At 37.0% G+C, this 72,089-nt stretch overlaps 1 protein-coding gene across 6 annotated transcripts; it reads left to right on the top strand.

The window, feature by feature from the left end:
• The first annotated feature begins 16,855 nt into the window (after positions 1-16,855).
• On the top strand, positions 16,856-68,359 carry TSC22D2 (TSC22 domain family member 2). Of its 6 annotated transcripts, XR_006056963.2 has the most exons (5): positions 16,856-19,893; positions 30,939-31,010; positions 43,037-43,195; positions 53,234-53,378; positions 59,955-59,987. XR_006056963.2 is itself a non-coding variant. In XM_004003260.6 (4 exons), the coding sequence occupies exons 1-4, from the start codon at positions 17,942-17,944 to the stop codon at positions 61,214-61,216; spliced, it is 2,337 nt and encodes a 778-aa protein (XP_004003309.4). In that variant the 5' UTR covers positions 16,856-17,941; the 3' UTR covers positions 61,217-68,359. The 6 variants fall into 6 exon arrangements, 3 of the variants coding, with proteins under 3 accessions (XP_004003309.4, XP_027815148.2, XP_060250847.1); XR_006056962.2 differs by lacking the exon at positions 53,234-53,378 and having other exon boundaries at positions 59,955-60,007; XM_004003260.6 differs by lacking the exons at positions 43,037-43,195; positions 53,234-53,378 and adding an exon at positions 60,956-68,359 and having other exon boundaries at positions 59,955-60,006.
• The last annotated feature ends 3,730 nt before the right edge of the window (positions 68,360-72,089 follow it).

The following is a 72,089-nucleotide window of genomic DNA, read 5'->3' as shown; positions in this document are numbered from 1 at the left end:
GAGCTTCTTCATCTTTGGCTGCAAAGAATACAATCAATCTGATTTTGGTGTTGACCATCTGGTGATGTCCATGTGTAGAGTCTTCTCTTGTGTTGTTGGAAGAGGATGTTTGCTATGACCAGTGCATTTTCTTGGCAAAACTCTATTAGTCTTTGCCCTGCTTCATTCCATATTCCAAGGCCAAATTTGCCTGTTACTCCAGGTGTTCAAGACAGGAATCAAGACGATCCCCATGGAAAAGAAATGCAAAAAAGCAAAATGGCTGTCTGAGAAAGCCTTACAAATAGCTGTGAAAAGAAGTGAAAAGCAAAGGAGAAAAGGAAAGATATAAGCATCTGAATGCAGAGTTCCAAAGAACAGCAAGAAGAGATAAGAAAGCCTTCCTAAGTGATCAATGCAAAGAAAGAGGAAAACAACAGAATGGGAAAGACTAGAGATCTCTTCAAGAAAATTAAAGATACCAAGGGAACATTTCATGCAAAGATGGGCTCGATAAAGGACAAAAGTGGTATGGACCTAACAGAAGCAGAAGATATTAAGAAGAGGAGGCAAGAATACACAGAAGAACTGTACAAAAAAGATCTTCATGACCCAGATAATCACAATGGTGTGATCACTCACCCAGAGCCAGACATCCTGGAATGTGAAGTCAAGTGGGTCTTAGAAAACATCACTATGAACAAAGCTAGTGGAGGTGGTGGAATTCCAGTGGAGCTATTTCAAACCCTGAAAGATGATGCTGTGAAAGTGCTGCACTCAATATGCCAGCAAATTTGGAAAACTCAGCAGTGGCCACAGGACTGGAAAAGGTCAGTTTTCATCCCAATCCCAAAGAAAGGCAATGCCAAAGAATGCTCAAACTACTGATTAATTGCAACCATCTCACACGCTAGTAATGTAATGCTCAAAATTCACCAGGCCAGGCTTCAGCAATACATGAACTGTGAACTTCCAGATGATCAAGCTGGTTTTAGAAAAGGCAGAGGAACCAGAGATCAAATTGCCAACATCTGCTGGATCATCGAAAAAGCAAGAGAGTTCCAGAAAAACATCTATTTCTGCTTTATTGACTATGGCAAAGCCTTTGACTGTGTGGATCACAATAAACTGTGGGAAATTCTGAAAGAGATGTGAATACCAGAGCACCTGACCTGCCTCTTGAGAAACCTATATGCATGTCAGGAAGCAGCAGTTACAACTGGACATGGAACAACAGACTGGTTTCAAACAGGAAAAGGAGTATGTCAAGGCTGTATATTGTCACCCTGCTTATTTAACTTCTATGCAGAGTACATCGTGAGAAACGCTGGGCTGGAAGAAGCACAAGCTGGAATCAAGATTGTTGGGAGAAATATCAATAACCTCAGATATGCAGATGACACCACCCTTATGGCAGAAAGTGAAGAGGAACTAAAAGCCTCTTGATGAAAGTGAAAGAGGAGAGTGAAACAGTTGGCTTAAAGCCCAACATTCAGCAAATGAAGATCATGGCATCCGGTCCCATCACTTCATGGGAAATAGATGGGGAAACACTGGAAAGTGTCAGACTTTATTTTGGGGAGCTCTAAAATCACTGTAGATGGTGACTGCAGCCATGAAATTAAGACGCTTACTCCTTGGAAGAAAAGTTATGACCAACCTAGATAGCATATTCAAAAGCAGAGACATTACTTTGCCAACAAAGGTCCGTCTAGTCAAGGCTATGGTTTTTCCTGTGGTCATGTATGGATGTGAGAGTTGGACTGTGAAGAAAGCTGAGCACCGAAGAATTGATGCTTTTGAACTGTGGTGTTGGAGAAGACTCTTGAGAGTCCCTTGGACTGCAAAGAGATCCAACCAGTCCATTCTGAAGGAGATCAGCCCTGGGATTTCTTTGGAAGGAATGATGCTAAGGCTGAAACTCCAGTACTTTGGCCACCTCATGAGAAGAGTTGATTCATTGGTAAAGACTCTGATGCTGGGAGGGATTGGGGGCAGGAGGAGAAGGGAACGACAGAGAATGAGATGGCTGGATGGCATCACTGACTTGATGCACGTGAGTGTGAGTGAACTCTGGGAGTTGGTGATGGACAGAGAGGCCTAGCATGCAGTGATTCATGGGGTTGCAAAGAGTCGGACACAACTGAGTGACTGAAATGAACTGAACTGAACTGATTATACCAAATATTAAAATATTTCAATATGCCCTGAGTTAAACACGATTAAGAATGGCTAGCGTCAAAGGAATGTGTATTCTTGATCAAAATTTCAACCTTCTGTTTTCTACAGAATAGTAAAGATGCTGTATTCTCAAGGACTTCTACATATGATCAAATATATATAGCTCGCATATCTTCTGATATTTCTGCAAAAATTAAAATCGCTTCAATAAAAATCTTTATCTAATTTAAATATTTTTTCTTTTAAAAACACATGTTACTGCTGTGAATTTCCCACTGTTCCATGATTTTAGGCATATTATTTTCATAATACTGAATGAAAATGTAGGATGTTATAAAACTGGAAAATTCATTTTTTTACACTATCTATTGAGAATTCAATATGTGCCAGACTCTACTATAGATCTTAGAACTATAAGAATGAACAAGACAGGTTAAAAAGACTTTGCCCTCTCCTTTTTTCATTTTAGTGTGGGAAGATAGACAATAAATAAAAGAAGTAAATAACATAATCTATTAAAAGGTAATAAGTACAATAGAGAAAAACAAAGCAGGAAATAGGGATGGATGTGGGAGGAGCTTATGGTTTTAATTAGTCAGGTTAGTCACACTGAAAAGGTGACATCTGAGCAAAGATTTGAAGAAGGTGAAGGAATTAGTCATGCAAATATCTCAGAGAAGGAGCACAAAGTACAGTAAGTGTAAAAGTCCTGATTCAGGAGGGTACCTTGAGGGAATTAGCTAATAACTAGCATATTCGAGTGTTCCCAAAGCTAAAGCACCCTTTCATGGATCATAGCCTTGTCTCAGCAAAATGGCTCATGGAATTCAATGAAGTTATGAGCCATGCCATGCAGGGCCACCCAGGACAGACAGGTCATAGTGAAGAGTTCTGACAAAATGTGGTCCACTGGAGGAGGGAATGGCAATCCACTCCAGTATTCTTGCCTGGAGAACACCATGAACAATATGAAGAGGCAAAACATATGACATTGGAAGATAGGTCCCCCAGGTCAGAAGGTGTCCAATATGCTACTGGGGAACAGCAGAGGGTAGTTACTGATAGCTCCAGAAAGAATGAATCAAATGGGCCAAAGTAGAAATGATGCTCGGTTGTGGATGTATCTGGTGGTAAAAAAAAAAAAAAAAAAAAAAAGCAGAGAGATAGTGGAGGACAAAGGAACTTGGTGTGCTGCAGTCAGTGGGATTGCAATGAGTCAGATACGACTTAGCAACTGAACAACACAAAAGCTAAAGCAAAAATGTTTTGTGGATCCATGTATATGTTGGCTGTTGCACACAAAACCAGGCTCCAATCTTGTTTTTTGGAAGTCTAGATTTATAAAATGTTAAAACCAAAAAGTCACCAAAACCAAAAATATTCCTCTCATTCAACTTGATTATTTTACAGATAAAGAATATGAGACCCAAAGAGGTTATGACCTGTGCAAGGACACATAGCTAGACAGAAAGATAGCTGCAGTGCATACAGTAACAAAGGTGTCCTGACACACCCATTGTATTCAGCTTTACTTCTTGTATTTTAAATATTTTTCCATTCATGTCCTTTCAATTCCTTTTTTTTATCTCGTAAGTTTGTTCTTTAAAATGTTTCCGCATTAATTTAATTCATCTGAAAAAGCACTAATCATTCCAACTATTATCTTCTGATGGCATTCAAATATATAGTGCTTATGAGGGGCAATTTGTCTTTGGACAGCAGTTATGAAGTGCCATCTAACACAAAAGTAAAATTGTAGTCTCATATCTTGTTATACCTTTATGAAGTCTCTTTTGGTTTAGGTAGTGTGTGCGAATACATTTTAAAAATACAATAGTAATACATTCAGATGAAAATTTTATGTGATCATTGTAGAAAATTTGGAAACTATTTTAAAAAACTAAACAAAAAAGCCTATAATCTCATCACCCAGAGACAGTCACCAAGTGCAGATATATTCTCCCCAAAATTTTTATCCTATGTGTACATGTAATTTTATCCCAAAGATGAGATACAATTTTGTTTAATGTTTTTTAACTTGATTATTTTACCATCATTTTTAAAATATCAAATAATGACAAATGTTCATCTTTAAACGTCCTTACGTCTCCTGCATTGGTAGTCAGGTTATTTATCACCAGCTCCAGAAAACAACAAAATTCTGTAAAGCAATTATCCATCAATTAAAAAAATAAATAAAATTTTTAAAAATGGTTTTGATTTTTGGAAATAAAAGTAAACCAAACATAAAATTCATTACTAGGGTAGGCTAAAGAGTCTGGGTGACTTTTTGCCGCTAATAACAAAGTGTTATTGTAGAGTAATTTGATCAATATGCAAGCTGGTTTTCGAAAAGGCAGAGGAACCAGAGATCAAATTGCAAACATCCACTGGATCAGTGGATCAAAGCAAAAGAGTTCCAGAAAAAACATCTATTTCTGCTTTATTGACTATGCCAAAGCCTTTGACTGTGTGGATCACAATAAACTATGGAAAATTCTGAAAGAGATGTGAATACCAGACCACCTGACCTGCCTCTTGAGAAACCTGTATGCAGGTCAGGAAGCAACAGTTAGAACTGGACATGGAACAACAGACTGGTTCCAAATAGGAAAAAGAGTACATCAAGGCTGTATATTGTCACCCTGCTCATTTAACTTATATGCAGAGTACGTCATGAGAAACACTGGGCAGGAAGAAGCACAAGCTGGAATCAAGATTGCTGGAAGAAATATCAATAACCTCAGATATGCAGATAACACCACCCTTATGGCAGAAAGTGAAGAGGAACTAAAGAGCCTTCTGACAAAAGAGAGGAGAGTGAAAAGGTTGGCTTAAAGTTCAACTTTCAGAAAACAAAGATCATGGCATCTGGTCCCATCACTTCACAGCTAATAGATGGGGAAACAGTGGAAACAGTAGCTGACTTTATTTTTCTGGGCTCCAAAATCATTGCAGATGGTGATTGCAGCCATAAAATTAAAAGACGCTTACTCCTTGGAAGGAAAGTTATGACCTTTTAATATTAAATATTAAAACTTTAAATTTTAATATGCTAGAGAGCATATTAAAAAGCAGAGACATTACTTTGTCAACAAAGGTCTGTCTAGTCAAGGCTATGGTTTTTCCAGTGGTCATGTATGGATGTGAGAGTTGGACTATAAAGAAAGCTGAGCACCAAAGAATTGATGCTTTTGAACTGTGGTGTTGGAGAAGACTCTTGAGAGTCCCTTGGACTGCAGAGAGATCCAACCAATCCATCCTAAAGCAGATCAGTCCTGGGTGTTCATTGGTAGGACTGATGTTGAAGCTGAAACTCCAATACTTTGGCCACTTGATGTGAAGAGCTGACTCGTTGGCAAAGACCCTGATGCTGGGGAAGATTGAAGGCAGGAGGAGAAGGGGACGACAGAGGATGAGATGATTGGATGGCATCACCGACTCAATGGACATGGGTTTAGGTAGACTCTGGGAGCTGGTGATGGACAGGGAGGCCTGGCTGGCATGCTGTGGTTCATGGGGTCGCAAAGAGTTGGGCAAGACTGAACGACTAACTAAACTTGATCAATATTCATAAGCTTCATAATTAAATTGTGAAAACATTTAAGAGTTTCAGAATATTTAACAAAAATGCAACACTGAAACATATGAAATCCTTTTAGAGAATTTGCATGATAACCTTGGCATACTACCCTTTTTCTCTTTTTAGTCTTGTTTTTTCTGCTCTTAAACATTTTTTTTTCAGATCTTTTTCCCTTACAGGTTATTACAAAATTTTGACTATAGTTCCCTCTTTTTAGTCTTAATTCCTTATAATCATACTTTCTAAAACACCAAATTCTATGAGAGATGATGGAGAATCACAAAACTTACTGTGGTAATCATTTCATGGTGCAAGTCAAATCATTATGATCTACATCTTAAATTCAATAAACAAAAAGTGTTAGTTGCTCAGTCGTGTCGAACCCTTTGTGACTCCATGAACTATAGCCCACCTGGCTCTTCCATCTGTGGGATTTTCCAGGCAAGAACATTGGAGTGGATTGCCATTTTTTTCTTCAATAAACAAAAAAACTGTCTTCAAATAACAAATAGTATGTTTCAAAAGTATTGGATAAGGTAAGCAAACTTTCCTTTTCCTTTTTGTTTGGAATTTATACCAGTGTGTTCACGTTTTACACAGGGGCCTATTAATGCAAAACATCAAGGTGTTTCTTCTCCCATGTTCAGTTAGGAAGACAGATGAACTTTGTGTGTTCCATAGGCCTATGCATCTATCCCTGTGGAAGCACTCTGATATGATGGCCCTGTTTTGGAGACTAAGCTGTCATCGAGATTGCCAGGAGAAACATCAATAACCTCAGATATGCAGATGACACCACCCTTATAGCAGAAAGTGAAGAACTAAAGAGCCTCTTGATGAAAGTGAAAGAGGAGAGTAAAAAAGTTGGCTTAAAGCTCAACATTCAGAAAACTAAGATCATGCCATCTGGTCCCATCACTTCATGGGAAATAGATGGGGAAACAGTGGAAATAGTGACTGACTTTATTTTTTGGGGCTCCAAAATCACAGCAGATGGTGATTGCAGCCACGAAATTAAAAGACACTTACTCCTTGGAAGGAAAGTTATGACCAGCCTAGATAGCATATTAAAAAGCAGACATTACTTTGCCAACAAAGATCCTCTAGTCAAGGCTATGGTTTTTCCAGTGGTCATGTATGGATGTGAGAGTTGGACTGTGAAGAAAGCGGAGCACCAAAGAATTGATGCTTTTGAACTGTGGTGCTAGAGAAGACTTTTGAGAGTCCCTTGGACTGCAGAGAGATCCAACCAGTCCATTCTAAAGGAGATCAGTCCTGGGTGTTCATTGGAAGGACTGATGTTAAAGCTGAAACTCCAATACTTTGGCCACCTCACGTGAACAGTTGACTCATTGGAAAAGACTCTGATGCTGGTAGGGATTGGGGGCAGGAGGAGAAGGGGACGACAGAGGATGAGATGGCTGGATGGCATCAACAACTCGATGGACATGAGTTTGAGTGAACTCTGGGAGTTGGTGATGGACAGGGAGGCCTGGTGTGCAGTGATTCATGGGGTCGCAAAGAGTCAGACACAACTGAGCGACTGAACTGAACTGATGATAAGAACTAGAGTGTCACAGGTGGCGCTAGTGGTAGAGAACCCCCCTGCCAACAACACAGGAGATATAAGAGATGGGGCTGGGGGTGGGGGTGGGGGCAGGTTGGATCCCTGGACGGGAAGATCCCCTGGAAGAGGACATGGCAAACCACTCCAGTATTCTTGCCTGGAGAATCCCATGGACAGAGAAGAGCCTGGAGGGCTACAGTTCATAGGGTCGCAAAGAGTCAAAGAAAACTGAAGCGATTTAGCACGCGTGCATGCATAGTAAGGGGCTTCCCTTTGTGGGTCAGCTGGTAAAGAATCAGCCTACGATGAGGGAGACCTGGGTTGGGAAGATCCCCTGGAGAAGGGAAAGTCTACCCACTCCAGTATTCTGGCCTGGAGAATTCCATGGACTGTATAGTCCATGAGGTCGCAAAGGGTCGACATGACTGTGTGACTTTCACATGCATGGTAAGAATTAATTTAACCTTCTTACACAAAGGACTGGAATTGGGAGAAGACAAAGGAAGAGGTGAAGAAAGTGGCCAGGCCAGTTGGGGCCACTAACACACCAGAGTGAAACTTCTTTAAAGAATGCTATCTTCGTGTTTTCTTGCTAACAAAGAAATAGCCCACGAAACCAAGTAAAACTCCCGAAAAGGAAATTAGGTAGTAATCTCTTAAAGAAAGTAAACCCAGCAATACCAAAATGTATATGGCCTTGCCTCCTACCTCTTCCAGAACGATTCCTCCTCTGTGGCTCTTTTACGACTCACTGAATGCTTCAAAGTGTCCCTAGATTTATCTATGGATATTTTTATCTCATTGGAAAAATGAGGCTCAGTTCTGAGCCTCCCTAAAATTAGCTCTACTTGTTAGAAGTTCTTCTTGTCAGGGGGTTCTGTCAGTTATCTAATGTTGCATTTAAGCAAAATGCAATTTATTTCACCATTGTTTAGGGGTTTCTTTTTCTTTATATGGGGCATTTCACATTCTTCTTGAGTAATCAAAATCACTGCAATTAAGTTAGTTAGGGTCTCATTGAGAAAAAGATTTCTTATGAGTATTAACCTTTCATTTTGATATAAAGTTATTAAATCTGTATATAAGAACTGTCACATAGATTGTTAGATATTTCTACCACTTTGGTATGATACAATATGATAGCCCTATAAACTTGTCTTTGACTATATAATGAAAAGCTAGCTTAACTTTGTCTAAACATAATACACAACATATTCTAAACTATGAGAGATTAAGAAAACAAAAAGGTTTCTTTTTAAATGTAAATCAGGTTACGTTAATCCTCTGCTTATAACCCTCCCGTGGCTTTCCATTATATTTAAAATAAAATACAAGTTTTTTTGCTTGGCCCCTGCTCCCTGCAGATGGTTCCAGCTCCCTCTCCACCACACACTGGTTTCCACCTCAGGGTCATTGTCTGCACCTGTCTCTCCTCCTTAAATGCTGGCTATTGACAATGAGCTTGCCCTTGACTCAAAAAAGTCTTTCCATAGGCCCACCTGCCACACACCTAAGGTGCCCTGGCTTCCATCTTCCATGATTGTTTTCTGTCTTCTTAAGTCTTGTAAATATTTTAAATTACAACTTTTTTTTTTTTTGCTTTTCAGTGTCTGTTTCCCTATTAAAACATAAACCTTTAGAACAAGGGACTTTTCTTTTCTAGTCTAATTCATAAGTGTTTTCCCAAGTCTAGAGAAGAGGCCAGCATATAGTGGGCTTCTAAATATTTTTTGAATGAAGAAACAAATAGATATTTAAAGCTGTTTATTCAGGGACTTCCCTGGTGGTCCAAGGGTTAAGACTTCGCCTTCCAGTGCAGGGGGTGCAAGTTTCATCCCTGCTCGGGGAACTAAGATCCTACATGCCTAACAGCCATAAAAACCAAAACATAAGACAGAAGCAATGTAACAAATTCACTGACGGCTTTAAAAATTGGTCCACGTTAAAAAAAAAAAATCTTTAAAGCTGTTTGTTCAAAATATAAGGCTAATGTTACCAGGAGATTTTTTTTCTTTCATCAAAATATAATATTTCAGATGAAATATTAAAAAACACAATTATTTAAGCATAGTAATTAAGCTGAAAGAAATTCAGTGGAGAATACTTGGATAATGCGAATGAATCATTACCACACAATTTCTCTTTCTTAGGAATATGCATTTTTGTGGAAAAGGTTGATTATCTTTTCCTTCAAGGGTAGAACCGCTGTATTGACCGAGTACCTATACAGCAAGTAAGAATGAAATTTTTATAAACAAAAAAATCTAGAATTAGATCAGTCAGTGAATGAACATATGCAATATGCAAAAAAAGAAAAATTAGTATCAAAATCCAAAAAAGACAAGGTGAAGATGGAGAAAATATCCTAAATATTTGAAGATGAAAATATATTTGTATCTGGTCAATTTAGTTTAAAAATAGGTAAGTACCACAAAGCAGATGCCACAATAATCACAATATGATTATTCATTAGGGATTTGATGGCCATAACTGGAATGATCTTTCGGTTAGCATTTCACCTTGATTTTGCACTTTTCCCCTATTTCCCTTCTTTTCCAAAGATCCTAGGCAACAGATGGAAAGAGAAGTATTAATTTGCAGAGAAGCAGCTTGTTACATGGACATTTTAAGTAACACACAAATCCTTGTACAAACATGGATCATGAGTTGAGCTTTTAATGAGAATGAATGCTGTCAAATTTGGATTTCAAGTATTCTAAAGTTAAATGCTAAAAGTGTTTTGTTCCCAGTGACTAAAGAACTAGTTAGTTTTGAATTAAAACATAACTTCAAATACAAAGTAGTCAAGATTCCAGCTGTGCCTTTCAACCTTTTGTTCCTTTAAATTAAAAGTAGTCCCATCAGCCAGGTTAGAGTGACCATCAGATTATTAGCCAACAACACTTCAGGTCAGTTCGGTCGCTCAGTCGTGTCCGACTCTGCGACCGCATGAACTGCAGCACGCCAGTCCTTCCTGTCCATCACCAACTGCCGGAGTCTACCCAAAACCATGTCCATTGAGTCGGTGATGCCATCTAACCATCTCATCCTCTGTCGTCCCCTTCTCCTCCTGCCCTCAATCTTTGCCAGCATCAGGGTCTTTTCAAGTGAGTCAGCTCTTCACATCAGGTGGCCAAAGTATTGGAGTTTCAGCTTCATCATCAGTCCTACCAAAGAACACCCAGGACTGATCTCCTTTAGGATGGACTAGTTGGATATCCTTGCAGTCCAAGGGGCTCTCAAGGGTCTTCTCCAACACCACAGTTCAAAAGCATCAATTCTTTGGAGCTCAGCTTTCTTTATAGTCCAACTCTCACATCCATACATGACTACTGGAAACACTTAGACCATCCTTTACGTCCAAATAACATGTATATAAGTCTCTATTCAAACATATTTTAAAAAAAACTTTGTAAGATGATAATATTAACATACAGAGGGAACTATAATCCAGAAGTCTAGAAACTGGCAATGTCTTTGAATGTTCTTTTGTGAGTGTTAAAGTCATAACTTAAAATTATAGGTATATCATCACTTGAAATGATACATAATCACAACTGTGCAATACCAACTTCATATACACAAGGACAGAATAGACAGTGATGATTCACATACCAAAGGATATGCTATTAAATGTTTGTAAATAAATAGCTCATCTATGACAGAATACGTCTTCTTCCTAAAATCATGTACACCTTATAACTTTGTTTTTAATTAACAAATTGTATTGAAAATATTATTACCAATAGCATCACATTCCCAAAGATGCCAAAGATACTATCTTCCCAAAGATGCCAAAACAGTGCTACATGTATTATCTTTTTCCATCCATTCTTTCTCTGGGGTTGGAAGTTTAACACCCCTTTACCACAGTGTTGCTTCTTTTTAGTAACAGAAACTGAGGGGTTAATAAAGACTTCTTAGTGATCACAAAACAAAGTGATAGCAAAATTGGAGATTACTCTTGATCTCAAGTTCTCTCCAATTAGGCAATGTAGATTAATTTTATTCCAAGTGGTAACATAATGTTTTAAAAAAAAAATGGTTGGGGGGGGGGACATAGTCATTAATAGATTTTCTTATTTAAGCTAGATTTCAAAACCACAGAATTAATGTTTTGGCTTCTAAATTAAGTTCCATAATAAAAGAAAGTAGGCTTTAATAGGATGTTATATTTATTGTTTAGTTCAAGATGCACCCTTTTTCTTTCATCAAATTGCTATATTTTGCCTGAACGTCAAAGATCTTTGGGACTCAAGGAAATCTTCAACATTAAAAAAAGACATCATTGTTTGCTAGTATATCAAACTTTAGAAGAGTATCTAATAGAACTTTCCTTAAATGTGAAAATTTTACATACTTCGTTCTCAAAGTTTGTACATCTCAATCAGATTATCAGATTATATTTTTCTCTATAAAAGTATTCATGGAATTTCACTAGCCTTAGGCCTCTTCTGTTACATTTTTTTTTCCTTTTTGGAAAATAGTATAAAATGGCTTCACTGTTAGGGGTTATTAATAAGATATTATTCCAGAAATGAGACCCAAGGTAAATCATAGTAATAAATGAAGTACTTATTATTTAGACAACCGATGTTTATTTCTAACAAATGCTCTTGGAACCTGAAAATTAGTCCTCCACTTTGCGTTTTTCTAACAATTTAGTGATTAAAACTATAGAAAATAGCGACTTCTCTGGCAGTGTAGTAGTTAAGACTCTGTGCTTCCACTGTAGGAGGTGCAGGTTTGATCCCTGGTCAGGGAACTTAGGTATCACATGCTGCATGGTGCAGTCAAGAAAAAAAAAAAACAAAAACTTTTTTAGTAGAGAAAATAAATACAAGCTATTTCTAAATTCCAGAAAAATTTCTTAGCTGGAATAAAAACCATCCAATTCCTAATTCACACAAGATAATGCTCAATAAATGTCATTGTCTGACTGGTAGTATTAACTCTAAAGAGTTACTTCTCTTTACCTAGGCAATTGCTTCATTTTTACTGAAAGTATAGCTTTCTTTTCTCTATCCCAGAGTGTTTAGATTACATACTATTACTATTTTATATATATAATATTCATTCATTGAGAAAAAAAAAGTCAAGTTTTCTTGAGTATCTCTGGTTTACATCCCAGGATCTTGTGACTACAAAATAGTTTTCCATCTGGGAATCAATGCTTTCAAACTGTAGTGCTGGAGAAGACCCTTGAGGGTCCCTTGGACTGCAAGGAGATCAAATCAGTCAATCCTAAAGGAAATCAACTCTGAATATTCATTGGAACCATTCATGCTGAAGCTGAAACTCTAATACTTTGGCCACCTGATGTGAAGAGCCAACTCATTGGAAAAGACTCTGATGCTAGGAAAGACTGAAGGCAGGAGAAGAAGGGGATGACAGAAGATGAGATGGTTGGATGGCATCACTGATTCAATGGACATGAGTTTGAGCAAACTCGGGGCAATAGTGAAGGACAGGGAAGCTTGGAATGCTGCAGTCCATGGGATCCCAAGGAGTCAGACATGACTTAGTGACTGAACAATAAATTGATAAGGGTAGATGATAACCTAGTAAAATTTGGGGGTATGATGCTCTTACATGATGAAAAGATCTTTCTGCCATAATTGCTTCGTGTTTTGTTTTTTTCCCAATCAGTGGAAATACTCCTTAGTTTCTAAGTCATTTTCCTCCCTGCATTGTTCTTCCTAAATGTGCTTCTCATACATTGCTTCAAATTAAGTCTTTGAGGGAAGAATCAAGCACAGAACAGTCAAGTTAGAAGTGCTAGAGCAGTAACCAAGGATTCCCACAGTTTCCACCTGCAGTTTCTGGGTCAGGCAAGAAACAAGGATAGTTGCCTTAATACAGCTAGCCTTGAGTTTTGGTACTCCAGGGAGCTTCCCAGTTCCAGTGAGTTATACTACCAAGTTACTTATTATGAACTTTACACACACACACACACACACACACACACACACACACATTTGTTGTTGTTTAATCACTAAGTCGTGTCTGACTCTTTTGCAACCCGATGGACTGTAGCCCACCAGGCTCCTCTGTCCATGGGATTTCCCAAGCAAGAATACCAGATTGGTTTGCCATTTTCTTCTCCAGGGGATCTTCCCAAGCCAGGGATTGAACCCATGTGTCATGCATTGGCACGAAGATTCTTTACCACTGAGCCACTCAGGAAGTGCCCCTCCCCCAGCATACACATACATACTTGCATGTATATCCTGCTTTTAGTTACATGTTGGCTTTTAATTTTTTGTGGGCCAACCAGAAATTACATAGCTTTTTGTAGTTTCATCAGAGTTATATGATTTTTTGTTCTATATAAAATTTCAAACTTATTTACATAAAGCAAAATTCTTTTCATTTCTTAATAGAAATTTTAAGCAGTGAATTCCTTACATTTTAAAATAGAAAATATATAAAAGAAGCTACGGCCTTAAAAGCTTTTGAAAACTTACTTTCAGGAGAACTATATTATTAGTTTAAACCCACAAAAATCCTTCAACAGATAAATAAAAATTTTAACTTTATAGATATTATTTTTTTGCTAAGATGCCTTTAACATCTTTAACTCTATCCTTACTAGAAATATAGCCCATTACTGATGTCTTCTAAGTTACCTTTGTCATCACTTTCATTTCATAATATATCCTTTAAGGAGAAATAGTCTTATGGATTACTTAACATCTTAAATGTTTCCTTTAAATGTAAGAGTAGCATAACAAGCAATCAAAAAATTGATGTGGGGATTCCCCTGATGTGGTTAAGAAGCCACCTTCCAATGCAGGGGACATGGGTTCAATCCCTGGTCCAGGAACTAAGAGTCTACATACCATGGGGCAATCAAGTCCAAGCACCATAACTAAGGCCTGACACAGCCAAATAAATAAATTGTGGATCACAATAAACTGTGGAAAATTCTGAGAGAGACGGGAATACCAGACCACCTGACCTGCCTCCTGAGAAATCTGTATGCAGGTCAGGAAGCAACAGTTAGAACTGGACATGGAGCAACAGACTAGGTCCAAATAGGAAAAGGAGTACGTCAAGGCTGTTAATTGTCAGCCTGCTTATTTAACTTCTATGCAGAGTACATCATGAGAAACACTGGGCTGGAGGAAGCACAAGCTGGAATCAAGATTGCCAGGAGAAATATCAATAACCTCAGATGATATGCAGATGACACCAACCTTATGGCAGAAAGTGAAGAAGAACTAAAGAGCCTCTTGATGAAAGTGAAAGAGGAGAGTTAAAAAGTTGGCTTAAAGCTCAACATTCAGAAAATGAAGATCATGGCATTCGGTCCCATCACTTCATGGCAAATAGATGGAGAAACAGTGGAAACAGTGGCACACCTTATTTCTTAGGGCTCTAAAATCACTGTAGATGGTGACTGAAGCCATGAAATTAAAAGACGCTTACTCCTTGGCAGGAAAGTTAAGACCAACCTAGATAGCATATTCAAAAGCAGAGACGTTACTTTGCCAACAAAGGTCCGTCTAGTCAAGGCTATGGTTTTCCAGTGGTCATGTATGGGTGTGAGAGTTGGACTATAAAGAAAGCTGAGCGCCGAAGAACTGATGCTTTTGAACTGTGGTGTTAGAGAAGATTCTTGCGAGTCCCTTGGACTATAAGGAGATCCAACCAGTCCATCCTAAAGGAGATCGGTTCTGAGTGTTCATTGAAAGGACTGATGTTGAAGCTGGAAATCCAATACTTTGGCCACCTGATGTGAAGAGCTGACTCACTTGAAAAAACCCTGACGCTGGGAAAGATTGAAGGCGACAGAGGATGAGATGGTGGGATGGCATCACCAACTCAATGGCCATGAGTCTGAGTAAGCTCTGGGAGTTGGTGATGGACAGGGAGGCCTGGCGTGCTGCAGTCCATGGGGTCGCAAAGGGTCGGACACAAATGAGCAACTGAACTGAAGTGATAGACATATATGTATATATGAAGTTGCTGTAATAAGATAATGTAATTGGACAAGCAGGCATACAATACTTACTTTTCCAAAAGCTGCACACATAATATCACCCATTGATCTTCACTTTTAACAATCTAGAAAATCAATCCAAAATGAAGTTTTTATAAACTCATATTTGATGTAACCAGTTGATCTAACTTATTGATGGAAAACTGTCTAACAATTACTGAAATTACAGATTTAGTAATGAAACATTCCATTAGCTATTTTTGCCACAATAGCAACATTATGTTACCCCTTGGTTCCTTTACTCTCTCCCACCCCCTTAAGAAGCAGGAATTTTATTATGTTGTCTTATTTCACATCCTGACCTCAGTCATTTGGTTTGAAATACACAATGTCTCCTAAAGTTTAATGACATAGACATATCCTTGTATATTATTTTCAACTAATGACCTAAACAGTTCTCTGAAATTTTAAATTATCAAAAGATCCTTTGGAATAAAAAATATTTCTATTATTCAAAGATTAGAGAACTGAATACAATAATTACCTTGATTTATGTCAGTCATGATATGATTGCTAAAGCTGTAATAGATATTAAACTTTGAATTCCATCAAGACACTTTAGATTTTACCTAAACAATGTGTCAAAGAGCCAGCTTCCTTTTTTTTTTTTCCAACTATTTAAAAGAATGACGTTACCATTTTCTTTTGCCAGAGAGTAACTAAATGATGGTAAATTCTCCAGTACTTGCATAGCTGCTTTCTGGACAGGAAAGAGTGCTTTCTAACTTGCTCAGATTGTTCACGGCCCAATCCAAACCATCTAACACTCTGGCTCTAACTAAGAGTTTCAGAATAAACAAAAGAAAGAACTACAACTATTTAACGCAGTAGGTTCTACATTTATGGAGCCCATAAGCTGATTTCATGCTGAAAGTAAAAACAGTCTCAAGATGTTTAAACGAACTCTTCGATGCTGGAATCACAACAAACTCAAGAAAATTAGGAATATGTTGGTAACCTCTAATCTTTTTTTAAACTGACCTCATCCTGGGCAAGTAACCATCTCCTGATGCCATTGTTGGACACTAAAATTTCTGGCTGAAAGATCCTTTTTCTGACTCAATCTGGCTTGCTATTCTTGGTTAATCCTCCCCGTTTCTCTCAACATTTCACTCTTCTGACTATAGTGGATAACATTCATTTGCAGGAAAGGCTTTTTATAAGTGATTCGGTTCCTCCAGCCGTCTCCCTCTTTATCCTAGCTAAATCCCCCAACCTCCATTCCTATCGCCTTCTTTCACTAAGATTTTGCTAAACATTAGACACAGCAAGCACATGACCTCCAGTTTCCAATGTCTCCGAATAAACCGATATAAAAACCTTCAATTGGCGCGGCTGTAAGTTTTCCTAGAGTTGGAATTTAAGAGTCTTTAGTTCTTCAACTCTTAAAGACCTACAGGGCAAATTTAAATTTAAAAAAATTTTTTAAATTAAAAAAAAAAAAAACCGCTCCCCGTTTTTAACCTTTAGCCCCGCCCACTACCCCCCAGCCTCCACGCGAAACTCTGCAGGAAACCGGAGGGGGCGGGGTGGTGACGTCACGACGCCGGTGCGTCACGGAACGGCGGCGGCTGCGGCGCTGGCGGTGGCTGCGGCAGCGGCGGCATTTTAGTCGGCAGCGGCGGCGGCAGCGGGGCTGCTGCTCCTCCCAGCATCCCTGGCGCGGCCATTTCAGCCCCATCTTGGCCGAGGGGAGGGAGCTGCAGCCGCCGCTTCAGCAGTTTGAATTTCAGTTTCTACAGGGCCTGCGAACCGGGCGCATCGAGGAAGAGTCGAAGAAGCTACCGCAGCTACCTCACACAGCCGGCGCGCCGTCGCTTGCCGGCCTGCCGGCCGCCGCCCCTCACTCTCTCAGGAGCCGCGAGGGGAAGGCCGAGACCGCCGCCACCGCCCGCTCGCGGGGGTGGCTCCCCCTGTATAGGGGAGGACCGAGCCGGCTTTCCCCTCCCCCGGAGCAGGTTTCCGCCTGAGACAGTCGACATGTCCCTGGGACTGAGCTCCGGCTAGAGCCGGGGAGGGAGGGCCGCCCGCCCGCGCCGAAGCTCCGCCACCCGCCCGCGGCTCCTGGCTGAATCAGGAATCCCTGGCTCCGGACTCGCCACTCCTACTCCTGCTTCCCTCGGCGTCCGAGAGCCCGGAGCTGACGCCGGCACTGGTTCGAAGAGCCGGAGCGGGGCAGCACCGCCCCTCACGCCGCCGCCGCCTCCCCTTCGCCCTCCCACTCCCACCCCCAGCCTAGGCCTGTTGACCGCGCGGAGCTGGATTGACCACGGCGGCCCGAAGACGCGAGGAGGAAGCAGCCGACCCGCCCCTGGGATAGTGGTCTCGCCGCCACTGGGGGGATTGAATTGAGGCGCCGCGACTGCGGGAGGCGAGAAGGAAGGAGGAGCCGCCGCACGAGTGAGACGGGGGCAGAGCGGTAGACACCGACTCGGATAAGGAAACGGGAGGAGGATGTCTCACGGAGCGACCGGCGCCCGGATCAGCCCGTGACTCTTACAGCGGCGGGCCTCAGACCCCAGCACGGACACGGACTTTGTCTTTGGGGGCCAGTGTTCTGCCCTTCCTGGTTTCCGGCAAGATCGCGGAGGAGCCGGGTGCTTCTGCCCTTCCAGCCTTCCTCACCATGTCCAAGATGCCGGCCAAGAAGAAGAGCTGCTTCCAGATCACCAGTGTCACCACGGCCCAGGTGGCTACTAGCATCACCGAGGACACCGAGAGCCTGGACGACCCGGATGAGTCACGCACGGAGGACGTTTCTTCCGAGATATTCGACGTTTCTCGGGCCACGGATTACGGCCCCGAGGAGGTCTGCGAGCGCAGCTCCTCCGAAGAGACACTCAACAATGTTGGGGATGCCGAGACTCCCGGAACCGTCTCCCCCAACCTTCTCCTGGACGGACAGCTGGCGGCCGCGACAGCCGCTCCGGCCAACGGAGGAGGAGCCGTTTCGGCCCGGAGCGTGGCCGGGGTGCTGACCAGCACCCTGTCGCCGGCCGCCCCCTCAGCCCCCTCCTCGGGGGCCCCCGGCGCCCCCCCGGTCACAGGCCCGTCCGCCACGCCGGGAACTGCCGCCTCATCACAGCCCCCCACCGCTTGTAGTTCGCGTTTTCGCGTGATCAAGCTGGACCACGGCAGCGGGGAGCCTTATAGACGCGGCCGATGGACGTGTATGGAATACTATGAGCGGGATTCCGATAGCAGCGTCCTGACCCGGTCCGGGGATTGCATTAGGCACAGCAATACTTTTGACCAGACTGCGGAGCGGGACAGCGGCCTGGGCGCCACCGGAGGGTCGGTGGTGGTGGTGGTGGCCTCCATGCCAGGCGCGCACGGGCCCGACTCGGGAACTGACAGCTCCTTGACTGCTGTGTCACAGCTACCCCAGTCGGAGAAAATGAGCCAACCCGCCCCGGCCCCGCCGCAGAGTTTTGGCGTTGGGCAGCCGCAGCCGCCGCCGCCGCCGCCTCCGCCCGTAGGTGGGGCTGTGGCTCCAAGCTCGGCTTCGTTGCCGCTGTTCCCGGGAGCCGCGGCCGCGCCGCCGCAGAGGTTGGCAGCCCCGCCGCCCAGCCAGGCCCAGGGCGCCGGGCCCCCGGGGCCCAACGGACAGGGCCTGCCACTGACGAATGTAACCCTGGCGCAGCCCGGCCTGGCCGTGGGCGCTGCCACCGCGCCCCCGCCCCAGCAGTTCGCGTATTCTCAGCCTCAGATGCCGCCGGGCCATCTGCTGCCCGTCCCGCCCGCCGGCCAGAGTGAGTACCTGCAGCCGCACGTGGCCGGCCTGCAGCCGCCCAGCCCGGCGCAGCCCTCTTCCACGGGCGCGGCAGCGGGTCTGGCCGCGGCCGCCGGTCTCCCCGCGGGCACCGGCCAGAACGCCGCCTCCACTGGCGCGCAGATGATGGGTGCGCCCTCCTTGCCCGGAGAAGCGGTGGCCCCTGGGCCGGGCCCCGCGCCCGGAGGACCGGCCGCGCAGGGTCAGCCGGCCGGAGTGCCCCCGGCTACTGTGGGAGGCACGGCGCCATCGGGCCTGGTTCCCGCCGGGGTCGGGCAGCCGCAGGCCGCGCCTCTGCCGCAGATGGGTGGCAGCGGCGCGCCGTCGGTCGTGCCCGGCGGCCCTCTTGCCGTGGTGCCCGGAGTTGCCAACGTGCCTGCAGCCGCGCCCGCTCCCAGCGTGCCTAGTGTGTCGACGACTTCTGTTACTATGCCAAATGTTCCCGCGCCCCTGGGCCAGGCGCCGCAGCTTTGCAGCCAGCCTCCGGTCAGCAGGAGCGGCAGCAGCATCCAGCACGTGGGGCTGCCCTTAGCGCCTGGCACAGCCAGTGCCCCGACGAGTCTACCGCAGTCTGACCTGAGCCAGTTTCAGACTCAGACCCAGCCTTTAGTCGGGCAAGTTGACGATACTAGAAGAAAATCAGAACCCCTACCTCAACCACCACTTTCTCTCATTGCTGAAAATAAGCCTGTTGTGAAGCCTCCTGTTGCAGATGCCCTGGCAAATCCCCTTCAATTAACACCTATGAACAGTCTCGCCACCTCTGTATTCAGCATAGCTATTCCTGTTGATGGTGATGAAGACAGGTATGGAAATCTTATTTGAAATATTTGATGGGAATGCTTGAGCAAACGTTGTAGTTTAGGATGCAACTGTGGGAGATTCTTTTGTTTCTTTTTTCCAATTTGAGGACCTTAACATTTCTAAATATAAAAGATAGTTTGTATTTAATAAAATTGATTTATCGGTTCTTGAAAAGACATTCGTTTTAGATTACTGATGTAAAAATGATAGAATTGATGTCATAGCTGTTTATAAGCACCAAAGTGGATAGGAATGCAACATTGTTGATTCGAAAGGGTGGATATTAGTTTAATCTTCTCGATTTGTAAGTGATAGCTAGTAGGTTATGCCCCGTACGATTATCCCTTTATTAGATGTCGATCACACTTGAACACTTAATGGGAGAGTGTTTTGTCAGTGTGAGTTCTGAGACTGAGACATAAAATGAGTTAAGACTTTCCCATTCTGGAAAACCAGGAGGCCCTGTAATAGAGAAAGAACCATGTAAGGTATCTCTAGTGTATCTGGAAAGGGTGGAGAGATAATGATGAAATGTCAAATTCGGCTTTGGAGATCCTGTCTTCAGCCCTTTAATAAAAGAGGACAGGTCAGGAGGCTTCCTAATGACTTCTTTTAAGATGCTTTTTTTTTTTTTTTTTTTTTTTAAAGGCAGAAAGTGTATTGGAAAGATGTTCTTATTTTCCATCAATCTTTTTACTGTAGAAAGGGGAGATGTGAGACTCTGACAGAAGGGAAAGCTGTAGTTCTTAAAAATTAGAGTGATTTTATAGTAAAAATATGAACGTTAACAACTGGTTCCCTCTGTTTAGGGGGGATGCTTTTTAAACAGTTCAAGGACAGATTGGTGTATTGCCATACCAAGTCCACTACAGTTGATGTTTGGTTATGATTTAATAAGGATTTTAAGTGGTTTTGAGGAAATGTCACATGAAATTTTGACTTAGTATATATAATGCAAATTTTAAAGAACTAGCTTATTACCAAAAATTACATTTAAAAATCACAGAGAAAGTTTCAGGTACTTCACAGTTAGAAATTTATTTTCTCGGGTTTTTGTTTTGAGAAAGGTTTAATTTTACGTGTGGTAAAGGATCAGAAGTACCTTTATAGATTTCTGATTAACTAGAATACGTGAGACCTGTTAAAACTTTTTCTTCTTATTTTCTTCTGAGTTTCTTCACATTCTTTTCATTTTGAATTACCCTTGTATTTTTGTTACATACTTCTGTGGGTTTGAAATGCTCACTGAAATTCATCCTCTCTTCAAAGTTCATCTTTTTTTATAGGAGATTTGCTTGTGGGGTGTCTATCTTTTGAGAACCCTTAGAGAATACCACATGTCCATAAGTGAGCTCAACTAGTCACTGAGAAATTTTATGTGGATGGGACTACCAAATAAAGACTGATTCCACAAGCCACTCAGAAAAATCCTTCTCTACATTTTCTGCCATATTTCACTTTTCACACATTGGTGCAGACCTGAAATGCCACTTGAGTTTATTTGTTCACCTTTGGTAATAATCGGCAGGCATCTTCCCTTTTCTAGCTGCCAGAAGCCAATTTTTTGATGGGTTGGTAAATAATCATTTGCTTACCTCTCTGTTCGTGTTGTACATCCCTCCACCTCATATCTCTTCAAGAAATAATGACTGGTTTCTCAGCCCCTTAGCACCCCAAAAACACATGCACACCTGTGAATTGAATGTATTTTTCTCTCCTTCATACCTCTCAGTTTTTTTTCAGTTACATTTGCCAGAACTTTAATGTGATGATATGGTATGAAGCAGAGAGATCTGTTGATAAATGGGAACTCTGGGTTGTATCCTTTAGGATATGACCTCAAAGATGCATTTATTTCTTCTCTTTATTAAAAGAGTTGGTAATTTCAAGAATCTTATTTCCAAACATATGACTATCTGAATTACAGATACTACTCTATCAGTATTCTTATCAATTTTAACAGTTAACCAGTGCTGGGGTTTTCCTGTGTGTATCCTCCTATTTTAAATGTGGCACTTCCCTCCCCCACCCAGTCTTTAAAGTCTTCATTGCTTATCAAATGTGCATTTCTAATTTTTGCTATAGTCTTCCATTGGTTTCTAATTTAACATGCCAGTTTCCAAGATGTAATCTTACACATTTGACTGTTTTGTCACTGGACCAACACACCTGGTGAAGGAATAAATCCATTAAGTAGAAATAGTTTTGGGGTCTTTTTAAATTTGTTTTTTAATGGAAAGCCTTTGTAAAAGAGAGCACATTTTAAAGGTGTATGCGTGAAATTAAATAACAGTTTTTCCAGTGGTATGTTTAAATTACTGAGATGAGTACTGTTGAGGAGATAGTACTAAAAAAATCACATTAAATATCTTTAATATGATTTTAAGTTGCCTTTAATTAAAATCTTCATACAGTTTTATTTGCAGTCATTCAGATGTAAATAAAATACTGGTGTGAGAGGTCTTGAGTAATTATTAATAGGTTGACAAATTTCAGATCCTTAAATATTTTTTTAAAAGATGTTTGCCTTTTAAAAAGCCGTTAAGATGTCAGTAAACACTATTTCTTTGAGAAAAGGAAGGAAAATGGAAGATAAAAAGATTCAGGTGGTTTAAGTTAATATATTAAACACTCTAGTAGATACTGGTTCTGTTACTTAATACAAGGATCTATATTGTCTCATTTTGAGACCATTTAATTTAAAGAATCAGACCTTATATACTATTCATATCTTTAAAGGGGCTGATGGTTTTGTATGCCAAGTAAGAAAAGTCTTGAAGTTCTCAGTTGACATTGCCTGTTGAGCTTATATTGTTAATTAGCATAACATTGTATATCATTCTAGCTTAATGGTCAGTTGTTGAGATTATTTAAGTTGATTTTGCGTAAACTGGAGGATATAATAGTGGTTGAAAGCATGATTCATAAAAAATTCGTAGACATATCTACAGTAAATGTTACAAAAAAATTTTAACCTACCTATAGACTTAACAGATTCCTATGGTAAAAGGGGGAGGTGCAAATATTACTGGCCCTTTTGGAAAAGGAATACACCACAGATCGTTTTCCATAGATAACTGCCCAATGTGAACTCTGTAGGCCACATTCCAGAAACTCATGAATGGCTGCAATTGTGAACTGTCAACTGCAACCAAAAGACTGTTGAAAACCTGATTGTAAGGATCCTCTAGTGGCAGATATCTTTATATCTTGTTAATAGTTTTATTTGTGTAGTTTGCTAATGACTGCTGATAAAAGAGTATAAATTGTGAGTGTTAAGTGGTGTGTCCTGGTATGTGCTATAAACACAGATTTTGTTTGTATAGTTGTATATATAGATATGTGTATGAGATATACATATAATTTTTTTAATGAATTTTTTTTTTTTTTTTTAACATTTAAGAGAATTAGTAAATGTGTATCGGGAGGCAAAACTGTCGCTCTTATCTGTGTTTTAAAAACCTGTAAGTAACTTCCCAGAGCTCTGAAAAAACTTAACTGCATTTAGTCTTTAAAAGTGAAAGCTCCTTTCTTGAATCTGTATTTCTTTGGGAGCTTATGGTTCCTTATCAATATTGAATTTTGCCTTGTGGCTTTATAGTTGATGTTTAAATCACATACTAGATACCATCTTAGCCTAAGTACTCTTACTGAGGATTTTGTAATCAAAGTTTGATTGACATCATATGAGTGACATTGTTATTTAGTATAAAAACTGATACTGATGCATTCATCAGAGTGCCTCACTGGTATGCTTTAGTCATAAAACCTGGCTCTAAGTCAAGGAAATTATGATACATTTCCAGAAAGGCCAGTGATCAAAAAGTGCCTGAAATTCTTAAAACCAGGAACTCTATCAGCAGGCATATAGCCTTTTTTATTCACGGTGACACAGTTGTTTAAAAGTTTCTGTGAACTAAATTGTATGGACTGAACGTTGGTTAACTTTTTTAGAAAATATAAGGGCTTTTATGTGTGTGGATAAGATACATTGCCAAGTAACATTTATTAACAGTCTTTTTCTTGAAAGTGATGGAGGGTATTTTGAATTATAGTGAGAAGTTTTTCTTTTTTTTTTCAGTACTGGTAATGGAGTATATGTTTTCTCCCTTATGAGAATAAATGTAAGACCAGTCTGTTCTTTGGGAATTTTGATAGCACTAATTTGGAAATAATAAAACATGATACTAGATTTATGACCTGGTACTTGGTAATTCAGTCGGTAAAGAATCTGCCTGCAGTGCAGGAGACCTAGGTTCGATCCCTGGGTTGGGAAGATCCCCTGGAGAAGGAAATGGCAACCCACTCCAGTATCCTTGCCTGGAAAATCTCAAGACAGAGGAGCCTGGTGGGCTGCAGTCCATGGGGTCGCAAAGAGTCGGGCATGACTGAGTGACTAACACACTTAGTCTTTCTCAGCACCAGAAGAAGTTAAAGGGTGCTCTAGAGTCCTCTCTAGAGTCCTTTAGTAACAAAGAGCTGCCCCACCAATCAGATGGTAAAGAAACCAAAATGAATCTCTTCCCTGAGGAACGGTTTGATAGGGGAGTATAAAAGAGTCTTGACTTTTTTTTCCCTAAAATGGTAGAAGCTGAGGGATTTAGGGAGTAGGAAGTAATAGCAGATAACCAAGACAGAAGTAAATATAGTGAAATAATATGAAATATGGTCTCAAAAAGAATAGGAACCATACCATGTTACTAGTAAGGAACAGTGGTCTAATTTCTTCTTTTAATAATTGTTTTAGACCAGTATGTATTTCCTTTTCCAGAAAGATACTGTTTATTTCTTAATTGAATTACTCCTTAAATAGAAGAGAGGCTTTACAAAAACAGGTATATCTTGTTAAATGTAGCCTGAATAATAATGTTCTAAGGAATCTTTTTATTAGTGGGAAGAGCAGATTTTTAATAAGTCTTAATTGTTGACAGTGTTGAAGGGATATGTGTAGCAAAATTTCTGAATTATAATAAATCCCTTAAGTTTTTTCTTTATACTAAATCAGTAGTCTTATGATTTGAAGCTGTTCTTTTAAATCATGTAATACAAATTTCTGCCTCCACAAAGAATATGCATTCTGAATCATTTGTATAATTAATTAGGTCTTTACCAGAATAATTCTTGAACACACCAGATTATTCAGTATTTGTTATATTCTTAATCTGGTTTTGCTTAGGGTAAAAATTGGGACTCCTGTGTAAAGATTTAGGAACAGTAATTTGTATCATTCTTATACATCATTTCATGATTTTTCATAATATTTTAATGTATACTCTTCAGATTTGACTGGTAACATTAAGGTATATTGATTATCTGCTCTACCTCTAAAAAGTATGTGATTGGTTCTATTTTTAAATCAGGTGAATTAAATTTCATCTATGCTACTTTGGACTGCTTACCACTCAAATTTAAAGCCTCAAGTCAGGTTAAAGTTTTTAGTTTTAGTTTTATGTCTTTTGTACTCAAACTACCTTTTGTTAAAAAAGAATGAACTCATATTCTTTAAGTTGTACATTTATATATGATGGTTATGTAAAAATTTTGTAGATCATTGAGTTAATAATGTTCACCATGGACATAGACAATTAGTAAACGTCCTGATAATTTATACTCATCATAGTAGGCAAGACAAATAAGTGAAGTCTAAATGTTAAGTTACTTAAAGCCTCCTTTCCCATAAACTCTTACTAAAATCTGATTAAAGAATATAGATATCTAGAAGAGAAACTGATTAATTTGTCAATATTATAAATAATGCTAGTGTGTTTTAAATGTTATCGGTAAAGATTTAGGCTATCCATCTTCATTGTTACACAAGTAAATTGTTTAATCTGTGTATGAAGGATACTCAAAAGTTTAAGGCTGACTGGTTTCTAAAATAGAATTAGAATTCAGTTTCAATAATTGGTATTATAAGTAAACCAAAACAAATCCATGTTATATGGTCTACCTAGCTTTTGAAAACAAAGGAGAGGGGGCTCTTGATCAAATAATCTATAGTGTGTTTAGTTATGTACCATATGGCATATCATGAGTGACCATTAAAGATGATGAAACCAAGAGTCTTCGGTTTTGATCCAAAAATGTAATTGCATGGCATGGATATAATTAGAGAAAAGGAGACATTGGTTCAGGCCAGAAAAAGTCATGATATAATAAGTGGTTCAGAAACTTGTGTTCTAATCCTGGCTTTTCCACCATTTAGCTGATTTATTTGATCAAGTCATTTAATTTTCTTGGTTTTCCTCATTTTCCTGAGCCTTTGGTCAGACTTTAAGATTACCTAAGTCCATTTATGAGAGAGCTGCCAACTTAAACCTTCCTCTTGGTAAAACCCTTTTCCTGCCCTTAGACTAATGTGTGACCCAAAAAATGAAGTTTACAAATACTCTGTAAGCAAGTTGAATGCCCAGGAAAAACATTTGCAATATGTCAGTCATTCAGCTTTCTCTGCATTCTCTGAGTAGTACAGACTGAGATACAGAAATAAGACTTATCTTCTCCTTTAAGATATCGGGATTTATGGAAACAATTAGCAATTGTATACTTCATTGTAGGCTGTGATGGAATATTTAAGTTATTAATGCGAACAGTTTAGGACATCAAGTCAGATTTGTGTAGGGAGGGAATAGTTAGACTGATTTCTGTTTAAATTATTCTCTGCATAGGTAATATATTTATACAGTTTAAAATTCAAAATATGCAAGTATAAATTGAAAGCCTTTCTGCCACCTCTGTTCTTCTACCCAATTTCTGTCCTCAGAAGCAACCCATTATTAGTTTTGCATTCTATGGAAGCTAACTCTTTGAACTGAATCTTAAGAGTCACTCAGATTGGGTCACTGATGAAAGAAGCAGATGATTTTCCAAGTAGGAGGGCAGTTTTGTGTAACAATGTGGAAGAGTAAGACTGTCCGATGTGGAACATGATGTGATTAATTTGACAGTAACCAGAATGTTTAAGGGCTTAAATGTCACAGAAAGAAATTGAGATTTTTACCATTGAAGTTTGTGATTGCTGTTCTTGAAGTTTCTTGAAGCTTTTATTGTTTAAGTAGTATGTATCTTGGAACCATTTCAATACCCTTTTATAGTGATTATTGTATTTTTAATTAAAATCTTGTGATAAAGTTGTATATAAGGAAATCCTGGGGGAGATCTGAATCCCAGAGGTCAAATTCTCCAATAGAATGGACTAAATAACTTGGTATCTACCTGGCTCCAGGTTCATGCATTCTGCTTGCCTTAAGTATTCTGTTTGCCCCAGTAGTACCTTAATAATGGTAAACTATTTGGTATATGTTAATATACTCTACCAAAAGTTGATTTTTATATAACATATTTAGAAATCATAACCCTGTATTAAACACAGACCAGGCTTGTTTTAGAGCCTATGTATACATAATCTCATTTCATCTTTTCAGTGATTGTAGTGACTGTTTTTCTCCCTCTTTTTATGGATTAAGGAAACTGAGGATTTGAGTCACATAGCTGTTAAGTCAAACAAGGCATAGTTCAGATTCAGGCTTTCAGACTCCATAGCCAGCTCTTGGATATTCCCAGGGTTAATTTTATTACTTTCCTGGCTATGAGATAGGATAAAGGAAAAGCATCTGTAGACACTGATCTGTTGTGTTGTAACCTTTTACCTAAAGAATGTTTTTAAAATCATTTAAAGTTTGTAGATTATAATGTTGGAGAGATGGCCCTTGTTCCTTTGCTTACTGTGTTTCCCTGGTTTCTATTTAGAGATTTCTAAAGTTGAGGTACATATGTTTTTTCTTGCCATTATAGTTGGCAACCCTACAGAGATAGTATCTTAGTTTAGCAGGTAGACATACGTGACATTTAACTTACTTTCTCAGGTATTACATTCATGTACTTGATAATTATCATGACAGACTACTCAGTATATAAACTCAGAGAGAATGTTTATTGTCTGTTGGTTTTGAAATTTTTTTACAAATAGGAAAACAATGTTTTCCTGTAGCAGGCTGAAATAAATTGAGAGTAAGCCACACCTCAGTCTTTGAAGAAGTGCTTCTTTAGCTTTATATTTAAATTAGTATCTTATATTTATATATAAATACTTTATATTTAGTTTACATTGACATCAAATATGTTAGAAAAGTGGTTTCAAATTTTATTTCTTGAGCAGAAGAGCATCTGTGTCCAAATCTCCAAAAAATTTAGTATTTCTAACAAATTTTTAATATCAATTGCTTCTTGATGCCTTCAAATATCATAGACTATAAACTTGAAATGCTCCGCATTAACAGTGTTTTCCTTGGACTCTTGATTTCCTCAATTTTATGCCATTCCAAAACAAAAGTCTTTGATCTGACCCTTCAGTATTACAAATGGCCCTTTTGAAATTCGCCATCAACTAGGTTTCATAGACTTGACTCCTTTAATCTGTGCCTGCTAATCAGTGTTTTGAGATTAATTGTTGCTGTTTGCTAAAAAGCTCTCCGTGTATGGATAACATCCCAGCTTAAGTATTCCAGAAACCAAAAATTTCATATTTTTAAGACTATCTAAATGTTTATCCCTGGAATCTCAGCTATTTAAAAATTTTTATACTGCGTAGATTATATAAATCCATATGGCTTATTTATTTCGAATATATATGTAAAAAGGAATTGTTAACTGCCAGCTCTTGCAACCTAAATGTTTTTGTTGACATGTTCTAAAGACTAAGTACATTTATAGTATTGTATTTCACAGATTTTTTCTTTCTTGCCCCCAGGATACACATCTTAACTGCAGATATATTCTTTTACACTTCTGCCTTTGACTTATGAGAAACATTTCATTATTAGTATCTGTGCTAAAATGCTGGAATTTCATAACTAAAGTCTTGTGACTTCATTTAAAACTAATTTATTTGCATTTGGATTTAATTTAAATTAAATATATATGTTTATATTTTTCCAAAATTGGGATCTAATGGTCTTTTAAAGTATATCACCCTTAAAAATATATTGTAAATGTTCTTTAATGAATTTTTAATTCCAGACTTACACAGTAACTTTTAAGTTTACTCTTTGTTATTTTCTTGTATTTACTACCTTCCTCTTTGTGTCACTTTGTTTATTTTAAACCCAAGGTCTCCAAACAGACCTGTGTGAATAGCAAATTTGTTCCCATATGCTCTTGGGTGAGACTGCTAAAGAAAGCCAAATTGAGTTTTCAGTTGGTTTAGTTGGCTTTCATTTAATTTGGCAGACAGATTTTCTAAGTACAGTGGAAAAAAAAAGAGCCATGGTAAATACATCTAGAGAGGGTGCAAGTTATTAAACAATAGCAACTTCTTAATTCTTTCTTGATATTAGTCAGTTTACTCAGTGCCTTCAATTGCCTTGGATTTAGTCAAGAGGAAAGTGCAGAAATAGTAAAAAGAATAGAAAGGAGTTAAAGTAGGGAAAGCGAAAAGAACACATACTGAAGACTCCTAATTAATCAAACAGTTGAACTGGTGACATGCTGGCATCTAGTGTCTGTCTGCCTTTCTTAGTTTGGGATCATCTGAAAGGTGCCTTCTGGTTAAAATTTAAAATGGTTTTTTTTTTTTTTTTAATTCAGCAGATAATGTATCTTAACTTGAATTTTGTAATCATGGAATACTATTGAATGTTTTATTTGATGATCAGTGATACTTGTTGATACTTGGTTGTTATTCCAGTAGAACTTGGAAATAGTTTTTCTTATTGTACTAATAATACTTCAGACTCTCCTAAGGCACTAGTTAGGATCTTAGAATTTCCCTGTTGTATCTGAAGTTCATTTTGATGATAAAGATAATAGCTGTCACTTACTGAGCATTGACAGAATGCCAGGAACTTTATATATAGTCTCAGTTCTTGAACTGCCCTGCAAGGCTAACTGGTAATGTCACCATTTAACTGATAAAGAGACAGACCTAGAAAGGTTAAAATTTAACTCTGCTGTATGCTTAGCATAGTAGTTTGAGTATAAATTCTGGGACCAGATTGCCACTTAACTAGCTTTGTGACATTCATCAGGTTCTTCTCTCTGATCCAGTTCCCATGTCCATGAAATGGGAATAAAAATAGCACCTACCTCTTAAGACTGTTGTAGTATTGAGTTAATAAATGTAAAGCACTTAGAACAGAGTCTGGTATGTAATCAGCACTTAGCTTGCTTAGTCTTAGCTTGCTGCTGTGTCTCTGCTACAGCATGCATCGGGAATTATGGAAGTGGCATGGCAGGTGTGCAGATTGGGAGCTGGGGGTACTGCACATATGCTGGGGTGGCAGAGAAACTGGCAGTCACCTGAGAAACAACTTCTGAGATGTGAAGTGAAACAAGCATGCTGGGAGCTTGTCCCGTCAAGATTCTGTAGGATAGCCCTAGGGAATATTTCTCCAGGGAATTAGTAGAACTGGATGGTGATAAAGGCATATAAGCTCTTACCCCTTAAGGGGACACTGTACAAATGCGAGAAATTAGAAAGCTCCCCTCTAGTTGCAGCATCATTTTTTGTCTTAACCCAGGGAAACCATACATAAATGGACTCTGAAGGTGGAAGTTGTGCAGAGTTCAACCAAGAAAAGAACTTGGTCACCATCAAATCCTATCAAGTCGGTCCTGTGAAGAATTTTTATATTATGAAGGTTTAATTTATTTTATGTGAACACTATACCTGAGAACAGCTTTGTTAAACTGTTGACATGTGTAGGGATTTATAAAGGCATCTGATAAAAAATAGTTGCTGATTAAGCTACGAGTTGATCATGCTCATAGGCATATAAACACACACACACACAACTGGATGCTAGTTAGTATTTAATTTTATCTGTATTGTCCCATTCTTTTCCTCCATTGTTGTTGGGGTCTGCTGGATTTTGTCCAGCTTTTAAATTCTTTTGAAATGTTTTTAATCAAGCTAATGTGGGGTTTTTTTTTTTTTTATTAAAGTGGTTGCACTGTGTTAGAAATTTAAAATATTCCTTCTTTTTTTGAAAAGTAGTGATTTTACTGTACTTTCTCAACTTCATTTCCATTTGATTCTTGGGTCTCACAGGAATCCTTCAACTGCTTTCTACCAAGCGTTCCATTTGAACACGGTTCAGGAATCAAAGAACCTCTGGGATAGGTATGAATACTTGCATATAAAATGCATACATGCAACAGTGTATGCATGAATTGCTTTGTACAGTTTCTCATCGTTAAAACTGATCTTTATATGGTGGGGGGGAAATCACATGGTATCTAGCATGAGATAAAGCAGCAAAATAAACCAAAAGGACAATATGTATTTTAAATAGAATATGAACATACTTTTTTGCACTTTAAATTTTTGAAGGGCTTACTCTACTGGATTTTATTACATGAAATATCCCCTTACCCATGTGTGTTTAATATAAAAATATGTTCTATTAAAAAAACCTACAGTTAACTTTATGCTGTTTTATATCATTTCTCTCTAAAAAGCCTCAGTGACTCAAAGCAGAATGTTATTTCATGCTAAGAAATTGGGGAAGGGAAAAGACTAAGGTATTAAAGTAGCAATCGTTTAATTCTTGGCAAGAAAGTTTAACCTTAAGCTTATTTACTAGAATTCACTATATCTGATTACAGTTTTATAAACCCCTAAAATAGTTTTTCTCACAGAAATGTTGTATAAATTTTTTTTGTAACTTTTTAAAGTATAGACTGAAGTCTTGGATTTCACATATGGCAAGAGATACTTTGGTTTATCTTTCTGCTTAATACACATTTAGATAGTATATGCTCTGTTCACTTATTTTGCTGAATATTTATTAGCACTCCATCAATCTGTGTCTAATTAACAGAAGTTGAGTGCAAACAATGTTTTTAAAATTCACACAAAGCTTTGTTAGATTCTTTTAACTCTGCCTGGCAGCACATTTGTGTCCTTTGGCATAGTTTGGATAACACTCATGGACTGAACTCCATCTCTCATTAGAATAAAGTATTGCTGCGTGCATGTACATGTCATGCTAAGACATGGTCTGTACAGTCTTTTAATTCTTAGGCTTGATTTACTGTATCACTCAGGATATTTTCTAACAAACTATCTTTTTGATAATGTGTTCCTTACTTAACTGAAAATGTTTTAAAATGGTTGCTTATAGAACAAGAAGTTTATAATGTATAGTGCTGTATTTATAGATTCAATTTTTAAATTGTACAGCTATAGCAATATCAAGACATAAATGTAAATTGTGGCATGAAACAGCATGAAGTTTTAATCATTCAGATGGCTTACCAATGTAGCCAGGGTGAGTACTTTAGAAAGGAAAAATCACACTCTTCTTAGAAATGTTATAAAATGTTTTTTAGATATATGATAATTTATTTGAAATAGCTAACTTTCATGAGCTACCATGATAGCAATATGAATAATACCTATTATTTTCATCAAAATGATGTAGAAAGGTTTAAACTTCACTTTTTGTAATTTAGATCTAATTAAAAGATTTCTTTTCATTATAAAGCAGCCATACAAGTTGCCTCCTCATCATCTGTTACCGCTAAATACATCTGTTTTCTTTTTTAGATCCTAGAAATATTTAAGGTATCAGAAGTGAGGCAAGTTGCTATATCTATAGTTTCTCATGGGTTGAAAATATTTTCTCTTCTCCTTGGAGCCTCTTTTGTCCAGAGCCACAGAAGTGTAATGGATACTTGGATAGTTGTCTATAGTGTATTAGTGCCAAAATATAATCAGAACTTTTATTCTAGATCAGCCATTCTTCACTGTAAATTGACATGCTGTTACTAAGATGATAAACTCAACCCCATGGAAACTGACTAGTTGTTTCCTTTTAGCTTTTCATCTAGTTTAATTTTCAGTTGAGAAGAGGAGTAGTGGCTGGCTTTGTTAGTTCTAAGCATCTACAGCTTCAATTGGCAGATATCTATAAACTTTTTAGGAGTTTAATACCTGGTAAAGTATTGTGGGACTGTTTATTCTTTTTCATTGCAGACAGAGGTTGAAGATTAATGTGTGTTAAGCTTTGAAAAACATCTCAGCTTATTGCCTTGTTCATTTTTGACTATTATAAATTTAAGCTTTTTTAAGTATTACTAATTTGGCAAGTCAGTATTTTTTAAGGATGGTATTATTAAATAGAATCCATTAAAGGATTTAAGGGGCTGTACAGTCCTTACATCATTTACTCACTAAGAGGTATAAATTTGTCTATCAGTGTGGATATATATGGTATTTCAGGCTCCCGTTTATGAAATCTTGGAAATCATTTTCGGTAGGGGCAGCTTTTAAGCCCTGTGCCAATTTTTATTAAACCTGCCCTAGATATCTGAAGATCCTTGGGTTTGTCTTACTCAGAAGACTGGGATCTTTTTTCCTAGAATTCTTTTAGCAGACTATCTTTAATCAAAATATAGGTACTGATATATCTTTCTCACATTGACTTAGAGCTATCTAATGGCCTTTTTGTTTTCTCTACTATTTAAATTAGAATTAGCAAGCTGAGAGACTTTGTGTCAGTCTGCCTCTGCCTATATTTAGATAGTTCCTCTTTCTGTTGATACCCAATGCTTTATTCAGTTATTATACTAAAGTCAAAGCTCCTGTCAAGCCTTCCTTTTCCTTTTCCTGTAGGTGCCATCATTTTCTGTCTTTCCCATTTGTCATTTGCAGAGTCTTCAGGGAATCAGTCAGCTGAAACCATCACCAAATAAAGAGCAGTAGATTCTAGTAGCTAAAATAATACAACTTTTTCTTAGGAAACCCAAATTAATTGCATTGACTGTTTTATTAAAATGAATAATGTAGCTTCCAGGTTTCACTTTTTAAGCCCTGTGCCAGTGTTTAGTGATAGCCTAGCCCGTTGGCATTTCAGAAGAGTAACTTGAGAATTTGACTTCTATTTTTCTTCTTTAAAAAACCAACTTTCCAAACTTAATTATTGGCATTGCTTTGTTGCATCACAGGATTACTTTAGAAAGTTGCCCTGATAATCACTAGGGGATAGGCTCTCATTGGGAGTCCTTTGTGTGCATAAGCTAAGGGTAAGAATTTATAGCAAACAACTTTTACCCTGTTGTAAATATCGAGTCAGGAAGATAAAGGAGTACTAAAGGGAAGAGATTTTACCTCAGGTAGACTAAAGAAAAAAATCGGGTAGCTTGTAAGGATTTATCCTTATTGATAAACACTTAGAAATGTTTCTGCCTTAATGAAGAAAATACTTAAAATGTAGTTAAACAATTAAAGTAACAGTGGCTAGGTACACCATCTGCTTGAGTCTTTTTGTCCTTCCTTATGACAGCACCAAAATTTAAAAGAGAAATGAATAAGGAAAGTAGTACACATGAATTATTAGCTTAAAGTGAATAAGTCTTTGGGTCTTTTACTCGGTTACTTGATGATTTCAGTTAAGTCTTTATAGTGATTATTTACTTTTCTCTATTTATATCTGGTTTCTAAATTGTTGAATTAAAATGTTCTTATTAAGTAACATCAAGTATTTTGTGTTAGGAGTATCCCAAGTGGCTCAGTGGTAAAGAATCTGCCTGCCAAATTAGGAGATACAGGTTTGATCACTGGGTTGGAAGATTCCCTGGAGAAGGAAATGGCAACCACTCCAGTATTCTTGCCTGGGAAATCCCATGGACAGTAGAGCCTGGCGGGCTACAGTTCATGGGTTGGCAAAAGAGTCTAATATAACTTAGCAACAAAACAACAACAAAAAATTTTGTGTTAGAAAAGGTGTCCAACATTTCCTATGGTTATGAGATTCCACTTTTGAAGTTAGGAGTAAATCAAAACTAAACCATGAGACAATTTGTTCTGTCCTCCTCCAGGAAGCTTGGTGACATCATTAACACCCATTTATTAACCCAAATGGAAAAAAATCAAGTTTCAAAGAATTAACCATGGTGGGCTACTTGTTAGAGATTGTAACTGGTTAGTGTGCTCTCTTGATAATTACACTGTAAGTACTTTGAGGATATGAGCCCAAACTGTGTCTAACCATATGCGATACATTTCTTAATAATTTGTACCTTAAGTACTTATATAATTTATTATCTGATTGTATTTTGACCAATTCCAATTAAGGGTATCTAGTAGAGGATAATCAGAGATACTAAAAATTAGAGGAAGTTTTTAATAGCCTGTCATCTTTTTCCCAGGTGGCACTAGTGGTAAGAACCCACCTGCCAGTGCAGGAGACGTAAGAGACGTAAGAGTTCAGTCCTTGGGTCGAGAAGATCGTGGAGGAGGGAATGGCAACCCATTCCAGTATTGCCTGGAGTATCCCATGGATAGAGGAACGTGGCAGGCTGTAGTCCATGGGGTCACAAAGAGTTGGACATGACCTAAAGTGACTTAGCACGTCACCTTTTTTAGGACTGGATCTCCGAGTTAGATGAAAACCTAAGAACATGCTTATAAAATGTTCAAATGACATTAAAGCAGGAAGTCATAGCTATTATTGGATGATAGCATTTGTGAATGTAACCGTCTAAAGTATGTGCAGAAATTCAGAAAGTGAAAGAACGTGTATGTATACTCAGGAAGGTTGAAACTTAGCTGAATAGGTAGAGTAAAAAGTATCTAGATAACACTAGTTGGCTGCGTTTTATAGTTACTGCTTAACAGATGACGGGCCTGCCACAAAAGCTAATGTAATGTGAGGCAATATTTATATAACTAGAATAAATAGGAAAAGATGGTGACAGACCTACTGTACTTCATTTCTGTAGGCTGGTTCCTCTAAACACAAAGCTAACTAGAAAATCTAATTTATATTCCACCTGGACAGCCAGGTGGGAATTTCAGTAGGAAGACTTGAGCTTATTTTCTGAAAGAAAATGGGTCCTCTGGGAAATAGCCCTGCCATCACTAGAAATAATAAAGCGGTCTTCCTGGCTGTTAGGAATGTTTGAGGTTAAGAGCCAGTTACTTTTAAAATCCCTACTGTGCAGAGTATTATTGTGCCGCTTAGTTCTAAAGAAAGAAAAGAGGTAAGAAAAGTTTTGAAGTTGATCTGCTTCATTTTGTTTTGTCTTTGTTGCCCATTAGTTTTAGAAAACCTCAAAGAGCTGTGTATTTATTTAAGGAATGGAGGCTTAACAGACCATTGGAAGGTTAATGGGAGGTTAATAAAATTCTTTCCCTATTAGGACAGATTTCCCATGTCAGAGGCAATTAAGTTGTGGCCACAAATTGGGAAACCAGTGATTGAGTAGAATTCAGTTGTGCGGGCATGCTTAGTTGCTTCCTTCAGTTGTGTCTGACTCTTTGTGACCCTATGGACTATACAGCCTGCCAGGCTCCTCCAGGCAAGAATACTGGGGCAAGTTGCCATTTCCTTCTCAAGGGGATCTTCCTGACCTAGGGATCAAACCCTGGGTAGATCTGCATTGAAGGGAAATCCTTTACCATTGAGTTACCTGGGAAGCCCCAGAATTTGGTCATGCAGAGTTAAAGGACTGAGGAGGCACATTGCGGTTAGAGGAAATGCTGTGAACCACTGTGGAAGTATATGGTAAGGATGGTTAAATTTGATTGGTGCGTAAAACATATGAAGATGACAGAGAAAAGATGGTAGATTCGTTAGAGATCAAAGATATTAGGAAGGTGATGAAGGTCTGAATTAGGCAATAGAGATGAACAAAGGGGTTTCCTAGGTGGCGCTAGCAATAAAGAGCCTGCCTGCCAATGCCAGAGATATTAGAGACATAGGTTTGATCCCTGGGTTGGGAAGATGCCCTGGAGAAGGTAATGGCAATCCACTCCAGTATTCTTGCCTGGAGAATCCCATGGACAGAGGAGCCTGGTGGGCTACAGTCTATAGGGCTGCAAAGAGACAAGGCTGAAGTGACTTGGTGCGCTCGCACTTATGAAAGGAAAGGTTGATGAAAGAATGGATATCAGAAGGTTAGAATTAAAGAATTCTGCTACTGATTAAGTATGACAGGGAAACAGTCAAATTTGACTTTGCCAGACCTAACTGAAGGAATAGTGGTATCATTACTAGTATTAGTGAAATTATTGGTTTGGGAAGAAGAAAATAGTAATGAGATTTTGCTTTGAGCTCAAGAGCCAGTGGAAGGTCAAGGTGGAAATATTCAGGGTGCAGCTCTAGCTGCAAACCTGCAGATTGATGGAGAAGTTAAGGCTAGAAGAGATTGAAGGATCTTTTATTTATTTGTTTCTTAGTTTATATTATTGTTTTATTCTAGAATTCAGGCTTTAGGAAAGGCTCATGTTTTCTAGGAGCAGAGTAGTGGAAAGGGGGCAGGCCAGGAGGACAGGCCTTGGGCAACACTATCTACATTTAGAGAATGAGGGAAACTTTGAAGAAGATAAGTGGTCTTAGAGACTAAAAGATTCCAAGAATATTAATTTTTACCCAAAAAGAAGGGAAAATGTTTGAATCTCTATTTTGAAAAAATTTCAAGTTTACAGGAAAATTACAAGAATAATACTATTGACCCTTAATGCAGGGATAAGGGGGTAACCAACCTTCTATGCCTGAAAATTCCTATGTAACTTAATAGTCAGCTCTCCATAGCCACAGAGTTCCTCCATATCTGTGGTTTTGTATACATGGATTCAGCCAACCTTAGACTGTGTAGTGCTGTAGTATGACTATTGGAAAAATCCACATATTAAGTGAACCCACACAGTTCAAATCCATATTGTTCAAGAGTCAGCTGTACAAAAGCATTTCAGTAATCTTAACAGATTTGACATTTGTTAGCATTTAGTCACACTTGCTTTATCACCCTAACATACCATTTAAGAGTAACTTGCAGATATCATCATGTTCATTCATCCCCAAATACTTTAGCATATATTTCCTACTATGTAAAAATAGTATAGCTACCAAATTCAGATTTGTTAGACTTACCTAATATGTAACATACAGTTCATGTACACATTCTGTTGGTTGTCCCAGTAATGTCCTTCATGACCATCTTTTACCTGATCAAAGAGCCTAAAAAGATCACAGATTACATTTAATTATGAAACATTTGTCTTTTTTCTCCTGTCTTATATAAATAAATATTGTATCCATCTTCTTTAAGATCATTTAAATAGTCACTAAAAAAGGAAGTGCCCGTGTTGTGCTTGAATAACAGGGAAAAATGCATCTGCCTTTTTACAGATGCATGTCTTTTTACAGTCTATGTTACAGGGGTTGGAAAGGAGAGAGATGAAAGGGTGTGCTGACTAGAATCCAGCTAAAACAACTACTGGGATTGGAGAAGTTTTTAAGAAGAGTCATATTTCTTAAAGTTTAGTAAGGAGCAGCAAAGGAAGGAGAACATGCAGATATTAATGAGGGTGTATCCCTTACAAGAGAAATTGAGGTATATTCATATACCAGTTTTTTCTGTACTATGGTTTTTATACATTAAGCTGGGATTTTAATAATATGAAGACATTCTTACTCACCACTTAGGTTTACAAAATACGTGATCGCTGTCCTTTAAAATCTGTTTTATCCTCCTAGTTTTATTGTGATAGTTGCTTAAGGTGTATTGTTTGCTGCTAGATTTTTAACCATAGATCTATATCTCATTGTCTGAAGTCGTGTTTCAGTGGATCCTAAGCATTTGTTCTCCTGTCAGCTTTTCTGTGACTAACAGAAATGGGACACCTGACATGCTGATACTATTTTCAGCACGTGACTGGACTTCAGAATTGGTGATGAGAAATTATTAACTGCTCATCGACTATGATATGCTTCTTTGTGCATGTGCTTACTGCCTTTCTCTTTAGTTAATAAATTTTCTCCATGTAAGTCACCACAACCTACCTACTCTGAAAGATTATGATAGTTATTTTTAGGATGAAACTTGAAAAGCAGTTTTAAAACATGGAAATAGTTGGTAAGGTCTCTTTATTATTGTTGATATTAATTGTTTAACTTTTCACTGAATAGATTTTAAGTAAATCAAACCCTTGAACAGAACAATGTGTGTGTAATTTGCTAAACCCATCTCTTTTTTTTTCCTACAGAATCTAGAACTCTGTAGCAAAGCTTTTTAAGAAAAGACTCTGAGTTTGTTCAGATGACAAGGAAATTCAAATATAGCCTGAAATTGTTGAACCAGATCAAACATACAACATCTGTTTGGAGGTTTTTTTCCATTCTAGTTCCTAACAGTTTAAAAATATGAATTCATACCTTTTCTCTGTACTGAAACCTGCAGATAGTTTTGGCAACCTGTTGAGAAGAAAGAAATATTAAGTGGAATTACTTTAATATTTTTATTTTCAGCAAGATTTGGGTTGGTAGGTAGTTAGACAAAAGAAATGACTGATTCCATTCCAACTGACATTCTTTGTGTGTGTGCATGTAATTGACTAATATTCTAAATCATGCAGATCAGGAAATGTGTTAGATTTTTGTGATTGCCATAGATCATTTATATGCATTTGCTTACTAGAAATTAGCTTCTATGTTTAGGTTTCACTTGACGACTTCTAAAATATTTTCCACATTTGACAAATTTAGATAGACGGTAATAATTTAGAATATGTATTCATTGATAAATATCCTCAAATAGCATTTTTATGCTGTTTCCTGGTTATTGTCAAAGTGTAAAGATTTTGGTTATAAATAGGAAAAGATATGGAGGGTCCGCATGGTATTTTTTTTCAGTTTTTAATTTAATGGTGATATTTGGCATGGAAATAGTGGTGGTGTAACCTATATCCTGGAAGCCAAAAACATCTTTCTACATGTCTACTTGGTGGTAATATCAAGGTAAAGAAGTATTCTCCTTCTAGCCCTGTGCACTATTAGAAGGAGAACAAGAAGGGAAAAAGTTGTGTCTGACTAATCCCACTCCTGTTCACAGTGTCTATTAACCATTAATCTTCAGAAAACTTCAGTATTTACAGCAACTGTTTCTTAGATATTACTAACTTAGTCCAGAAAATGTTGCTGAATACATATCTGGAATGGTCATAACATAGTTTGTTTTACAACATTAGCTGTTAACTCTTAAACATAACATGATGATATTTAAAATTTTAAGAACAGTTCTGTTTGCTTTATGTTAACTGTTCTTGGGCTTCCCTGATGGCTCAGAGGTTAAAGCATTTTGCCTGCAAGGCGGGAGATCTGGGTTCAATCCCTGGGTCGGGAAGATCCCCTGGAGAAGGAAATGGCAACCCACTCCAGTATTCTTGCCTGGAGAATCCCATGGATGGAGGAGCCTGGTAGGTTACAGTCCACGGGATTGCAAAGAGTTGGACACGACTGAGTGACTTCACTTTCACTTTAACTGTTCTTAACAAAGCTCAAAGTCAAATATGCAGCTTTCTGTTAACAAAGCCTGCAGAATGTTATTGTGTATATTTGAGTAATACATTTTTCCATTTTTATCTTCTCCCACCCCCAATTTCCATTTTTTGGTGGGTTTTTTTTTTTGGGTATCCCGTAGAAAGTTTTTTTTGAAAGAGAAGTATAAATCATTGTGAGTAAACATGATCGATCTATCTGTAACTATCTTGTTAAAGCTCTTTTTCCAAAGCTATATTATTTTTTATGTTAATTTCTTGAAACACTGTCTTTCCAGTATTCTTATTCTACTAGGTACATTTGTACTGATTTTTTTCCCATAAGTTTATCTTTGATATTTCTAGCCTGGTTTCTCTTACACATATGGGAAGTCCTTATGTAATTATCAGGGGCATGAGGGGTTGGTCCATATACCCCCTTTCTGCATTAAAAAATAAGCATTTCTGACCTTTTATAGAGAAGCAAGCATTGATTTTTATAATGTGTAGGAAATCACAGAACAGTGTAGTGAACTTTTTAAAAAATTGTTGTTTATACTTTGAAAGTGAAATTGTGTACCAAAAGAAGCTAAGGACATGCATTCAAATAGCAAGTTCCTTTAGGAACTCATATATAGGTTTGTCTGATTTCACTTACAGGTTTTCAGATAATGACTTGGAAATTGTAAATGGTCTACCTCTTTGCCCCTATGCTCACTCTTTTATTTTGTTAATATAAGTTTTCCATAAAGTTAGCTAAATGATGGTAAACTTTAGCCTGGTTCTTGCTGGGCTAAAAGAACATTTAATAGCTCATTCTCAGTTCAATAGAAATTTTTTCCTCAAAAATTAAAGAATGAAATGATAACTATAGGAAATATTCAAGATTTGTTTTTTATAGCAATCTTGCCAGAGATTCAAGATTATTAATAACTTCTAAACATTCATTTTTAGGAGAATTCTAAGTTAAATTTTAAAGGATATCTAAATTAATCTTAACTCTTTTAATGTATAAGCATTTTATCTACTCAATTTTATTTCAAATTTTTAATAAGAATTTCCTACATGTTAGAATTTAGTGATTGAAACTCTTCAGTTGTGAGCCTTGTTCTTGGTAGGAACTAATTTTGAGAATGCATGCTTGGGGAAAAATTGACACAGAAGTTTTGTATATTTTTAATGTGTATAACTCTTACATCCTAAATTTCCCATACATTTATATGGTGCATGCAACCTTAAAGTACCATTTTTATAAGTGTCACAGTACAAATAATTAAATCTGCTTTATATGGCTGGTTTAATTCTATCTTTCAGAGATTTTTTTCCAGGCATTTATCATGACAGTGCTTTTTGTTGGTAGGTCCTTTACTAAAAGACCGAGTAGTCTGCCATTTAAATGACCAGTTCATCAAAGTCTTACAGACAAGCAGCTTACCAGCATTACTAATTATATAGTTCAAGAAGCATTTACTTATGGCTGTGTATTGTATCTTCTCATGGGACTTGTCCCTCAAAAAAGTAAATCATTAAAGTAACTTCTTTTGCTTTTTAAATTATGGTAGTATTTTGGTTGATAGGAGATGAGAGTTGCGTAAAAACATTCTAAAAGCATTTTGATAGTGATGTTGATGAAATGACCGCAACCTTCAACTATTGTTTATCCTAATAAATAAGGATTTTTGCCTTCACCAGGTGATTACATTGTAAGGCTGTCCTTTGAAAATAAAATCTTTGATTTTGTTGAAGTCAAATGTGTTGTCAGGTTACATTTGGAAAGATTATATTTGTAAATTGAAAAAATTCAACTAGACCTTCAGATTACATAGAAGACTTTTAAATGACCGTGTGTGTTTATAACAGCATAACTCCAGCCCCCTATATTTGAGTCAGAATCTCTGGAGATGGCTGCAGAGTTTCCTTTACAATGCTGTCTTTGAGTTTTTTATAAATTTGCATATCTGATCTTCCTCAATAAGGGCTTTCCTCTTTCCCCCTCCCCTTTACCCCATTATGCCATTTTATTTAGGGTTTTAATGTAGGCAGAAATGTCCCCATAAATGTGTGGGTTGCCTTTCTATGGTTTATTGCCGACTAGAAATACATATCAGCATTCTTATCAAACAGAAAATTCAAGCAGAAAATGATAATATTACCTTCCAATGATTAAAACAGGTACCCAATTGAAAGCTTTTTTATAAAAAATTTAATAAATTTAAGATTATATTCTCAATGAAGTAATTTTTGCAATTATTTAATCTTCCTATCCCCGTATTTTCTTCCATGCCTATAGCAACTTAGCAGCAGCAGCAGCATACACAGATGAGCAGTAGGATTACTTTTGAGTAGGATACATTTGTTATATCTATTACATAAAACACGTACTAAAATTTTATTCTTTCCATCATGTTGTCTAATTTTAAAACTGGGGATGATAAAGATAGACTTGGATTTAGGTATTAAGTTAAATGCTGTCTTGAGCATTTAATGATTGATATAGATTATTACTGATCCAGCCACCTGTGCTGTGTAAGTCTAGAAACTGGTATGGTTGTGGACCAAACAGTATAACTCAAGTGCCATTCTGCAGGACTACAAAGCTGTCTATACCAGGTTATGGTGTTAAATCATAATTTCTGGATCATGATCTTAAACCTTTGATGGGTTACATTTCTACTTGACTCTTAACTGACAAGTATTCCTGATGGCCTGAAAGTCCATGTTATTTAAAGTTTGAAGTATCCAGATCAAATATGAAATTATTTTACATTAAAAAAAAAAAGTACAAAATATCAGTTGTGTAATCATGGTAGAACATAAACCTTTGCTATAAAAGATTTTTAAAGGCTATTTGATTAAAACACGTATTTACTTAAACTCTTTGCTAGAATTTTTTTTAGAATTCAGCATCGGAGGAGGAATGTGACATAATAATGATCGAAAGCCGAAAGTTTAAAAGTTGTGATGCCCTCACATGGTTGAAGGGTTATTCTAGCTTCTAAGGACTGAATGTTGTCCACAAGAGTGTCTCATCAGGTCATAAATTGGTAAGACTTAATGGATTAGATTTTATGTATTATACCTGATGTTATTGTATTGAGATGAATATTTATGAACAAACTGAGCACATTGTATAACATAAGAGTATAGTATTAAATATATACGTTAAAACTTGGAATTTTAAATACTTGGAGTATGTAATCCTTTCAGGCTGTATCTTCGCAATGGTGTTTAATAAACAGTTTAAAAAATAAAGTGACATCCTATATCATAGTATGATTATTTAAATATTGCTATCGCATCTGCTGTAGATGCTTACAATATAATTAGGGACCCCATATACCTTCTAGTTAATATCCCAAGAAATATTTGAGAAATACATTTTACATCCATTTTTTTCATAAAATATAATTTAAATTAATTACTTACAGGATTTTATTTTTCATAAAAAAGGCATTTTTCATGCTATCTCTAAAAATAAAAGCTGAAGAAACTCTCTCAGTTCTTAATTGAGAATACCTAAGATGATAATATCAGATGAAAATAATATATCAGAAGTCATTATACATTATTTGTATACCCTGAAAAAACATTTCCTTTCAGAATTGTGTTCTGCTTAGAAAGCAGAAATTTGTAAACTTGTGTTATAATATGTCTTCTAATTTTGCTTTGTTTTACATAGCTGTATTTTGTAGGGGAACTCTTAAAATAATATGGTTTAGATTAGGATAATACAGTTTAGATTTAGGATATCTTAATGCTCAATCAGATCATCATATTTGCATATGAAGAAAAAGAATCTGTGTTAAGATATATTTTCACGGTTATACAGAAAATATTAGAACTAATATTTTTCATTAAAATGTACACACATTCTGCAGGTCTGTCAGGTATTTGAAAAAGCATCATCTAAATAGACTATGGTATCTATTTCTAACCTTAATCTTAATCAGAAGTATGTTATTCTTTTGTACACATTCATACTAATTCTTTTTAATTATATTCTTAATTGCTTCAGATAATAGTATTCCATGACTTCATTTTGATCATATTTTGTATATAAAGTTAAAAGTTTCTTAAACCAGTAATAGCAATCAGTGGTAATCTGGAAGGAAATACAACAAACTAATAGCAGTTGTCCCTTATTCTATATATGTTTTTCATTTTTATTTTTTAATAAGTTCTAATTTCTTTAGTAAGATATCTATATTTAGTAGTCAGTGGGTAGGCTTCAGAGGGTCATGAAGCCTGTGGAATTTTGGATAGAACGTTATATATGTTTTCAGTGAAAGGTTCAGAGCATTTGCCAGGTTTTCAAAAACAGTTGGGTAACATTGCTAGTGAATGTTTGTGTCTAAGGAACAGGCCTTGTTAAACACGCAAATCCGTGACTTATGAAAGAAATTTTTAATGAGTACACTAATTTGTAACTCTTACTGATATTTATCCAAGGCTAGTTTATTATGAGTGATCATTAGACTGATGGAACGAATCATAGCCTAATTGCTTTTAGTTTAGAATAAATCCTTTCAGTCTCTGTGATCAAGTGCTGATTGAATTTCTCCACAGAGTAGTTGTCTTTTTTTTTGCTACTTAGGGATTACTATATGTCAAGGACTGCTAAGTAAAAATACGCAACATGATAACATGCCAAGTATTTTTGACCTGTTATTTCATTTAATTTTCACAGCAGATGTATAGATACTATCAATAGCCTCAGTTTATAGAGGAGGAAAGTGAAAACTTAGATTAAGGAACTTTCTCAGGTCACATAGCCATTAAGTGGTGAAACTAGGGTTCGGATCTAGCTTTCTAAGTGGAACCTGGGCTCTCAGTTGTATGCCGATCTAGAGAGTAACCCTGGAAAACTTGAAGGATAAGATAAGGGAGAATATCGTATTGTATGAAGATATGAATACATAAATTCCTATGAATTTTAGTAGCAGGGGGTCATCCTCATTATAAAACCATTTTTTAAAGCACTTGCCAAAAAATAAATTTGATAGGTTGCTTACTATCTAAAATTGTTTATTGCATTGTAAAATAACCTCCATTTAAATTTAATGCTTGTAATTATAAACAAGTATATATGTATTAGGAAGTTTTAGTACTTACTGGAATAGTAGTATACTAAGTGTAACCATTAAGGAGTTCACCCTTTAGTATTTAGGATCTATAAATAGGAAACGCCATCAGCAGTTTAAAAAGCTACTTCAGACTGCAAATTTTGGGATAGGAAGATGAGTCAAATGTAGAAATCCCTGCTAAGCTACATCACATTTGCCCTTAGTTGTGAATAACCATTAAGAAACTTATTTTATATTTACTTCTTAAATATTTATGTAACATTCATTTTGGGGGGGTCTGAAAAACAGGATTTTTTTTTGTTGAGCAACTACTTGGTGCAAGTCCTTTTCATTGGTTTAATTTTATCTTCAGATGAACTCCAAACTTTATAACCTTTAGCCTGTTTTTAAGAGTTTGTAACAGAGACACATATTTGTGTCTAAATATGGCTTAGTAAATCTATGATAATATTACTCCTTAAAGCAAAAACATTGTACCTTACTAATACAAATTGTGTAATTAACGTGTTAAGTATTTAGCATGTGCCAGACACAAATGCATTATTTCACTGAATCCTAGCATCTGGTCCTATTTATTATCCTTTGAGTTAGGAGGGAATGTAGTGGTCACTTAGTCAAACCACTTGTCTTATACTTAAATTATGTCTACCACATACCTTCCAAGTTGTCATCTAGTCTTTGAACACCTCCGGTGATGTTTATCTTAGCTTCCTGGTCTTCTTTCTTTTTCCATTTCATGTTTCAACCTTTTATAAACCCTTCTTGTATAGCAGAGACTCTAAAATGTGAAGCAAAAAAATACCTTGCCATCATTTAAAGATTTAGTAGAGAGGTTAGGTTCATGTAAAAATGTAAGCTATACTACAAATTGTATGGAAACATTGAACTGAGAATATTCTGTAGTTAGTTGTGTTAGTTTTCATAGCAGTTGTAGTCAAGAATATGGGTTCCAGTTCATGGCCATAAGTCATGGTTTTTAGTTCTGAAGTTCTTTTTCAGTGGATAAGGAGACATTGCTTAACATCTTAGAGATAGCAAGATGTTTCCTCTCTTCCTAATTGCTGATTCTAGAGGTGATACAAGGGTTTCATTGGACTGCTTTATATGTGCATTGATCATCAGTATAAAAAGAGTGAAGTATATCTGAATGTCTTCAGAATCCTGGATCTACTTCACTTAGAACTTCTACTTGTTCATGATACACACTTAAAGATATGACAGTTTGAGTTGTCAGCTTTCTCTGACCTGACCAAACCAGCAAGCCTTTGAACTCCTCTTTCCACTTTCAGGATAGCCTTTGGTTTCATTTTCTTCTTCCCTATGACTGAATTTTAAAGTCCAGCTTTATTTTCCACAAAGTCTGCTATGACTTTGTCATCCCCATAGAACTGCTAAGTTTCACTGGCATAATTTTGTCAGAAGTAACCTGAAAATCCATAGCGCACTGACTTTTCTTTTCCTCATACTTAGAGTTTCTCTACTTCGGTTGCCTATGTTATATAGAAACTGTTATACTTTCTTCTTTTTCAGTGAATAACAACCAGATGAAAAGAATATCAGAAAAAAGTTTATTGGCTTTTTATTTAAGCTGACTTGGTCCAGTGGTTAGGACATGACAGTTTCACTGCCAAGGGCCCAGATTAAAAAGAAGAAATGAGAAAAAGTAATTAGCTGTTAAAACTTTTTGCCACTGAAGATGTGCATTTTTTAGCCTATTTCTCCATGAGTGAGAAAACCTTGTAACCCTTTAAATTTTATAATACTGCTACTTTATACTTTTCTTTATTGTCCAAGAATCTCTTTTTTGAGTTAAGTAATTCTAAAGCAGTGATTCTCAACTAAGGGAAATGTAGTTTAGAAGCAAAACAACACTTTATCCCACTCTTTTGAGTTGTTAGTAATATTTAGTGTTGAAATGTCACGTAACACTAGAAGAAGGGCGTGAAATATTTTTGGTTAAACTGGTTTTTGGAAATTTTTATGTTGGATTAAACTGATTAAGTTATATTTTAGTGGCTTTGGAAAAGTTTTTTTACAGTAAGTTAAGATTATTTATATCTAAACAATGAAATTTTAAGATCCTGTCAAAGAATTTTATGAATGTTCAATTCACAGGAATGCTGTGCTTCATAAACATTGATGTAAGTTTAAATCTCAAGTCACAATTTTTATTAGCATATATTTTGTGACTGCATTGAATCTTTAACAAAGAGTACAAAGTAATCAAAGAAGTACAAAGAAATCAAGTAGATTTAAAGCATAACTAGCATTATTTTTCTTTGGGAAAGACCATAAAGGCTGTTTCTTAATGTTAATCATAATTTTTGTTTATACCTTACTGCTTCATTTTTAATCCAAGATACAGTGGGATAGTAAACCTTAAACACTGTCAAAATCCAAATTGATCCAAACAATAGAAGGAACAAAAAATTTTTAAGTACTACTGTTGTAAAAAGTCTCATATAATCCTTACAGCAATCCTTTATGGTAGGTACAAACCATGACCCATTTTACAGATGAGAAAACTGGTTTCAGTATGTTAACTTACTAAGAGCACCTCATTAGTGAGTAGGGGAGTTGGGATTTTAAAACAAGCTTGTCTAGTTGTAAAGCCTATGTTCTTAAACCCCTTTATTACTCTTGGAGAATTCACCCTTTTGCTTAGGCAGCTGCTAAGAAGTCAACTGTCTTACCCCCAGAGTGAAGCAGAGAGCAAAAGACAGTTAAGCCAAACGGTAGTGAAGTGACAACCTAAACAGTTATAAATCTTCAGGGCGTGCCTTCACAGTACTCTTCTTAGATTTGTTGAAGATGAGCAACTCAATTCTTTGCTCAAACCCAGGCCAACCTATATTTTTAAAACATCCCAAATGCAAAAATTAATTGATTTATTAAAAGTAAAATAGACCAGATATTTTTTTCCCTGATACAGTATTCTCTTCACTTTATTGAAGGGTAATGACCATGCTTGGAGCTGTCCCTTTAGTCTAATTCATAATGAAGCAACTATATTTTTAAAAACCTCATGATACTTTTATTCTTCTGGGTTTATCCCTATTTTGAAACAGTTCCTTGATAACCTCCATTCTTATTTATTATTATTGGACTTTGGGGACAGATTAGGAAGGGATATAATATGGTAAAGAAAGGTTAATTATTAACCTGGGAACAAAAGCTGAGTTTTGGTCAGATAACCCTAATGGTTAACCTGATACAGTTTTACTTTGTCAAATATATTGTCTATAGAATTATGCTTTTTCTATAAAAGCTTTTTTAAATAACATCTCTGCAGACATAAATGAAGAGATTAGCTGTAAGACAAGCAAAAATTGTGATCTCTTCACTGATATTTGGCATTTGATATTCAAGGGGATAGTCTCATTTTGACTCATTTGGTTAGGCCTCATTGCAGAAATGGGATTGAGAGGATTTGTTCAAGAATAGCTGCTTAGTTTAAAAAATTAATATGTGGAATGCTTGAGAAAGAAGAGACGATTACAAGGATATTCAGTGAAAGAAATAATTAGCTTTCTCAAGAAAGGGTAGTGTCTGCCCAGCCCTTCTTCTGTAGCTTTTTACCTGCTGATCTCCAGTGTCCTGGCCCTATTTGTCTTCACTCTTTAACTAGGCTCATCTCTCACAGTTCGAGCTACCTATCACATTCTGACAACTCTCAAATCTAGACTCCTTGCCAAAGATTATAGAGTTCTACATACCTATTTCTAGTAACCTTATTTCTCAACTTGTGTTTCTCCATTGTGATCTATATTTCAGATTCAGCAGTCCCAAATGTAGCTTAAAATGTCTCATTTCCATCTGCAAGTTTCTTTGCCACTCACTCCCCACCCCTCAAAAAATCTTAACAATCTTATGACACATTAATGATCTCCCCACTCCTGAGTTGTTCCATACTAAAAACTGCAGTCATTCTTGGTGTTTTCTATGTTATAGGTGACTCTCATTTTTATCATCCCTCTGATTTCTCAAAGATTCTCTGTGCTTGAGTTATAAAACTTTCATTTTCCCTTGCTTAATCCCTGTGACCGAGCATTTTGCAGTGTCTAGCTATTCCCTTTACTCCCTTACTTGCTTGGGTAACTTTTTTAAGACTTGGCTTAAATGTTATTATCCTTTCTTCTTACTGAATCTGCACCCCTCTTCCCTTCCCTCCCCTCCCCTACCCACCCAAAGACACACACCACCACATTGAAGTAGTTAGGGTGTTTCAAAAGTCTCTAAAACTAAATAATGAAGGAAAAAAGCCCAATAAGAGTAACTTGCCTCTGGACATAGTAAACCTGAGGTGAGGCTAAGTTGCAATGTGTATTTGCTAATTCCACATGTAGTGGTCTTCTCTGTGATGAACACTAACTTCTAACTTCATGTTCTTTCACCCAGTATTTGTTGAGCATTGTGTGTGTGCAGAGGAGACAGATTCGATTTTTATTTTATTTTTTTACAAAAGTGTCATCTAGAAAGGTAAATGTTACTGAGATTTGGCTATTAGGAAATAAGAGGCAGAAGTTTGTCCAGGGTTTATCACCTCTTAGGTATTTGAATTACCTAGGTATACGGATTATTTCATTAATAATAGCAAGAACATATAGCAAGTTTAGTTTCAAATTGAAAATGAGAAATGAGAGTAAGGAATGTTTCCTCAATTATTTGTTTTGTGTTTGGTTAAAATAGTACCATTACCCAAGTTTATTAAATACCAAGAAATGTTGGAAAAGTTTTGCTGTTAAGTGTAGGAGATGATTTAGAGGTGATCCAGTACAGCTATTTCGTGTTACAACTTTACAGGAAAAAAGGCCCCACAGTCAGCATAGCAGGTAGTGTATTCAGGACTCAAATTCCAAGTATACAGTTTTTGAGTCTTAAGTTCTGTAGCATTGTTTATTAAATGTCTGCCAGCCTCATGGTAGATTGTTAGCACTTTTGTGTGGTAGGAGATTGATGAAACTGTTAGAACACACCCTATATGCGGAGTGCTGCAAGTGTAGTGTGAAGTATGACTTACTGTATTACTTCTGGAAGAGTTACAGAAGGCTTTCCAGAAGAGAAATATTTGAGCTGAAAGCTCTAAAAAGAATGGTAGAGTATTTAGAGAGTGAGAAGCAGTATCAACAAAGAGAATAAAAGTAAACCACGGAGCATCTTAAGGAGTTTAGACTTTTTACTTCAAAAGTTGCAGGCATTTGGAGTTGGGGAGAGGTGAGGTGGGATAATGTAAAGGTTAGCATTAGAGATACATATAGTAAGCTAGTTCTTGATTCTTCCCCCACTTTCCCTGCCACACACACTTTGGCCCATTTGTATGTGATTGCTGAAGAATTCAAAGTTACTTTAAAAATTGTAGATGAATTTAGCTACATAAAAAGTTGTTTTATAATAGGCCCACTGCTAGGTAAAAATTTATTCAATGCTTCTTGGCCTCTGAAATGAAATGCAAATCTTAAGAGCTTTACATTTTTGTTTTTATTGCCCTTGATATTCTTTTTTATTATGTTCTTTCTCCAGTTTTGTTCATTTTCATATACTTACACCATGAAAATTTCCTTAGTTGGTAACTGTTATTTCCTCATAGTCAAAGGGAAGGAATGCCATATTGTTAACCATTTAAAGGAGACTTGATCTTATCTGCAAAATGGCTGTTAATCGTAGTCCTTTCCCTGAAAGTATTTTTCTTAATCTTTATCCTTTTCCTAACACAGCTGGAAAAATTTGAGCTTTTATGTGTTTGTAATGTCTTCATTAATATTAAGAATTTTTATTGAATTTTTCTCTTCTACTGAAGTTTTGTTTTTTGTAGGAAAGGTAGGTCTTAAAGTATCAGAAACCATAGAACTTTTACTAGGTTAACCTATATGGTACTTTAATCACCAAATTTTAATATTTTTAGATGTTGATTAACTATCAGCTTCTGTCCCAGCAGACTAAAGGGAATGGCTTTAGAATATCTAAAATGAATATGTGGAACTATATCCACTATGTTATTTTTCAGTATAACTATGTTAAATAGGTTTTTGTTAGTTATTCTGAACATGAGTTGGGAAAAATACCTTCCTAATCTCTCTCCTCCTTTTTTTACTCTCAGATACCAGTGTACATCTCAGTCTAGATAATTGTCAGTCGTATACTGGTTTCCCAGTCTCCAGGAAGTATTAGCCAGGACTATAGTGTCAAATTTTAAATTTAGGCTTAAACACCTCCGTTATGTGTCCTTCCCTCCCCTGTAATTTCGCTATCACCAAATTACCAGTTGCTGCTTTGTAAACAGTAAACTGAAATCTCTTTCAAGAGAGTCTCCTTTAAATGTAAGCACTCCAACATTGGGGAAAATGCTACCCTCCTACCCCTTTCTCACACCCTTTCTTTTTTCAGTCTGACTCAGGAAGGAAATAACTTTTTCATTGTGTCAAACCTTGCCTAATGCTAGTCTAATAAGAAATAACAGTGCATAAGCTCATTTATCTTATGTAATTTATCTTATGTAGATATGATTTTTCATGTACTTGTTACATTTAAGTATTTAACCTGAAGTAATAGAATGTTAGGGTTTCCGTGATGGCTCCCACGTAAAGCGTCTGCCTGCAATGCAGGAGACCCGGGTTCAAATAGAATGGTAAACTTTCTTAGTTTATTAGAATGTTTGCACTGTAATGGTAAAATTGCTATGCTGTTTTCCTTTTATATAAGTCTCCTGACTAAATTCTTATGTCTTCCATCTTGACTGTTTTAACAGAAAAATATTTTTAGTTTGGCTAGTTTTTAAGTTGTTTCCTTAGAGTAGCTCAAGAAAAATATGTATATAATTATATCAGAATTTTACTATCAAATAATAATTCCTCCAAAATATCATAACATTGAAGTGTAAAGAAATCTGGAAAAAAGTTAAAAAGATCTTACTAATACTTTATTTGGAATTCATTTTTTAATGCAACACTGTGTAAGCTTATGTAGCCTGTTGTATCTTAGATACTTATCTGAGAGACTTTTACTATTTAGTTACCAGCATCACTTTAAACAGAAATAACTATACTGTGAGTTATGTTTTTAAGTGATTTTAATTCACCCTAAGCCAAGGAAATAAATTTTACAAATACAAGTATCATGTATATTAATAGTTTCCTGTGTTAAACATAGTACCTAATCTTTCAGAAAGAAAAAGTTCCAAAAGCAAGTGGAGTTGTTGGTCCTCTTCCCTCCTTTCTTCCTTTCTTGTTTCCTGTCTGCCATTTGGTCATGTCTTAGGTTCACACTGTAATAACTCCTTTATGAATCATTTTCATTTTGGAAAATGTTTTTCAGTATTCTTCAAAGTGCATGAAAGTAGTCTTCAATCCCTGTTCCCCTTGTGCCTTGCCTTCGCAAACAGATAACTTTCTTTGTGTGTGTTTCCAGTCTGTCTGCATATACAAGCAAATACATAATCTCTCTCTTCACATAAATGATAATATATACACATCCTAAGGTTTCCATCTCAGTACACAGAACAGCATCTTTGTGGGTTTTTCCCCTTACTAAATGGCTAGTATTAAATGAATGGCTATACCATGATTTATTTAAACCCCTTCCCTATTGCTAGTCAGAAACCTTGCTGTTACGAACAACGTTGTAATGAGTAATTTTGTCAGTACATTTTTCCTATGTATGTAAAAATACCTGTTGGATAAATACCTACTTGTAGAATTGCTGACTTGAAGAGTGAGGGTGTGTATGTACATGCAAAATTTATTAGATGTAACCAAATTGCTCTCTATAAGGATTATACCATTATACCATTTTTCATCAGCACAGTAAGAGAAAGCCCATTTTCCCACAGCCTCACTAATTTTGCATTAAATTTTAATATGTTTGCCAGCGTGTTTAGGGAAATAATATCACATATTATAGTTTTAGTCTGTATTTTTATTATGAGATAGAGTATTTTTTAATGTCTTGTGAATGTTCATGTGTATTCTACCCATTTTTCTACTGGGGTTTCTTGTCTTACAGATTTATAGAAGTACTTCATATATTTTGAGGCATATAGTTAGAAAGGCCTCTCCCACTCCAAAACAGGAAAGAATTCCTTCCTAAATGGACATTTTTAAGGTCACTGATACAGATATGTGGTTGACTTGGACAAAGGGAATCTGAGGTAGGAGAGGGACTTTATATTGATGGTATACCTTTTTGTGTGTACCCGCTGAATTTATTTGACTTCCCTGGTGGCTCAAATGGTAAAGCATCTTCCTACAATGTGGGAGACCCAGGTTCAATCCTTGGGTTGGGAAGATCCCCTGGAAAGGAAATGGCAACCCATTCCAGTACTGTTGCCTGTAGAATCCCATGGATGGAGGAGCCTGGTGGGCTATAGGCCATGGTGTTGCAAAGAGTCGGACATGACTGAGTGACTTCACTTTCACTTTCCTTTCACTGAATTTATTCTTTACTCTGTACTTGTATCTCGTTTAAAAGTTTTATTTGGAATACTTATAGATAAGTTGCCCCCCAAAAAAAGAAGTACAGGGAGGTTTTATGTATCCTTTCACCCAGTTCTTCCCCCAATGGTAAAATTTTGCATGACTATAATATAACACCTGAAGTCCAGAAACTGACATTGGTATAATCCACAGTGTGTATCCTTTTTTCCTCTTTTTAAATATTCTTTTCTGAAACAAAATTTCAGGATTTTGACCTGAAATTAATTAGATGAATGTAAAATATGCTAACGGTATTGGTGAGCAAGGTTTTTATAGATGTTAAAAACAAATATCAGTCTTTGTATATTTAGCTGGGTTTTTAATATTTCCTTGGTAAAAAGCTTTTTTCGCAGTAAGATTGAGTACTTGATAACGTTTAGTTTTGTGAATAGCCATTTTACCTGCTTGCTTAGCATGATAACAGCTTTTATGGTCCACAGAAATCACTTATTTTGTGTTACTGAGAATAAAATCTCCATGGGGACTTTTGCCTATGTTTTTTAAACCACGAAATTAAACAGATTGTTTTTACATTGTTAGAACTTAAGGTTAATAATTAGGGTACATACAATTTGAGTTCTTAGCTTAATTTTCTGTTAATTTTGTCTTACAGTTTTATTCTTAACGACAGAGGTTTGCATTTAGCCAGAGACTGTCTGTATGAATTTTTATCTACATAGGCTCTTTTTTGGAAGGAGGATTGTCACTTGCTCTTAATTGTGAGAAAATATAAATAGTTTTTAAAATTCCTTTTGATGGCTCGCACGGTAAAGCGTCTGCCTGCAGTGCGGGAGACCCGCGTTCGATTCCTGAGTTGGGAAGGTCCCCTGGAGAAGGAAATGGCAATCCACTCCAGCACTCTTGCCTGGAAAATCCCATGAAGGGAGGAACCTGATAAGCTACAGTCCATGGGGTCACAAAGAGTCGGACACGACTGAGCGACTTCACTTTACAGAAAGGGTAATAGTTTTTTGTTGTGTTTTTTTTTTTTTTTTAAACCTTGATAAGCTTGCTGAGCTGTAGATTCATTGGATTTCTTCTTTTGCAATCAGCTACTTAACAATTACTTTCTAAAAATAAAAACACATTTCTTTGAGAGGAGGCAAAGTGTAATCCAGATTAGAATTAAACCATTTATAGTACTAATGATATAGAGCTTATTATGGGCGGTGAGCAAGGGGTTGAAGATTGTCAATGATGTGTTGGAAACAGTATGTGATTCTTGAGGACTGGCCTCCAAGAAAGACTATAGTTTCTACTTTTAAGTTTAAAAAGAATTGATTTTACCTGGTTTGGGTAAAGGTGCTTGAACCTTAGTGTATGAGATTGCCAATTCAGTCAAATGAGTTCTTATCACACAACATTTTATTTTGTGATTTGTGGAATTCCTGTTTTAATTGTATTGTGCTTCAGCAGAGAAAATTAGGAGGGTCTTTGAGTAAAGCAAGGTAATTTTTAAAATAATATTCTGCATATGGATCTGTATAGTCTTAAGGTACCTTCAACTTTCTAACAAAAGAACATTTTAGTCCTTAGCAGAGAATCAAACTATGCTGGTTGTCTAAAGATCACTGAGCAAGTGCCTTTTCCTAGAAGCTACCTACCTTGTTTTCAGACCTGAACCTCTTCTAGGAATATGCTAGCTAAGATAAATGGCATGTTATGAACATAGTAGGATCCATGCTTGTGGTTTCACAACTAAGTTTAAGCACTTTTCACAATGCACACAACTCTGTATTTCTTTTAGGTCATTATAGATAGTTGCTTTCTTCCTTTCACAGTCTTAATGTTATGATAGGAAAAGCTTGATAGTGTGTTTTGACATTAATTAGGTTAGGTGGGCTTCCCTGGTGGTGCAGAGGTTAAAGCGTCTGCCTGCAATGTGGGAGACCTGGGTTTGATCCCTGGGTCAGGAAGATCCCCTGAAGAAGGAAATGGCAACCCACTCCAGTATTCTTGCCTGGAGAATCCCATGGACGGAGGAGCTTGGTGGGTTACAGTCCACGGGTTGCAAAGAGTCAGACACGACTGAGCGACTTCACTTTCACTTTCTCCGGTTGTGTCTGAGTAAGTTACTAGGCTTCAGTTTCCTCAACTGTAAAGTGAGAGTATTACTCAGGCTTGGAGTAAGAACTCACTAAAGTGTGTGTGCTGCCATGAAGTGAGAAGTCATTTGTGTTCCTTTCCTCTACCTTGTTGCTTTGTTAATAAGCATTTTTGGGACTTCCCTGGCAGACCAGTGTAAGAAAAATTTTGATTTCTCATAAGGAATTTTTCTTCAATATGAGATCAAGTTAAGCCTAACTTTGCCTTCACTGGTTTTAATTTTTAGAGAGGAAAGACGGGATGATTTGCAGTCACTGAGCTGAGAGCATAGATGAAAGAGTTAGCCTATTAAGAAGGATGCAAATGTAAGACACTTGTGAAGACGGAGCGAAGTCTCCTATCTGGCCCCTTGTCTTCTCAGTGAGGTTGCAAGTAATCTAATGTGATAAGAGTAAGCAGGCCTGGGGAGAAAAACTGTGGTGGGGAACCAATTGTGGTAAATTAAAAGATGAACAGCGTGAAAGTCCATCCAACACTGATACTTAAGTTTTCAGTTTCTCTTAAGTTTTACTTTTCTTACGAATGTGATTGTAATTTATTTAGAGCACTATCAAGCTCCTTTGGGTTCCTTTGGGAGCCACAATTCCAAGAAACGAACATTCATTATATAAAAAAGTAATAGTTCATTCTTGTGTTTCTTCTCACAGTTCTATATTTCTGTCCATTCCCTCAGTACCCACAATTGTTTATTCATCTAATAAATGCTAATCCACCTATGACTTTATTCTAAAAGAGTGACCCATAGTAAACAGAAAGTTTCTTTATGAAAATTACCCCCTTTTGTAGCACTGTATAAGTTTATCAGAATAGTTACAAAGTGTTAGGAAGCCTTCTCTTAAGGAACTCAAGTTCGGAAACTGGTTATTAATCGCCCAGTTAGTGTAGTGAATGCAATAAGAAAGAAAACAAGGCCTAATACTGTAATGTTAGGTCAAGGAAGCAAATAAAAGAAAAGTATTCATTCTGTTGCAGCTAATCATTCTCATTTTAAAAGATTGTAAACCCCAAACCACTATGTTGACTTTGAACACAATAGAAAACACCTTATTACCCTCATTGATCCCATGTTCTGGGATCATCAAATAGAATACCCTCCTATTTGTTTTTATTTAAAACTACCATGTTGGTGCTTGCTTGCTTAGTCGCTATGTCCAACTCTTTTGAGCCACCAGGCTCCTCTGTCCACAAGATTTCCCGGGTAAGAATACTGGAGTGAGTTGCCATTTTCATGTCCAGGGGATTGAACCCAAGTCTCCTGTGTTGCAGGCAGATTCTTTACCACTGAGCCTCTTGGGAAGCCCATTTTGTATCTTTATTTTTAAAGCAGTAGTTCTCAAACTTTAGTTTCTTGCATATCAGCTGGAGGAGTTATTAAAATAGATTTTTTTAATCCCACCTCAAAAGCAGGTCGAGTGGACTGGAATATTTGCATTTCTAACAAGTTCCCATATTATGCTGATGATGCTCCTGGTTCAGGGACCACACGGAGAACTACTGATTTATTTAAACTCAAAAAAATAGAATGGCTTCCTAATATGAACCAGTGATTGTTTCTAATATATTCAGTAACTGTTGTCATATTGACTCTTTCTGTACACACCTGAGCTCCTATGTGCCAAGCACTGTTCTCTTCACAGAGGTGAAGATGATAATGAACCTCACTCAAAGAGCTCAGTCTGATAGAGTTAACAGTGGTAGTATTATTTAAAGTCACTTAATCCTCACAGGAGTTTTGTGAATTGGGGTTTATAATCCTTGCTCCTTGCTCAGTCACCTCCGACTCTGCAACCCTGTGCACAGTAGCCCGCCAGGCTCCTCTGTCCATGGGATTTCCCAGGCAAGAATCCTGAAGATACCATCCTTATTTTAGATTAAAAAAAAAAAAAAAAGCTGAGATCTAGGAAGGTTAAATAATTTCCTAGAATTCACAGTGAGTATATAGAGGGGCCAGAATTTCATGGTTATGCACTGTAAAAAGTTTGTGATTATTTTATTGAAACCACAAAAGGGATGGAATATTGGTTCACCTTAGGAAACTAGAAGGCATTCCAGAAGAGATGGCAGTGAACATCTTAAGAAACAAGTAGAAGAAAGCCAGGTGAATTGGAACTATGCGAATATATATATGTCAGGACTGGGGTTAAAATAACTTGAGGTTATTTTATCAACAAAGAGTAGGATGCTAATTATTGTTCCTTAGCTGAGGAAATGGTTTGAAAACTGATTAGGTTTTATTTTAATTGTCAGAAAAGAAATCTTTTAAGAGTTTGAGATTTATTTAGATTTTTTGTTTGTTTGCTCATTAGTATGTAAAACTGGTATTAAAGTTAGCATTTACAATAGTCTATTTTAAACTGACATATTAAAAGAATTGATTGTATTTAAGTCATGAAATGATTTCAGTTATCCCTTGATACAGAATAAAAAAGTATAATCTGGGATTCTCAGGCAAATTCTAATCTAAATGCCTGCTGCTGCTGCTGCTGCTAAGTCGCTTCAGTCGTGTTGGACTCTGTGCGACCCCATAGACGGCAGCCCACCAGGCTCCCCCGTCCCTGGGATTCTCCAGGCAAGAGCACTGGAGTGGGTTGCCATTTCCTTCTCTAATGCATGAAAGTGAAAAGTGAAAGTGAAGTCACTGAGTCGTGTCCAACTATTACCATCTTTTTTGCCAAATTATGGCCAGTATTGGTGACTTTACCCATATGGTGTCTGAACTGAACTTTACATTAAAGTTTATATAGTTCTGTAGTTTATAGTTACATGAAGCCATATTTAGTCTCTACAAGCATTTTAAAGTCTAACATATATAAGTATTAATGATCTATATATCCTTTCCAGTTATTAGGTATACAGAAGCTCCTTTTCATCTTAGCAATAGCAGGAAGTGAAGTAGTATCCTATTATTAATATTGTAAATGCTCAGATAAACAAGATTAGTGTTTTCCATACATTGACTCAGAGTTTAGAGGATTAAAAAGTTCAAAGGCCACTGAGGCAGAGATACCAACCCCTTCATTTTACAGATGAGGAAACTGAGGCCCAAGGAAGCTAAATAGATGATTTACTGATGTAGGGTAGTGAGTAACAAAACCAGGACTGTAACCATGTCTACTTAGATTACAATATAAAACGTACCACTACGTCAGATAGGATATTTCTGAGCCTCAATCTGATGGTGAGGGTCCCCATCATCTAAAGTAAAATAGTCTTCAGATATATTAGCACCTAAATTTATCACTAAATATTAAATGAAGAATGTGTAGTAAAGTTTTATATAAAAATAAAGACCTTTTCCTGTGTTGAAACAGTAGATTAATAGATTTAGAAATATCTAATAACTGTTCTTTAAAATTTACAAAAACACCAAGAAAAGGATATAGGTCCTTGCTATATACATAGGAAAATATAAACTGCCAAAGAGGATAATTATTCAGCCTTCTGTGTCATTATCATATACATCTAAAATGATACTTGAACTTGAGATATACTTACCAGCTAAACTGTTTCCAATTGTTTCTAGGAAAATTTGGTCTAAACCACATACCTTAGTTGGTGATTTTTGCCAGGTAGCAAGCTACAGTCAAAGCATGCAGGTCTGCCAGACATTTGAGTTCCTTGTTAACCAACCCTCCAAGTATTGTTTGCCCAAAAGCCCTCTGAATCATTTCTACAAGCCAGTTTTTAAAATTTAAAAACGAGATATTAAAAATATAAAAATCTATAGGAGTAATCATCTGAATTTACTGCAATAAGTAACCACTAAAATTTTTGCATGAAAGTTAATTAGAACATACAGTTAGTAAATGAAGAGATGTGGAGCAGATACTGCTCATTTGAAATATATCTAAATTGAGAACTCCTGGATAGAACTGGGAGTTAATTTTTAAAGTAGCATATATATTTCATAGGCAAGTTGGAAATGTTGAAACTACAAAGGATTTTTAGAAATCACCTATTTGCTGAGATCCTCATTTGCAAAGTGAGAGCTTTGAGTATGAAATTCTGAAAATAGACTAATAGGTCTATTTTAAATTACTATTTTGGTTTTAAGTAAAACACAAATGTTTTTATTTACTTTAAGAGTTGGAAGGGAGCTTACGTTTTCTTAGAATAATTTAATGAAATATTCTAATTTTTTCCAGTGCATCTGGGGGAGGTGGTGTAGCCATTGACAACAAAATAGAACAAGCAATGGTAAGTAAAAATTTATAGTCTTCTCATTTCATACATTCTTGGGTTTTATCAGTCCTAAAAAACAAGTATCTAATTTCTTTAAACCAAGATGACCAAAGTATATTTTTCAATAATAAGATTTAGTTGAAAATGCTAAAACATTGAGAATTTTTAGTCTAGAAATACCACTGGAGTAAATACTTTTCCTACTTGAACATCTTACATTTCATGTTACGCTATTGATAAGGACCATTTGGGGGGATATATATAATCAACATGCATTTGATCCCCTAAATATCTCAGCATCAAGAATAACTTAGAGACCTGGACTTTTCTGGTGGTCCAGTGGACAGAGAGTGTATTACTCAGCTTTAATAAAGAGACTTGTTTCTGTTGACTCTGGTTCTGATTTCTGCTGTTACTTTCAGTTTTTCTTAAAGATTTATACTCAACATTATAAAAAGTATTTGGATTCAAGTTATTAAAACTATAAATAGGTTGTCAATAAAGGCCATTAGTCTGCTTTTTTTTTAATCCTAAGATTTTGAAGTTGGAAATTGCAGGTCACTTTATTTTTTAAAGCATTACTATAACTAGTTTAATAGCAGTTTAGTTTCCTTTGTTCTCTTCATCTGACATCTAAGTATATGATTTTAAACTTTTTTTTAATTCTAAGCTTTATTAATTGAAAATTTAAGGAGCTGGTATTTTTTTTTTTAATCACTCCAGACTTTGAAAAGAAAATTTTGGACTTGCTGCCCCAGTTGGGAACTAGATTTTTTTCCACCCCATCTTCCTCAGGGTTGGTCAGGAAACAGTAGAAACATAAAAAGCAAGAGCAGGAAAATTAGCATAAAATAATCTTGTGTTTATAAGGCACAACACAATCGTCTTGTGTTTATAAGGAGAACCAGATAGCAGCTCCTTCCCCTTTCACCCTTTTTGACATTCCTAATTTTGTTTTTCACAGGATCTGGTGAAAAGCCATTTGATGTATGCAGTAAGAGAAGAAGTGGAAGTTCTAAAGGAACAAATAAAAGAATTAGTTGAAAGAAACTCTTTACTTGAACGAGAAAATGCACTGTTAAAATCTCTTTCAAACAATGATCAATTATCCCAACTCCCAGCCCAACAAGCCAATCCTGGTAGCACTTCTCAACAGCAAGCAGTGATAGCACAGCCTCCGCAGCCAACGCAACCTCCACAGCAGCCGAATGTCTCCTCAGCATAAAGCTTTCTTGCCTCATTGAGAAAAAAACTGAAAGCAATCTATCCTTGTGTGCCACTGGTGTTCTTTCCACTTTATACGAAAGCAAGTAGCCATGCTTCAGTTGTGTGTTTGGCCCTTTCAGTATTAGACAATCATTCTACAAGAGCTTTTCCTCTCTGAGATGTCATGCAGCGCTGTTGGTGTCCAGTTTCTGTCATCAGTACACAAGGAGAGTAATAGATGAGGTGTATTAAAGTGAGCAGAGTTTGCATTTTACCTGGTGCACACGAGTAGGGTCTTTTAAGAGCTTTGGTGGCTCTCCCATGTTTCCTATTACCCATGGATTTACCCTGAGCCTTTCTATCATATTATAAATAACAGTTCATCTAAAGAGCCACTTTTCTTTCAATATCAGTAACATTTGCCTATATAAGTTTTCATTTATTTGTGTTTTATTTATTACAGGGCTGCTATTTTCATAATGTACATGAACAATGTCACAGAACTTTTTTAATTTTTTTGAATAATTATAAGTATCAGTAAAGGAATTGAAAGACAGGATTGCATTTAATAGATAAAACGTTTAGGCAATAATTGAACAAAAGAATCCTGGCATATTTCTAACACTAATGGCAATTTACCTTCGGTATTTATTTTCAGTAGTAAAGACCCAGCTTGAATGTAAATTTTGTATAGTGTAAGTATGAAGAACATAGTGCAGCTGTACAGGTAGTCACCAGTTATTGTGATATAATGAATAATTGGGCTATTTTGATGAAGAAAGCTGTTCATTTGTTTCTACTTTCTAATAGAAATTGCCACGATTCCTCTGCTTTTTGACATTTCGTATGACTTTTTTCGGGTGGGAATAAAAAGCTGTGAAATTGTTCAACCTACTTTGTAACCAAAGAAGCAAAGCTGTGTAATGGAGTTTTGTTTGTTTTCTTTTTTTTTATAATGCACATTCTTTATGTATTTTTATTTAGTGTTTTCTCGGTCACAATTTTCTTTGCTGTCTAGCATGATCTGCATGACCTATAATCTTTGAACCACTTTCGTACCTCATGTTTTTATCCAGCACTCTTATTGTAATATGTACTAGTCTGTGAACAATGTCAAATAAAAAAGAACGAACAGGTAGTGTGGTGGAGCTGAGCTAGTGTATTATACACTAGTTGTAAAAATAAAAATGAAGTGAGCCATCTTTTGTTCATTTAAAATGGTGTTTTGAATTTCGTATGCAGAAAACGTTTTGTTACATTGCAGATTTTAATGTATTTAATAAATGCAACATGCAGATTAAGTGCAGTGTATACTGAGTATTTAAATTAAAATGTACATTTCATAAATACAGTTTCAAGAGAAAGCATCATTTTGTGTATACTAACACATTAAGTGTATGTCAGAAATTGATGTATAAATATATATTTTAACACATTTTCTGAAATTAAACTGCAGTTTTGTTGAAATATTTGGCTCTATATGTGTTCAAAATTTAATTTGATTAGATTTGTATTTTCACAGTTCCAGATACTCCTTCAATGAAAACCTGTTACTAATGACTTAAGGATGGTTCTTAAATCTTCAAGGTAAAATAACTTAAAGAATGCAAGAACAGTGAGCAATATTTGTACTCGATACTCATATTATGTCAATGACATTTAAGTAGGAAATCCTTGTCTACCAAAACTTTTACTTGAATTCAGAAAGGTGCCTGTAGAAATTAAGATGCTCTATATCTATAGCCAACTAGCTAATCAGGAGTTACTGAGAATCAATAATTAGCTCTCTGCATTAAAAGAAGACAAATGTTCTTTATTTAAAATAAAAAGCCACAAACTAAATGCATAAAATCAGAGTGTACATGGAACTTCCAGTTATTTTATATTCTACTTATGCTGCAGGATATATTCACTAAAAACAGAACTTTAATGTTAATAGAAATAACTAAAGGAACTTAAGTCCTTAGGCTTGAAGAAGCAACCCGAAGATATGGAGTAAGATTGCTAAGTAGAGCTGTATCAGATGAGTTAGGAAGTGAAACTTCCATGTTGGAATGTTTACCAAAAGGCTCTCCCGGGTGTGCCCCTGAAGTTCAAACAGTATATTTAATACAGGTGGAGAAAAACTAGTATTAGAAAAAGTTGGAATTTTTGTGAAAATATCAATTTTGGTGTTGGGAGTAGAAAAACGCTATAATTCCTAAGTAATAGTCATAAAGGAAATGATTCATATGTTTAAAGTGGTAATTAAAAGCAATTATTACGATTACATTTTTTTAAAATCACAGTAGAATACATGAATAGTTCACAGAAGAAATAAATGGCAGTTTCTAAGGGTTTAACCTCTAGTAATCTAAAAAATACAAATTAGTATTTAACAAAATTATTTGTCTTTAAATAGCAGGACCTAATGTAGAAAGGCAAGCTTTCTGTAAATGTCTAAAAAGTAAGTTGGCAAAAATGTACTGAGCCTTAAATATTAACAAACTTCAATTTAATGACATGAGAAGATAACTAATGGTGCCATGTTCAAAAAATGCAAAACGATAGTAGTGCCTGTTGTTTGCTTCCCAACTCCCCTGCCTTCCCTTTGGACTTGTGAAAGGAAACCTGTATATCCATACCTACTCTCATGAGTCCCCCACTCCAAAGTCAGGGACAACTTAGCGTGGAAAATCTATATGCTTGTCTGCATCAGATAGACTGTATTTTAAAGCAACATCAAGCATTCCTCCAATTGATTAAATCTTTAAATTTCAGTTTTACCTCTGATATTTAGGGTCTCCAATTAACATAGCTGGAATATCAATTTACTAAGATGCTAGTTTAGGAGCACAGTCTTTGTATGAATGCCATCTGTAATTTTCTCAGTGAAATGCTCATAGGCCAGGGTACCACAGAGGTTTTCTGTTTATTTACTTTAGCCAACTGCAGAATCATAGGACATTTTGTTTCTGATATGGCAATATGTACAAACTTTATTGCCCCCCCCCCAAAATTAGGTAGCTACAATGTTATTTTATAGCTTACTATACCACCCCCAAAAAAAGGGGTTGCGAGATATACATGGTTATTTTAACTCATAATTTTTTGTCCAAAAATAGCTGGATATTGCCAATTCTATTTCCAATGTTCTGAACTAAGCATAACAAGTATAAAGACAGGAATGCTTTATTATCAAGCCCTCAATGATGGCCAATTAAAACTCATTATTCTGTCATGGGTCAGAGATGAGAGTATTTCTCCAAGTTCCAAACACTAGTCATTTCTGGACCTTTAAAAAAAAAAATGGAAGGGGGGAAAGGGGTGCAGTGTACTTAAGATTATAGTAACCAAAATATCTGTTCATGAAAATTCTTTGTAGAACCAGAATTAAAATATCACTGGATTTTCTGTAAGCAAATTTTTAAGATGAAGTTGGTTTTTTTTTTAAGGAAGTTATAGCTCAGTGGCAGGCACTTTGTGATGTGACTCAATTCTCTTTAATAATTGAATTCAATTGAAAAGGACAAAGCCCACCCTTCAACATTCAGAGTTTAAGGATATAGACAAACCAAGAGATACAATGGCAATAATAAAGATCTGTTATGCACCATCAAGGATGGCTTTGTTAGGGAAGATTTCTCAAAGAGGTGACACCTGAGTCTTGAAGGTCACAAAAGTAAAACAGTGCTCAAAGAGTATGAGCAAGGCTTGTTTCCTAGGAGGCAGGCAGTCAACGACTGCCTCACTCAGCTGGGTAGTCTGGCATCGATTAGGAAAGCAGGAATGATTTCGTGAATTTAAGCAATTGGATTGTAATTAGAATTTCATTTCAGAAAAATCAATCATTCCAGCAGTGCATAAGAGGTCGTTGAGGGGTAAAACTAAAAGCTGACATAATTTAGGAAGGACAGCAGTATTAACGTAAAAGAAATGATGGATAGGCAAAATTGCATAGGCCATCTGACATTCATGAAGGAAGTTGGTCGTGAGTCTTTCTGTATCATCTTTGCCTCCATGATGAACATTACATTCCTAGAATCAGGTGCCTCTTGCGCCAAGGAAAGATCAGAGAGAACTCTAAGTCTTAGTTTGAGTAAGACTTTTGCTTCCATATATCTCTATGAAATGAAAGTCTTTGTTTCCTGTTTAAGGAATTTCAAGAATTTAAATAAAGGGTAGGGGGGACTAGATCAGCCTTGGCTGTCTTTTAATGCCTTTGTGTAAATCCAGTCCTAAAGGTAAACCAAATTTAGCCCTTTTATAGTGACTAGGGATTAGAGTGGCCCAGAAGGATGAATTCAAGGTGTGTCCCTCAGAGCTCTCTCTTCCTCCCCAGAAAGGATAATATGGGTTCTACCTCCATGGCAGACATTTGACAACCCAAATCAGAATGGGTTCTGCTAGGCTGTAGCCTTTCATTCTTTGACACAGTTCAGTTCAGGTTTCTTTCTGCCCTGTGAGCCCCTGCCTAAGCAAAACTGGACATTTTCTTCCACCTCCTCCTGGCTAGTAATCCGTGTTTCTATATTCTAGCAATACTAATAGTTTCTTATTTAGAGATGTATATTTGCATCCTGTTTTTTTCCCTTTTTTGACTTTCCAGAATGCATTCCAGTTTCATTTATTTCTCTAGCAGGTTTCAGAATTTTTATGGTAAGATCAGCTCTTTATAAGCATGTATTCCTTTCATCAGTAGAGAGATTCTTGTAAAAGTGCTTCTTAATGATTTCCTTCAGTTCACTGCAATTGGATTGACATGTGTTCACAAATAAAAATGGTAAGCGGGGCACTATACAAAGAAAGTTAAAGGTCTTAGATGGCCTTTTTGTTTTTAGCAGAATCATCAAAAATAAAAGTAAGACAGCCTTTCAGGATTGATAATGGTAAAGTAAGAAGCTGCTATTTTGCACTGGCACAATCTACTTGGCTCATAGAACTTGTTCAACATTCTTGGACCATGTAAGTTAGATTTATTTTTCCTTCTCCTCATCAGGGAAACTGATAGATTAAATAGTTCAGGGAGTTTTCCCAAGGTCTAATGACTTAGATTGAGCTATTAAACAGAGCATTGAAGTTTATGAACTAAGGCATTACCCATGAGAGCCAAAGTCACTCCTCTGAAAGAAGGAAAAGGTGTGCTAACTTTGATCCTAAAAATGACTGAATTTTAAAATACAGCACATGTAACACTTTTACTTTCCCATAAAAAGTTGAATTTACCTTTTTAATTCATTGTTTTGCACGCCTGATATTTTTCTGTATAACAACCATAAAGTATGCTTGCCCACTTAAATTCAGAATGTTTTCCAGATCTCAGTTCTCGCTGTCATTTAGCAGGCAAGCAGTGTATCTATAGATAGATCATACCTGAGGCAGTCCATGAACAGCAAGGGAACATTTTTCTCACATTTGGGTGTGAACTGTCAGGTCAGTGTCTAGTTCTAGTGTTCCTACTTTAAGAAAACAATAAAAATTCACAAAATATATATAATTTAATCAGGCGGCAGATGGGCAGAAAAAAATATGCATAACTTTGTTATGCCCCTAAATTTTTTTTTTAGAAACTTGAGTTTTGTTTTTTTTATTTTATAGGAACACTATTGAAATGCAATTCAATTCTAGTTCAAGTCAGGCACTGCCTGCAGCCTGAATGGAATGTTTGGGAGTAGAAAAATGAGGCATGATTTAAACACTTCAGGAGTTCATGGTCCAATGTAAAAGTAAAAGAGCATCACATTGTTTTTCAAAGTATATCTCATGATTTGTGGACCTCATTTCATTTGTGGAATGAAACATTCTTATAAATGAACAGTAATATTGCCATGCCATGTGAAACCCTTTGACATTACCAGGAAACAACTTGAAATCACCAAAAAGCTTTAACATCAAATACTAGAAAGAGGGGACCTGGCGAAAAGACCTTCCATCTCTATATTTAGCCTGCAAGGTATCCCCTAAGAAAGGAACTAGTCTGAAAGAGAAGTTTACACATTTCTTAATACTCTAAGTTTGTAGATAACAGAATTGATTTAAATAAAAAGAACTCTTGTATCATGAATTATATCCTCTATTGTCTCATAAACAACACATTCATTATCTTAGCTGACAAAATCAGCTACCATTCAGTGAACCAAGTTAATAATAACTCAGGTACCTAATACCAAAATGAAATCTGATTAAAGCTGAGAATCCAGAAAGAAACACTCACGTGTTGAGTAAATCATAAAAGTGACATTTCAAATCAATAAGGGAAGAATGGATTATTCAGCAAATAGTACTAAGATAACATAACCTTTTGGTAAAAAATAATTTTAGATCTCTAACTCACAAAAATTAATTCCAGTAGGACTCACGCTTTTTGGTCACATACACATATTTAGAAATATCCCTATGAAAGTACGTAAGCAAGAAGTTTTGCAAGTAGATTGTGAAGAGATGCCCAACTTTAAACAAATAAGGGGAATGCACATTAAAACACAAGAGATATCTCAGATCCAATTGGCAAAATATTTAAAATATAAATCAAGAGTGTGAGGAAACAGGATTCCTACCTTACCAGGGAGCATATAAATTAGCACAGCCACTTCTAAAGACAACCAAATGGTATCCATTACAATTTTAAATTCACATGCCCTATGACCCAATATTTTTCCATTTTTAATGAAACACACTTTACACACTTTTATTCATAATGTAGCTTCTACGGTGATGTCTGTTGTTCCTTTGGTTGTAACTATAAAACTGGAAAAACCAAAATATGCATCTAAGGAATGGAGCATGGTACGTGTTATACATGGTACATGTTATAGATAGGCATCAGTGAAAAAGAATTGAGAGTCCTACATGCACTGACATGGAAAGATCTCTTAAGATACAATGTTAAGTTTTTTAAAAGTTTAGGGGAAAATAGAAGGATAATACATGAAATACACATGGTACCACTGATGTTAAAACACATACCACACCCATTCACACAAATACTGTATAGTGTACATCTTAAGTACCTAATTGTGTATTATAAAAATGTATAGAGAAGGTCTGGAAGGGTACTAACCAAACTGTTCACAGTAGTTTGGTGGAGTGCATTAGCTTTACCTGTAATGTTTGATGTTTTTGAGTATGCATTCATGTATTGTTTGTGTAATGGACCAATTAATAAATTAGAAATAAAATAAAATAGATGTTTTCTTCTTGTCTGTTGCTAAAGTCTCTCCTGGTGCTTTGGATCTCAGCCTGGCTCCCCACAATTGCTTTCCCCTCAGTTCTCTCCCATTTCTTTTCCTTGGCTCTCTCCTCTGGCTTCATGGCATCAATATTTACACAGGCTCGAACAGGTAAACAAATGACAAGTAACCCCTCTTCCCCAACTAGGACTGTGCCTCCTCTGCTTGCCCTCACTGTTCCTTCTGCCTTCCTACTTCTTTGCCATTCACTGCATGTCACACACAACCTGACTGAGTCCCCACTGTGACCCCAAACCATTTTTGTCACGATCACCAATGGTCACTTTGCTACTAATTCCTTTCAATGCATTTCATTCTTACCTTATTGAACTGTTTTACCTAATTTCAGCTTCTTATCATTTGTTTAGCCTAGTAGATAGTTTTCTATCTCTTCATTTTCCTCCTTTTCATTTTTTAAGGGTTTCTCTTGTAATATATGTGTGTGTGTGTGTGTGTGTGTATACATATATATGTGTATATATATACAAAGTTGAATTTTTTTAACCCAATCTGTCTTTTGGGTGTGGGGAAAGGCAGCCCGCTTAGCTTACAGGATCTTAGTTCCCAACCAGGGATTGAATCCAGGCTCTCTGCAGTGGAAATGAGGAGTCCTAACCACTGAACCCCCAGGGAATTCCCCAATCTATATTTTAATAGATTAATTAGCTGTTTCCATCTATTATCATCACTGGCACTTTTAGATATGTTTCTGCCATCTTGTTTTGTGTTTTCTCCTTGAAATGTTTTTTAGATTCCCGCCCCTCCCCTTCTTTTCCCCTTTTCTTGCCTTTTGTTTTCTTATTCATTTTTATCTCTTCTAAGGGTTGGGAAGTTATACATTCCATGTCCATTCTTCCAGGGGTTTATCTTACAGGTTTTATCATTTTGTTGTGGAAATTTTCAATTATGTACAAAAGTAAACAGCATAATGAATTTCTATGTACCTATCATTCAGCTTAAACCATTACCTAATCTTCTGTTATTTACACTTGTGCCCCATTTCCCCCATGGACCTCTGGATTATACCAAAAGAAATTCAAGATACCATAACACTTAATATATTTTTAAAATAAAACATCTTTAAAATATAAGGTTTCTTTTAAAAAATAACTGTATTATTATTCCACTACAAAAGTAACAATAATTCTTTAATATCATTAAAAATAGTCAATGTCTATGTTCCTCTGCTTATCTTAAATTTTTTTCATAGTGCATTCATTTGTTTGAATTTGAATCAAAATAATGTCCATACTTTGCAATTGGTTGGCATGCTTGTTAAGTCTCTTTTAATCTACAGATTCTTCACTCCCCTCTTTTCCTCCTGAAATTAAAAATCAGAGTTGTTTGTCCAACAACTTTCCCAAGTTTTCCTGATTACATTCTTGTAGAGTCACTGATCCCTGCATTTCCTGTAAATTAGTTAGATCTAGAGGCTTAATCAGATTTGGGTTCATATCTTATCAAGATTAATTCATAAGTAGTGGTGTATACTTCCATCACATAAGGTCTGGCTATCCCTATTTTGTGATTATGGCAGCACTGATAAGCATTACCTAGACCCATTAACCTATTAACTCTCTCGTTCCTTCTCACTCATTAGCAAAACAGTTTCTCTAGAGAGAAAATGACCCTTTTTAATTATTCAATGACCTTGAAAAAGTGAAAGTGAAGTCACTCAGTCGTATCCGATTATTTGCAACCCCATGGACTGTAGCCTACCAGGTTCCTCCATCCATGGGATTTTCCAAGCAAGAATACTGGAGTGGTTTGCCATTTCCTTCTCTAGGAGATTTTCCCGACCCAGGGATTGAACCCGTGTCTCCCGCATTGTAGGCAGACGCTTTACCGTCTGAGCCACCGGGGAAGTCACAGTGACTTTGAGGCACAGTTCATATAAAGAGGTCAGGGACTTAATTCTTTCCTTTAACTTCTCAGTTTTCAAAATAATAAGTTGAGTATCTAGAAAGGAATAAAAAGTAAATGAGTGATTGAGGAAGACTTCCTTAATATTTTATTCTGAGAAGAAGAGAGAATAAAGGGAGTTGATCTGGGATGGTCTATTTCAGAGGCTGGTAGGGAGACACCAGGAAATAACTACTCCCAAAAAGCTGAGGTTGGGAAATGGCAACCTGAAAACTTGTCTTTACTGCTGAGTCTGGGAGTAACTTGTGAGTCAAGAGTACCTTGAGGGAATAGAGACAGGAAGCCCCTATCTGGGCAGCTTGGGGGCTGGGTCAGAGCAGCATACACCACCAGAAAAAGCAGGTCAGGGTGCCCTGAGGACCCAGGGAGTGAAGAAGAGTTACACAAACGGAGTCCTGGATTATTGTGTGCTTAGTCTATGCCAAATGGAGACTGGAAATGCTCTCCTTACAAGCTGACGACAAGCCAGGAAGTTTCCTAAGAAACACAGCATGGGATGGGTAACATTTAGCTTATGCCGCATTTTCTTCTAGCAAGGCAATAAAATCAACAACACTGGTGCCCATGTGTTCTGTTTATTGCCTTTGTTAACCATGTCTTGACTCTTTACAAGGATCAATTTATTATTCTGTGGTCTTCCCCTGGACACAAGAAGAGACTTCAGTATTGAGACATGAGCTTAAGTACCTCCTAGTAATCACTCCTCTCATCCTCCTGTCTTTCGCCATCCTCTGGCCCTTTCCTCTCCCCTCTCCCCACCCCACTGTCCTCGGTAAACAAATGTTCTTTGGGAAAGATTGAGAAGGAACCTCTTCCCAGAAATACCAGCATCTTTTTTAAGGGGACTCTTGAAGTCTACCCCATCCTGCTCTCCAGAGAGAATGAGCAAATAAAAATGGCACCAGCTGCAGAAACACGGCCAACCCCTGGCTTCCAGTGACCTTGAGTTCCAAACCTGTGAGTTTTGGCTTTTTCCCTGCCTTCAGCTTTCTGAACCCGTCCAGCTCAGCATTAGGTAATCTCTGTGATGATGGCTGACTCATCTGGGGATGCAGTTTTCCTGGAGGTTTGCTTTGCTCAGATAATCACACCTTGGGGGGAGGGGAACAACAAAAACTGGTTAACAGAGGCTTCTACCCCTGGATATTCAAGAATGTTGCTGGCACAGGGTGGGGAATCTCAGGGGGAGAAAGAGAAAAGACATCCGTGTTCTGGAACCAACGTGTGGGATATAAAGTTGTTATTTAGTCGATAAGTCATGTCCAATTCTTTTGCAACCCCATGGACTGTACAGCCCGCCAGGCTCCTCTGCCCAGCGAGAATCCTGGATTGGGTTGTCATTTCCTTCTCCAGGGGATACTCCCAACCCAGGGATGGAACCAGAGTCTTCTACATTGGCAGGCAGAGTCACCTGGGAAGCCCTGGACATAAGGTGAAGAATCCAGAAACCATGGGGCAGGAAGGTTACAATACTTCAAGCCAGAAGCTGAGTGGTATGGCACTGAAGGAGAGGACTTCCATTGCTGGTACAGTGGATGACAGGCCACCTGCCAACGCAGAGGACACAGGTTCAGCCCCTGGGCCAGGAAGTTTTCACCTGCTAGATGGGCAACTACTGAGTCCATGCTGCAGAGCCTTCCAGCTTCAGCTGCTGAGCCCACGTGCTGCAACTACTGAAGCCCGTGTGCTTAGAGCCCGTGCTCAGTAACAAGAGAAGACACCACAATGAGAAGCCCACACAGCTAGGTAACAGGGCCCGCT

This window comes from Ovis aries, chromosome 1 (genome assembly GCF_016772045.2).
Source record: "Ovis aries strain OAR_USU_Benz2616 breed Rambouillet chromosome 1, ARS-UI_Ramb_v3.0, whole genome shotgun sequence".
NCBI lineage: Eukaryota > Metazoa > Chordata > Mammalia > Artiodactyla > Bovidae > Ovis > Ovis aries.
This window is presented reverse-complemented; position numbering and strand designations above follow the sequence as displayed.

What these genes read in the sequence shown, in the direction of transcription:
- TSC22D2 (XM_004003260.6), top strand. Translation starts at nt 17,942, where the DNA reads ATGTCCAAGATGCCGGCCAAGAAGAAGAGCTGCTTCCAGATCACCAGT. An exon ending in GTTGATGGTGATGAAGACAG is followed by an intron (nt 19,894 to 30,938) that starts GTATGGAAATCT and finishes TGGGTCTCACAG; the next exon opens with GAATCCTTCAACTGCTTTCT. An exon ending in ACAAAATAGAACAAGCAATG is followed by an intron (nt 60,007 to 60,955) that starts GTAAGTAAAAAT and finishes TGTTTTTCACAG; the next exon opens with GATCTGGTGAAAAGCCATTT.